Raw genomic sequence first — 72,089 nt, 5'->3', positions numbered from 1 at the left:
TCCCTCATTTCACTGATGCCTGGAGGGGCAGGGGCTCAGCCCAGTTCCCCGAGTGCTGGGACCAGGTCCCAGGCTCCCAGCCTAACGTCTCACCAAAGGGAAGGATGGAGGTGAGCGTGGGGAGGCATGAATGGGGGTGAGAGGCAGAGAAGGCTGAGTTTGAAAGAGGGGTGAGGCAGCCAAGTTGTGAAGCGCAGGTGGACCCCTCCTCCTCCAGACTGTTCCCCCACTTCCCTCCTCCACCGACCTCTTGCAAAGCTGCAGCCAGGCTCTGTCTGCCCTGGGCCAGGCTACCTCCTCTCCTCCCTCCGCTCCCAGACTGCAGCCCCCAGAGAGCCATCTGGGCCTCCACTGACCATTGGATCTGGTTTTCCCTTCCCTTAGGCAAGTGCTTTCCCCCATCTTGGACAAGGTTTCCCCATTTGTATAGCAAGTGAGTTGTGCTTTGAGTTTGGCCTTTCAGCTCCCATGATCTGACCCCTCTGGGGAAAAAAGGTGAAGGCAACATCAACAGAAGGGAAGGCGACGGCTGTGTATGAGGCATCTACCAAGTGCCGGGCGCCGTGGCCTGACTTCTTTGCTGGTGGCACAGAGCAGCCAAAGGCAGATGGCTGCCCAGAAGGCTTGGGGTCAGTGGACACCCCCTCCTCACCTTCCTGGGCCTCCATTTCCTCATCTGTCTAGTGGAGACGAGAAACCTACCTCCTAGGGTTGTAGGAAGAGCCTGATCTGGTAACATACACAAGGTGCTTCACACAACACCCACGACGTGAGCAGTAAAAAGTGTTATCTTCATCTATCCCCTCTCCTGGCCTGGTCCAGCCCATTCAGGGCTCAACCTTAAAAAGCTCCTTGCTTGCCATCAAAATCGCTGGGCTCTACTCCCAGCTCTGCCATTAACCTGCTGAGTCACCCAGGTCTCAGTTTCTTCACCTGTCAAACGGGGCCAGTAAGCTTCGTGTGGACAAGTATTATGGGCATGCAGCAAAATCACTCATGACAGGGTGCCAAGTACGGGGCGTGGCCAATAAAGTCTCTGATGAGCACGTGCCCCCTTCCTTTTCTGTTGATCAAAATGACATTTTATGACAGAGCAGAGCACATACATAACAATATTACAGCCAACATTTAACGAGCACTTTCCACATGCCTGACATTGGCCTCAGAATTTTGCTTATTTCACTCACTTAATCCTCCATACGCAACACTATGAGGTGGGCAAAGACTATACCCATTTTACAGCGTGAGAAAGTAAGCCCCAGAGAAGCAAAATGCTGTCTTCTCAAAGCCTCCAGTGCCACTTAAAGCCTATCAGCAGTCAGCACTTGCGTTTACCTAGTAGCCGCTGCGTCCCAGGCCGTGTCCTCACCCCTTCCCTGTGTTAGCTCCTTCAAGCCTCCTGACATTGTTATGAGGTAGCTACTATCATTGTCCCCATTGCCCACTTTTGACAGACGAGAAACTGAGGCACAAAGAGCTGAACTCATTCATCCAATCAGCAAGTGGTTGAGTCAGGACTCGAACCCAGGTCTGGGTAATTCTTCTACCCGGCTCTCATAACCACTGCACCAGACCCCGCCTAGGGTCTGGCACTCCATGAGGCCTCAGCAGCACCCATGGGAGGAGGCCAGCTCTCCAGGGCTCTAGGTGGTTATGGGGAGGCGGGTCTTCATATGGTGTCCCCTCAGGGAGCCGGGGGTCTCGGTGGGGCAAAGCCACACTCTCTCAAGAAGGCAAACATACTCCCCCAACCCCACCGGTGTCCCAGACGGGCAGAGAACAGGTGCACAGATCCCAGCCCCGGGCTAGGTGAGGGGGGAACTCGTTTGGCAGCCGGAGCCCTGCCGTGAACAAGAAGAAACCCAGCCTGCAGCCCCTTGGCCCTGGCAGGAGATTAACAAAACAAATACCCGAGCAATCTCGATTTCAACACTTGGGGAGGGGGGCCAAGTGTCAGGGTGCAGGGGGCGGGAGGGAAACCTGGAGACATTTTACCACCTAAATAACTTTCCCTCTGTTTAGTTTCACACGAATGTACACTCAAGTGCTCACTCTCTCTCTTTTTTTACATTTTTATTTTATTTTTACAAATGCTCAAACTTTCCTGCCACAAATTATTCTTGGCCAGGTTACAAGTAGAAAAGCTGTGTGTATCCTTTACTTGACAAAAAGGGTGGGGGGGAAGGGAGGGTTCTTAGGAAATATTTTGGTTGTGGGTTTGAGGTGGGACTTCTTTCTTAATTTTCCTTTGCCTGGGAGTCCAGGAGTTCTTGCCTCCTCGTGCACGAGCAGTTTCCACGTGGTCTAAACCCTTCCACCACTGTCCTTACCTCCAGCTGCCCTAACGGGATTTTGTGGTTCTGGTTTCACAGAGCCAATTTGTAATGGCATTTGGGAAGGGCGGATTGGAATGGCACTGGAGCATCTCACCTCACCCAGGCCAGCGGGAGGGTCCTGTCTGGAGTCCTAGGGGCTGGGGCAGAGATTCCCAAATTCCGAGGTGGACTTGGCCTGTTCTACCCAGGCCCCAAGGAAGGGGCTGGTTCTGGGGCTCCCCAGTTGTGCAGGAAGGGGTGAGCTGTCAGTTCACCTTAGCCCTGTCCCATCCTCCAGTCGCCCCACTCCTGCAATATGGCCCAGGTCCCCTCCCCAGCCTCACTCACCACCCTTCCCCCATCACTTCACTCCAGACCTGTCATTTCTCAAACATATCAAGCACTTCCTCCCTCAGGGCCTTGTCCAGGGCTCTTTCCTCTTCCCAGAATTGCTGCTCCTCCGCTCTTTCTGTGGCATCGTCCTCCTTATCATCCAGGTCTCAGCTGGATTGTCACCTCCTCAGAAAGACTTTCCTGACCTCCTCCAAAGTAGGGACCCTGGGTGTATATATATACAGTCCCGGGATGTAACATACAGCATAGGGAATAGAGTCAATGGAATTGTAATGGCTACATATGTGTCAGAGGAGTAGTAGATTGAGGGGGGTATCACTTTGTGAGGGGTGTAAATGTCTAGTCAGTTGCTTTGTATACTTGAAACTAATAAAAAAGAAAAAACACAAAGGAGGGACCCTGGTATGAGACATCTCAGCCCCGTGTTGGTTTTCTTCATAACACTTAGGCAATTCACTCTAGTTTCATTTGTCTATGTTCTTGTTTTTTGCTGGTCCTTCTGAACTAGACTGAATGAGTGAGTGAATAAATGAATGAATGAGTTCCTTACATTGATATTAGCCCTGGGCCGTCATGGCTGCCCTTCGTCAGGGCCACTCCTCCCTAGTCTGCTGCTGGTCTAACGGCTTCCGAGGGTGTGCGTCAGTCCAGTGGGGTCTCTGTCGCCAGCAGGGGGTTCTAGGCTATTTGGGGATCTGACTGAATCACCAAGAACATTTCATAGCCATTTCTTCCAAAAGCTAAATCACACAGCTACAGCCACATACATCGGTGCCCAATGCCTCAGGGTCAGGCCACACTAATTCAATTTAAGTCAGACAGAATTGATTAAAATCATGCGACCTAACTTGACGGTGAGCTTTTCAATGCACACTCACTCTCTCAGAGGTGCTGTCCAGGCAGAGATTCCGAGTCCCATCTGGCAGATGAGAAAACCGAGGCTCAGAGAGGTGACAGGATTCGCATAAAGTCACCCAGCACACCTCATCGGTGCCTCTGCGCTGTCGCCGGGCCTGTTGTCCGGCTTTAATCTGTGATCACCATCCCTGTCCACCCCCAGCCGTGCAGGCCAGACACTTGGGAGGCATCCTGGAGTCCTCCCTCCCCCTCCAAACCACATCTAAATGGCCCCGAGTCCTGTGGGGTTGGCCTCCGAGTGTGCCACACCTCCACCCATCCCACTGCTCCTAGCGCTCGACAAACGTGTTCTGGGATTACGGTTATCAGCCTCAACTTGTACAGACACAGAACCACGGACAGACCGTGACCCCTCGTACTGCTTCATTCAGGAGCTGTGTTAGGTCACGAGTGTGATGAGGGAGTTTATGGAGCTCTGGGGCATGTAATCATGCACTCCTTTCATTGATTAGCAGCTGAAGGCTGAAACTTTCTCATCCCTCCATAGAAACCTTGCTGCTCCTCTCCAGCAATTATAATATGATAGAAATGAATGGCTACTTACATGTGATTGAGCCTCGGACGGTCAATTACATGTGCTGTGTCTCTTCAGACAGGGTGTCCAGCCAGCATGCACTTGCCCTTGTGATGGACTTCAGGGGTGATGGGGGTAATTATTGGGGTGGGAGCGAGTGCAATATGTTGGCCTTCTAGGTCCCCCATCTCTTCACCCCAGCTCTGAGCATCGCAAGCGCCCAACAAGCCCTTGTTAATAGGTTCCGTCAGCATTCTTCCATCCATCGTAGTCAGGAGCCAGATTAGTGGAAAGCTAGGGGAGCGTGTGGGCTGCGAGGACAGGTGGGAGAAGGGATTCCAGGTAGGAGGTGGCCATCCACTTGGAGCAGAGGCCACTGAACAGGAGGGAAACGTATGGGGAGGGAGCAGGAGATGGAGTTGGGGACAGACCTGGTGGACAGTTTCTCTGCTAAACACCCTGTCAGTCTTGGAGTTCCGGGTACACGTCCCATTGCCACCTTCAACACAGGTATAGTGCATACCTCCCATGCACCAGGCACCTGCTAGGGGCTGGGGACCTGTTGTGGGCCAACGTGGACAAGAATCCCTGTCCTCATGAAGCTTCTCTTCCAGTGGGCAGTGATGCACAACAAGTCACCATGTGATAACCATGGAGATGGGGTCAGGAACAGACAAGAGAGATGAGTGGGACAGAACGAAGAGAAGCTGAGACTGGGGAAAAGGCCTGTAAGCACCAGGAGGAAGCAGACTCCTGATCTTGGGTAGGGAAGCCCTTCCTCTGCAAGTGACAAAACTCCGAAGCCAGAAAGGAGAAAACTGATGGATGTCAGTAGGCAAACATTGAGCCTTGAGGAGCTCTGAGCAGAAGGAGCCAAGGGCCTGGAGGTATGGAAGCTACGGCCTTTAGGACCACAGGTGGTGCAGCTGGCCCGGGGGGGCCCTGAACTAGGAGTGGATAGACAGGGTTCCCTGCACACAGCCACAGCCTGCCAACCCCCTGCTCACTCCATTCCTGCCCCTGCTTCCCCTTTCTAACCTGCCCTGTTCCCACCCTTGCTGAGGCCCAAGAATGCCCCGAGGCAGCAGCTGAGACCTCCCAGGCCCTCTTTTCTCAGCCCCACTGCCCCAGTCATGGCCTCTGGGTTCTGGTTGCCCCTGGCTTGGCCTGGCTTGGCTGCTTAACCCCCTTTCTCGGTCCCCCACTGAGAGACAAAGTAAGCTTGTCACTTGGGCCCTGAGGGAGGCACCTGTCCCTGCCCTGACCCAGGTCTGCCTGGGGCCTCCCTCACTGCTGAGGACTCCACTTCTGCCTTTCCCTGGCCTCGTTCCCAGTCCCCTAGTCCCACCTGGACGTCCTAAGGGCTGCCCCTCCCCTGCCCCAGAGCAGCCGCCTCCTCACAGACATGCCCAGGCATCGTGGTTTGGCTGTTCTTCCAGGACCTGCCAAGAGGCCTTGCCCAGCCTCAGCAGCTAGCTCACCTACAGCCACACACCTGGGAGGTGGCTGAGCTAGGACTCGAACCCAGCTCTGGCTGGCTCTGCCCTTCTTTTACCTCTGCACCTACCCACTGGTGACCAGCCTGCAAGCCATGCCTAGACCCTGCCTGAAAGCTAGGCTTCTTCAGCCCTTGGAGCCAGAGAAAAAGTTCAAATTGTCGGGGCTCCCAGGTCCTTAAAACACCTGGAGTGGGGTCTAGATCTGTTAGGCAGGAAAGAAGGAGGAAGAAACCTGTGATTGAAGCAGAAAGAGCAGGACAGAAAAACAGAGACTGATTGACCCAGAAGTGTGGAGACAGAACCTGAGACAGGGAGGCAAGTGTGGGCCTCGAGCCCCAGCGGTGTGTCCTGGATCTGGCCCAACAGGACAGGAGGCCCTCACAGCACCTGTGACAGGGCAGAGCCAGGTCACTCAGTGACACGGACAGGGAAACAGGGGCCAGCAAGGCCATGCAGGAGGAAGAAGCTTCCTGTGTCCCAGGCCAGTGGGAAGCCCCTTGCCAGGCCTCCTGCTGCAGCCACAGGTGTGGAGGAGGGAGTCTCTCCAGGGAAGCACAGAGATCAAAAGAAGAGACGCCGATAAATCACCAGGCTGTGCCTCCCTCTCTGTTCTCCACGCACCAGGGAGCCTTCCCATAGCAGCTCCGATGTGGTTCAAGGACCCCGGGAGCACCCAACCCAGGGTGGCTCCCTCCAGCCCAGCCCCCTCTGCCAGACTCAGGCTTTCATCTGCGTAGGGCTGACCCCCACCTCCCACCCCAACAGTACACACATACATGACAGTTGTACACAGGTGACACATACACACCACAGAGCAAGGGGTACTCACACCCACTGTCGGGTGGGAATCCAGCTTTGACCACCTCCAGAATCCCCGTCAAACTAAGGCCATCTCAGAGGACCTGTGCTGGAGCCTGTGCTCCACGGATTTTCTCCACCGAAGTCAGCATTTGTTCTAGAAAAATCTGATTGAAATGAACACCCACGGCCCTGCTGAAGGGAGATTGGGGAGATGTCACGGGGCTATACCAGCTGCAGTCTTCACACACCCCTGAGCAGAGCTTCCTGGGCACGTGGGTCAGTCTTCGGACCTTAACCCCTTCTACACGCCTGAAGCTTCCTTTGCAAAGGCAGCCTGAAGCCATTGGGGGGGCAGGGTGCAGAGACACTATGTGGAGTCAGTTGTTAGTGGCAATGCCAGCTTCACCATTTCTGTGTGGCTTTAGGTAAGTCATTCAATCTCTCTGAGCCTCTGATTCCTCATCTATTATTAAGAGGAGCCAAGCCTAGGAAATACCACCTTCCTAAACCCCACCCAGAGGAAGAAAGCGAATCCTCCAAAAAGGCTCCCACCACAGCTTGGGGCTGATCAGAATAGCATCCGGCCAGGTTGTGCCTGGCCTAAATTCTGCATAGGCACCGTCTCATTCAATCCTCACAGCTTGCCTGTGGGGGAGGTACTGTTATTATCTCCACTTTGCAGATGAGAGGGCACAGCTCAGAGCAGTTGAGTTTGATATTGGTTGTTCAAGGTCTCATAAAGATGCCAACCCAGGTCTGTCTGACACTAACACCCAGGTGCCTTTAATCAACCCCCAGAACTGCTCCCTTAGCTCATCTCTGCCTGCGTTCACCTCCCCCCTCGTGCCTCCCCTGGGGCAAGGCCTGGGTCTGGGGCCCTCTGCTTCAGTCCTTCAGGGTGTGGACAGACCTGAGCAAATGCACAACGTGGCTCCCAGGTGAGCGAGGCTCTAAACGCTCTCTGAATGCTAACTGCTCTACGTTTGCATCCTCAACGGCAGGCTGGGGTCATCAGTCCCCTGAGGCCCAATAATCACACCAAACTCAACGTCTCTGAAATGGGGCTTCCTCACCTCCCCTGCGCTCCCCTCAACAAGCCACTGTTACCTCTCCATGGATTCCTGCAATGGCTCCTGCGTCACTGAGAACAAAAGCCAAAGTCCCTGCCATATGATCCTATGGCCCCCGTGGCTCCGCTGACTCCTCTCTTCCCACTATCCCCCCATTCACTCTACTGTAGCCGCACTGGCCTTACTGTTCGTAGAACACCCCAGGCATGTACCCACCTCAGGGCCGTTGCACTTGCTGGGCCTCAGCCTGGGACAGCCTCCCCCAGGTGGTCGCATTACCTGCCAGCCTCTGTCCCGCAGGTCTCTGCTCAAACATCCTATCAGCCATGCAAAATAGCCCTCCCAGCCTCGCAGTCTCTTTCCCTGCACCCAGTTTAACTTTTTCCCTCGCACTAGTCACCATCTGGCATAGTATCAGTTTGCTTATTTGTCTAATGTCTGTCTCCTCCCAGGAGAATATGCACTCCTGTGAGATCAGGAGTCTCTCCTGTCTTAATCATGCTCGGCGCCCAGAACAGTACCTGGCACATGGTATCCCCTCAATAAATATCGAGCGGCTGGTTGGCTCAGTTGGTTAGAGCGTGAGCTCTGAACAATAGGGTTACGGGTTCGATTCTCACCTGGGCCAGTGAGCTGCGCCCTCCACAACTAGATTGAAGACAACGAGCTGCCACTGAGCAGCCAGAGGGGCGACCGGATGGCTCAGCTGGTTAGAGCACGAGCTCTCAATAACAAGGTTGCCGGTTCAATTCCCACATGGGATGGTGGGCTGCACCGCGTGAAACTAATGATTGAAAATGGCGACTGGACTTGGAGCTGAGCTGCGCCCTCCACAACTAGATTGAAGGACAATGACTTGGAGCTGATGGGTCCTGGAGAAACACTCTGTTCCCCAACATTCCCTCCCCAAAAAATATGTGTTTAAAAAAAAAAAAAAAAAAAAAATATATATATATATATATATATATATATATTTTTTTTTTTTTTTTTTTTTTTTTTTTTGAATGGCTGAAGCAAGTAATGAATGCTAATATGGTAGAGTGGAGGATTAGGAAATCAGGGCAGGGAGAGGAGAGGATAAGAGGAAGAAAGAGTTATACATAAGAATAGACATGAAATAGATACACAGACGTGTCTGTGCACACAGATGGATGTATGAGACCACACACACATGCATGCATACACATGCACACACAGATCTGCTTATACACAAATGCAAAGCCAAATCTACATATACATGCACATATGCCCTTACACACGTGTACATGCACACAGAGCCCCTTACCAGCACTGCGTGCTGCCCTGCTTCCCCAACTCTACAGCCCTCTTCAGGCAAGGAGGGAAGCCTTTCCAGGCGACCTCACTGAGTGGGCAGTGAAACTCCACCAGCTCTGTTTCAAAGTTGATTTGGCTTCGGTCTCGTTGTAATCTGCTCCCGGATCAGTGCTCACAGGGGCACTGGCCCTGGTCTGAGGTCAGGACCTCTCACATTCTCCCAGGAAGTCCCACTGAGGCCCAACCCCCAGCACCGCACTCAGCTGTGGCTGCTTCCCCTGACCAGTATAACCTGCCGAGCTGAATTCTTGCTGGGCACTTTCAAACAATTCCAGTTATTTGAGGGAGGAGTGATACTGTGACTCTCAGGTGGAGCTGGTGGGGCAGGGTGGGTAGGGAGCAGGGGGGATGCCCTCAGGATGAGAGAGTCTCTAAGATGCTCGTTCTACACCTGAGAGCCCAGCCCTGTCCTCACCCCACCCCCAGCCTCAGTTCTCTGAGAACACTGCACTTCCTCAAACCTCCAGGCCTTTGCACCCGTGGTGACTTCTCCCTGAGGGGAGTGCCCTCCCCTCACTTCCCCAACTAGTGAACTCCTCTATATCCTTCAAGACCTCAGGCAGATGTCCCTGACACCTCCTGGCAGGGGCTCCCGCCATCCTCTGCGTGTCCTCTTCTCTCTGTTACCCTTATCTCCTTAGATGCCTGTCTCCCCCACTGGATGCTGATCTTTGAGGTCGGAAGCACAGTGACACCTCCAGACCCACTGCAGATCTCAGCACAGGGTCTGGCACAGATCACAGGCCTAGGGAATGCTTGTGGGATGAGGGAAAGGGATGGGGAGGGCATGGAGAGGCCTGGAGCACGGGCCAGAAGTCCTGGTTCAGGCACTACCTTGTCTGTGATCTTGAGCGAGTCACCCATCCTCTCTGGTCTGCCATCCTTGAGAGCCTATGAAGGGCTGTGAGGTGACCCTGACCTCAAAGGGAAAGGGTAGTGGTGCTTTGAAGGAGCTGCCATGGTCAAGCGCAGGCCAGGCTTGAGGTAGTGACCAGACAGGAGCAGAAGAGACAAAGAGTAAGGACTGGTGCTGCCTTTCTCATGACTTTAGTCTTTGCTGTCGCCAGCACTATTGTCACTGGCACCACCTCTAAGACCATCCTCACTATCTCCAAGATCACGACGCTCACAAACACCACGACGCTCACAAACACCACTGTCTCCCCCATTACTGCTCCAGCACCACCAGCACCATCGTGGTCATCAAAACTACTGCGTTCCCCAACACCCACACAACTTGACATCATCCTGCCTGCATGAGTGCGCCCGCACACACCCAGGATTTTTGTTCTTCTCCAAAGCAGAATTGTATCGTATTCACTCTGGACCTCCATCACCCAGCAAAGAACCTGGCACATTCCAGAAGCTCCATGTTGTGGACTGAAGAAAGGAAGGGCTGAGCAGATGAGGGTGTGGCCCCATGGTTTGGGCCCCACTTACTCGAGCTCACCTAACCAATAGAGAAAGCTGCAACAGGGCAGGGCCCAAGGTCTAAGATGGTCCCAATGACTCTCCTGTGTCACTGCCCCTGCCCTGGACAGTTCTATGGAAGCCTCTAGCCTGCACTCCCAGGACAGAGCATGTCAGGAAGCCCAAGACCCAATGAGAACTCAGAGAGCAAAGACCCCAGCCTCAGTTTCCCTATCTGTAAATGGGAATCATGTTCCTGCCTTTCAGGGCTGTTGGAAAGATGAAGTGAGTGACAGCAGAGAAGATAGCCAGCTCGGGGCTTGGCATCTGACAGGAGGCACTCCTTCAAGCCTGCCAGCCCTTTATCCCCAGCACCACATGGCTGCTGGAGATGGGTGTGTTGGTGTTTCTCCAGGGTCGGGGCTCTGCTGGTGGAGGCACTAAACCTTAAATTGCACTACTCTTGACCTAGACATGTGCCCTAGATTATCTCACTGGCCTTGTACACCAGCCCTGCAGATAAATAAATGGTGACTCACTCAAGGTTACCCAGCCAAGTGCAAAGACCCCAGGACCAATGGCTCCCATGGCCCCTTCAGCAGGGCAGGGGGCTTGAAGGGGTATTGTGAAGCCCTGAGCACCAGGTCATACCAGCTGCCTGGACCCGATGCCACCACCTTTCTGGGAAGCAGGGGACCAGAGCCTGGAAGTATCGAGCTTGGAGGTCTCCTAAGAAAGGGGTCTGCACAGCTCCTTGGATTGGTGAGCCTGGGCTGCCTGGGGAAGTTCTTCCTTCCATCTATCCTTAATTAGCACTGTGGTAACTGTGTGGTTTGGGGGTCATCCCTGCTCTGCCCCATCCCCACGCTCATAGGGAGACAGGAGTTTGGTGGTGCAAGCCAGAACCCACCCACCCCCGCCACCACTTCCTCTAGAAGATTAAAGGGGCCAGGTCTCCCTCACTCCTGCCTATCCCACCATCAGTGCAGGAGCAGCTTCCTGTTTACAGGGATGGGTGCCCATTGCTATGGTGACAGCAGGAGGTGCCCCCTCCAGGTGGCTGATATCAGGCCCAGCCCCTCCCTGGGCCTGCCCATAATCACTGCAGCCGCCTCTCCAGCAACTGGACTGGCAAAACCATCTGGTCTACGATCAAAGGAGCCGTGGGCAGGCACTGCCCAGGGACCTGGGCAAGGCAGCCCTTATCTCTCCCAGGCCCCGGGAACTTCCCAGACTCAGAACACCAGGAGCCCAGTGGGGCAGAAGGGGCAGGCCAGAGGGTGTGGGAACAGACACTTCCTGGGAGGTGGGGGAGGGACTTGGAACTCACCAGGAAAGAGGCCTGAGACTGAGGACAGGCAGGAGGGGTCGTCCCATGGTTCTCTATCCCTACTTGCGCCTCATCCTGCCTGGGCCCCAGCCAGCTGTGTGACCTGGGGCACAGCACGCCACTTCTCTGAGCCTCGGTCTCCTGGGCCGCCAGGTGGGAATCAGAGATGGCTGTGAAAACCCGAACGTGCAAAGGCCATTGGCGGGTACTCGGTCGTAATAACAGAGATGTTACCACTTATTGAGGACAAGCCCTTAAAGTGTATTCTTCTCATTTAATCCACGTGGCAACCTGAGATGTGGGCCCTCCTATCGTCCATATTTTACAGAAGAAAACACTGAAGTTCAGAGAGGTGAGGAAATTGCCCGAAATAGTACAGTTTATAAGTGGCTAGTAAATGTGAACTGTTAATGCTGCTATTTTCCTCCTATTACATTTTGGCTGAGCTCCTAACAGCCCTGACTGGTCCCTGACTCCATCCTCTCCCCACAGTCCATCCTGCCAGGCCACCAGCACGATCCTTGTCCATTAGTTCATTTTTCTTTCACTGAATGATTATTATCAATAACAATTACTAGTGACTAGTATTTATTAGCCCTTGATAATAACTAGCAAGTACTGAGCCAAGTGCTCTATAATCTTTGTGACAGAACCGTGTAATCTGAGGTCAGAACCATAGTAGGAATGAGGAAACGGAGGCCCAGAGGCTCCAATCGGACTGAACGTCCATTTCTGGAACATACTTCACTCTGCCTCATCGCTTGGTCATTGCCATGTTCTTCTCCCGCCCCTGGAACAGCTCATCCATTTACAGTTGGTATCTAGGCTGCGACATGGGGTCCTACGGGATAAGCATGATGTCTTTACTGTTGAGTTCCTAGCACAGAACCTTGAGTAAAGGAGACTTTGGGTCCGGAAACAATGCAGGACTTAATTAATAAAGGAATAACAGCTCAGAACCTGATTCCCATAAACTGGACAGAGCCTAAAAGACTATAATTGAGCCCCTGTGTTTTTCCAGATAAAACAATCTTGGCTCCTTTAGCATTCCCATATCATAACTTTAGAGCCCTGAGCTTCTAGGAGAGGAATACGTGAACGAGAGAATGAAAAAGTGACTGGATGAATTTGTGAGTGTGTGAGTGAGCAAGCAAGTTAGTGAGCTGGAATATGCATTAGAGATTTGTTGAAATTACGAAGCAAATTGGTGAATAGATGGATGTCAAGGGAAGGGAAGGAAGGGAGGATGGAAGGAAGAGGAAATGAAAGAACAAACCCATCCAGGTGGAGGGGCAACTCGAGCAGAGTCAAGTGCATGAGAGCAGGTCAGTCTCCTCCAATCCGCCAGCTTCCCAGAGAGATGCCCCAATCCCCACCCACAAGCCCCAGAACCACAGGCTCTATAGCGTTGACAAACTATGGCTCCTGGACCAAATCTGACTCACCGCCTGTCTTTGTAAATAAAGTTTTATTGGAACACAGCCACAATCATTCATTTATGTGTCGTCTACACCAGCAGAGTTGAGTAGTTGCAACTGAGCCTGTATAAAGCCTAAAATATTTTCTACCTGACCCTTTAGAGGAAGAGGTTGTCCCTCTCTCCAGTAGAGCCTCTTGCTGGAGGGACCTGAACTGGCATCCTGCCTGCGACCTTCCCAATGCTGCCTGGAATCCTACCCCTCTCCAGAGGGTCCACAGGACCCCACTTGTACACCTGGGATTGGGCCCTTAGCACCTCTCCAGGCAGCCCCTCCTGCCCTAGAGCAGCTCGGGCCTTTGCGAGCTCTTCCTTCTGCTGAGTGGAAATGCTCTCTCCTCCTTCTTGTCCTCACGCTGATCCCAACCTCCTGCCTTGACCGCGGGTGTTTACCCTGCCCTTTGCCCTGTAGCTCGTCCCCCACCAGCCAGGACAGCTCAGGCCCGGCTGGATCCCTTTCTCAACCAGGGAGGCAAGTGAGTCACCAAGTCTGGAGAGGGGACATCTGCTGGGCTCCGGCCCTCAGCTAATCTCCCTAATTCTGCGAGAGAGGCCCAAGCCACCCCTGCTGCCTCTTGTTTGTGCTTGGGCCTGGTGTGGAAGCGAGCCAGCTTGAGAGAGGAGATTCCCTCACCCAGAATTATAGGGTATTTGGACCCCAAGTGTTTAGTTCAAGTTTTGTCTTCGGCTCTTGGGATGATTTTGCAAAAGAGCTGGGGAAATCTGGCCTCAACTGGGCCTGTGTACCCGGAGGCAGCACTGTTCTCATTGGTCCCCCATGCAAATTCCTGTACCTACTTTATAGAACACAGCCAAGTTGTCCGGTTACCAGTCCAGGGCACCTGCTTTCCTGTGGCCTCTCTCATTCTGGAATCTTCTAGAATCATTTGAGAACCACATAAGCTTCAGTGAGTTGCTTTGGACCCCTTTCCACCATGCTCCATTGATGCCTTAGCCCCATTTCACAGATGGGAAGACTGACATACCTCCGATGTGCTGGGACTCAGGACTCACATTTCAGGGAGCAAGTCACTGTTGAGTGGGCACCTGGAGGAGCAGGGTATGGAGAAACAAGCTCCAGGGTATGGAGGGTTATGAAGCATGAGGCCTGAGTTCCTAAGCCCAGTGGGAGGGAGGAAAGGCATGCCAGGAAGGAACAGCATGGGCAAAGGTGTGGAGTCTAGAAGGCTTCTTCCCCACAGATTCTAAGTGATTTTTTTTTTCACCTCTGTTCAGTGTGCCCATTGCCTCTGTAACTAGGACTGCATGGAAAGAGGCCACAGACTTGGAGAGAAGAGGAGGGAAGGGGAGAAATAAATGAGGAAAGCATATCCGTTCTGAACACGGGCTCTGGAATCAGACTGACTGGGTACAGGCCTACGGCCACGTTTTAGCAGAGCCCCACTTTGCTCATCTGTCCAATGGGGCTCATAATGCTGAGCTCACAGCTTTTGGAGGGTGAAATGAGGTAATGTGTGTGAAATGCCGGGCCCACGGTCTGGCACAGGCCAGGTGCTTGGCCAGGGGACCCCCTTTCTTTCTACATGGACACAGCATGCTTATCACTTGCTATTTGAATCTAGAGCTTAGCCTGAGCCCCCGAGTGAGGTTATGTCTGATCACTGTGGTGTGAACCCTCCACCATCACCAGTTTAACTCAGCAAGGTCCGGGAGGGGTTACACCACTATGGATGCATACCTGGCCTGCAACTGCCCCCGTGGCGTCACCTGCGCACTTTAATGAAAAATTCACGGCGCGGAGCAGGGCCAGGCCAGACCAGGAAATTGCAAAGTCGCGGGCGTCTTACCTCAGCCCCACTGCACACTCTCTGCTTTTATAGCCCCACGTGTAATAACATAAAAGCATAATTTATTAAAGTATCACTTTAAGTGGAGATGGCAGAAGGGGGTCCATGCCCGGGGGGCTATGAGTGCCATATTGACCAGAGATGCCAAGACAGGGAAGGCAGTGTCCGTGCTCTCCTGCCTGCCAGTCATGGCTCATGGGGCAGTGGGCTGAAGGGCCAAGGAAGTGTCCAGGAAGCAGGAAACAGAGGCACATAACCTGGACACAAGAGCCAGGCTGCGTGGGTTTGAATTCTGGCTGTGTGACCTTGGATGGGTCAGTTGCCCTCTCTGAGATGCAGTTCCGTCTGTAAATGGGAGGCATTGCCAAGAGGTCCGTTTTTCCCAGATTGAAAGAAACTTCCAGGCAGTGAGCAGTGCCAGGAAATGGCCTGAAATCACCTCATTAAACACGGAAGGGTATTTACACTGGGAGAAACAAATATTTATCTCTGGACCAAGAAGGAGAAAGGTCTTTGGAACCCCAGTCCCATATCTGGCGCAGTCTTGCTTGGAGGGAAGGGAAGGGAAAGAGGAAGGGGGCGGAAGAAAGGGTGCAGGGAAGGAAGGGAGGCAGGGCTGGGAGTCAGGCAAGCCTGGGTTCAAATCCCCGCTCTGCCACCCCCCAGCGTTGTGACCCTGAGTGTGGATCCTCACGCTTCTTTGCCTCTACATCCTTCCGGGAAACAGGGCACCAAAAACACCACAACTTCTTGGGATGAAAGGAAGTTTCAGTGAGGTGATGTGTGAAACAAATAGGTGTTTGCTAATTACCAACTCTATGCCAGGCACTACCCAAGCTCTCAGATCCTACAGAGAAAACGACAAACCAGCAGCGGGTATTTTTATTAGGAAAAAGAGAATGGGGGCAGAACAGTCTTACCTGGTGACCTACAAAGGGGCTGGCAATCCGAGGGGGACAGGGCCACTAAGCACATGGCCCAGACGGCGTAAAAGAAAAGTGATATGTATGCACCAAATGACCAGACACACGGCAGGCATCTCCTGGCTTCTGTTGGCCCACCTTCCCCAAGGGAGTAATGGATGGGCTGCCTCACCGGGACAGGGTGCAAAGTTTCAGAACCCAGTTCAAGGCCTTAGTCTGACCAAAGAATTGTATTTGTGGTGTTTCCTACATGGAGGTCTGGTTGCTGAAATAGGAGACATGCTGGAATCCTGCTGGTTCTCTCCACCTGCACGGCTACCATTCTGGTCCAGGCCACCATCCTTTCCTGCCTGGTCTATTTTGGTAGCATCCTGGCTGATCCCCTTGCCTCCACCCTTGCCTCCGGCAGTCATTTCACAATAGCCAGTATGTTCTTCTACCTTGGACATGGTTGGGGGAGGCTGGGGCTGGCTAAGAAGAAGCCTGTGAAAAGGACTGAACTAGGAGGCATTAACACAAAGCAGGAGAGGAAGTGGTCAGATGTGGGAAGAACTTCCCGACTGCCATAAAGAATCATCTTCAATGCGTCCTCGGGAGAAGCTGCATAGGGTTCGCGCTTCCGGTCCTGCTATGAGGGAGTTGTTTGGTTTCTTGATGGGGCTGAGGCACAGGGTGGGCCCAGAAGACCCCAGAGAATTGTAGACACCAGAATATTGGCAAGCGGATGATGTGACCAGAGGACACCGGTGGTACAGGAGCAAAGGCCTCCCCCAAAGCACGTGGCGTGAGCAGCTGCCCTCCTGCCAGACCTTATTTATTTAAAGTTGTGGTTGTTACATTTGGTGTTTGTTGAAATGATTCTGGGGCTCTCCTCCCATGAGCTTGAGCTCTGGGGCCCACTGAGAACTTGAAAGTAAATTCGTCAGCCCAGCTAAGAGGAGGGCAAGAGCCCAGACCAGAGGACAGACTGAAGGGAAGGGCAGCTGGGGACAGGGTGGGGGAGACACACAGTCAGGGTCCCAGCCGGAAACTGACTCCCACAAAAGGAGTAACAGCACAGGGATTTTCAGAGGAGTAGGTGCAGTTAAGGGCAACCAACAAGGGCTGGTACTGCACATGGGACTGGCAAAGTGGGGAGCTGTTAGCACCCCCTCCCAAAGGGCCAGGGAGGGAGCAGTTACTGGAACCCAGAAGCTGTAGAGGAATGAGGCCAGCCTGTGGTCACTCTGCAGAGAAAGAGCAGGGGCTGCAGCTCCTCCCTTCCCATTGGCTGGAGCTAGGTGATGCAGAATGAGTTGTCATATCCCAAAGGCGGGGGCAGGTGAGAAGGGCAGAGTGACTGGGGGAGCAGCTCTCACAGGCCCTGGGGTTTCTCCTTCTGGACGGCAGAACTTGAGCAACCCATGGGTTTGAAATTTCCACGCAGCCTTGACCCACAGTTTCAGGTCTCTCCCAGTGACCTCCGGCTGCACGGAGCTCTGCTCCCTGGGGAGTAGGTTAAAGGGCCCCAAGCGCCTCCCTTGCAGTAGATATAAAGCACAGGTGCTGAGGGAAGAAAACCCTTCCCTACCTCCCTGCTTTTGCTCAACCTGTGTTCTCACTGAGTTTCTCTGCTCCCCACAGAGATCCTGGTCCTCTTATAAAACCCAGCTCGGATACCAGTCACTACTTGTTGAATTTAACAGCTATTTACTTATAACAAATATGTGCCAGAACCAAGCTGAATGGCTAAGATCACCTGAAGTCAATCCAGGCTCTGCTCTTTCAAAGTGTGTGCGTTCAGATAAGTGGCCTCCCCTCCTGAGCCTCCATTTCTTTATTGGAAATAATCCTGCCTCCATGAGGGGTGGAGATGAGGATTCAATAAGGCCCTGGGCACTGGCCTCAGTGTTGGAAGTACAGAGGTACTCAGGACTCATTGACTCTTGTCATTGCTCATACCTTCCTCACAGGGAAGAAACTGAGGCTCAGCGAGGGGCCGTGACCCACCCGGGGCACACAGGACAAGGGACCAAGCTGGGATCCCAACCCTAGTCTTACCCCAAAGCCAATCTTCTTGTCATTGCACCAGGCTGCCTCCTTCTGCAGGAAGCCTTCTTGGTTGCTGAAGGGAGGAGACATCTCTCCATCTAGGATGTCATTCCTATAACTAGAATAATAGCTATCATACGTATGGCCTTACTCCCTAGGTATCAGTGCTTGAATTCATTTCGTCCTCATAACAGTTCTCCAAGATCATTCCTGCTGTCATCCCCATTGATGAGGAATCTGTGGCCTAGAGAGGAATCTGAGGGTAAGTATCTTAGCCACTCGGATCAGCATTTGAACCCAGCCCTGACTCCTTCTCAGGCTTGCTCTGATGCATCCATCTCCCCACTAGACAGGAAGGAAACTGCCCAAAGTCTGGGCCCGCTGAGAGTCACCTCTCTTCCCCCAAGATCAAGGGCAGAGCCTTTCTTGGATATGGTTGGGTGAAGATGTTTTCTTAGGGCAAAGCTGATGGGAAAGGGAGGTGAGTGGTGAGAAAGGCCAGAACTAGAGTGGCCTCCACCTTTCAGCCCACCCCTCGGACCCGCTATTCTTTCCCAGATGGGCACCAACCTCCTTGGTGGTCAATCCCCCACTTCCACCCCACAGAAACTAGGTTCTCCTTCTGAAACGCAGATCTGCACCTGTCCCCTCCACCAATCTGATCAGACACATGCCTTCCCTACCTCCGAAACTCAGTTTCTCCATTTGTACAGGTAGGATGTGAACATCATGTTTTTTGGGGTGCTCAAACACTGTAGATATTTCTCTCTCTCTCTCTCTCTCTCTCTCTCTCTCTCTCTCTCTCTCTCTCTCTCTCTCTCTCTCTCTCTCTTGCACACGCACACACAGGGCCCATGCCAGCTCTCCCCAGGACACTGCGCTTCTCCATGGATTAAATTACCAACATTTCATCGGTGGGAGGAAGGGAGGTGGGGCAGGGGAAGGAGCTGTGAATTCCTCGCACCAAACCTGTCCCCGCGAGGCCTGGACCAAATGCCACAGTGTGTCTGTGCCCATCTGCCTCTGGGGTGGGGTACGGCTGGGGGTGGAAGTACAGGCAGGGAGAGGTTCCCCAAAATCGGAATGCCAAAGAAAAGACACCCAAGGAATCTCACACAGACTCACACACACACTCTTGTAGTCATAGGTGCACACACAGACGCTTAAGCACACACGCATGTGTCCTGCACACACATTGACACCCATATGCAATACTGTCTTTTATTCAGTCAACAAACACCCATGAAGCCAGTTTGCTAAGAAAGACTCGCCCTCCATCCCTCACTCTTTTGTGAAACACAGCCCCACCTTTGGTCACATCCTCCCGCACACACATACACACATCCCGGTCGCCCACACAGACTCACACACCCTAAGGCTTGAGCTGCAGGCTCCTTCCAAGGCCATGGGAGGGCCTAGCAACACGTGCACGATGCTCAAAGCCAAGAAAGGTAGGGAAAGCAGCAGCAGAGAAGTGTGCCAGGAAGTTAATTAATAAAAATATTATGATATTTTTCTGGATTTGGTAATGTTTGTGGTATTTCTCAGCTTTAAAATTGTGCAATTTGTTTTGGTTTCTTTTCTCATTTTAAAGACTCTTTCGTATTTGTACTTTTGTATTCTTTTTCATAAAGAAGGACCCCCAAATTGAATGCATTTTCCGCCTCACCAAGCCTGACGCTGCCCCTGCAAATACCCCGATGTTTAGTCAGATAGTCACTCATATGCTCACACTGTTGCACATGCGTTCACAGCCCCACATATTGGTAGGAGTCACACACGCCCTGGACACACAGTGTCTGTCTCACACCTGCCGTCCCATTCTCACTTCAGACAGGTGGGCAACCCAGGCACCTCCCGCTCACTGGGCCTCAGGACAGATCCCGTCACTCCATCCCTCGCGGGCTCCTGCCCTTCTGACCGTGGACACTTGGCACTGCCTGGCCCACCCCCAGCACTCACAGAACCACACCACTACTTCCCAAGGTGCCGGCCACTCACCCTCCTGCTGCACACCCAGAACGGGACCCTCCATGTACCCTGCGTCTGCCCCACAGCGCTGCACCCACTGCCACCTCAGCACGAAAGCACCACAACCCACAGAACATCCTGGGATTTCCTTGGAGACCTCCTCATTGCCCGATGGCAGCTGGCATTAATGAGAATTGGAATTATTCCTTCCTGGGTTCCAATCCTGTTTTCCCATCTGCACAATGGGGGATTAACCCTACCTCACACGCATGTTGTGAGGATGAACTGAGAGAACACAAGCAAAGCACAGAGCCAGGTCCCGGTCAGTACAAGGTAGGGGGTCAGTCTGTTTTCCTCTGGGCGACAGGCAGGAAGAGGGGCTGGGAGCCCGACCTCTCTGGACTGGCCCCTCCTCCAGCCCTCTGCTGGTCCAGCCCCCACTCCGTTGCCTCAGCCACATCACCCTCCCAGGCCACCCGAGCGCTGGGATCACCAGCGCACCTGCTTCCAAGGGCTCTAATTTCCTGTAAGTGTAAGAATTCAGGTCAGACACCGCCCGCGGCCCGTAGCCCCCCTCCCGACGGAAACCCATAAATAACCTGGCTCAGGCTGCCTGGCCCAGGCACGAGACTTTCTCTCCTCACTTACCATCACGCTGCGCCTCACCACAGCCCTGCAAGGCAGGTACAGAGATTGCCACTTATACACGGGAAACTGAGGCAGTCGAGGGGAACCTGAGTTTGAGATCCTGACCTTTGCACTAGAAGGAACTTCAAGATAGGCCCTTCCCATCCCCCATCCCCCAAATAAATACCCTCCGTCAGTCCCCAGGTGGCCAGTGACTTACACCTGAAATCCATTCATTAGCACAAATTTTTTCTGTAAAGGGCCAGATAGAAAATATTTTCAGAATTGAGGGCCAGGCAGTGTCGCAACTACTCTACTCTGTCGAAGTAGCCACAGACAACATGAATGGACATGGGTGTGTGCCAATGACACTTTTTAACAAAAACAGGAGGCAGGCCAGATTGGCCGTGGAAAGCCCTCCCCTGCATTGGTGTGCCAGACCCCTCCACGGCACTGTGCCAGAATCCAGTCAAGAATCCTAGCTGGTGAGAGCTCCAAGAGCCTTGGTCAGAGATTTCAGCTCAGCAGTGGCCAGAGGATGAAACTGAGGTCCAGAGAGGGTCACAGCGCGTCCCAGCCCCCTGGCTGCTCAGATGCCTTGTCCTCCAAGCTCAGGACTCACGGCGCCCATCTCAGTTCCCTCTGGTGCCTGGGATCGAGCTGGGCCCTTGTCTCGTCTCCCATACTGGACTGGGGATTCCCCAAGCACCAAGATTTGACATGGACCATCTCAGGGTCTCCGGGGCCCATCCAGTCCAGGGTCTACCACAGCTAGATGCTTAAGGAGAAAATATAGAATGGGGGCTCCAAACCCCTATTCCAGCCCAGAGACCTGGTTTCTCAGCTTCGGGATTACTGACATTTGGGGCCAGATAATTCTCTGCAGTGGGGGGCCTGTCCTGTTCATTGTAGGATGTTTAGCAACATCCCTGGCCTCGACCCTGTAGATGCCAAGAGAATAGCATGTAAACACACATACACATACACACCACCACCAACAGCACCACCACCACCAGTTGTGACAACCAAAAAGGTCTCCAGACATTGACAAATGTCCCCTGGGAGGCAACATCGCCCCCCATGAGAATCTGCCCTAAGCCAAGCTGAGGGCGAGAGCACACCCTATGTGATGACGGTCTCTTCCTTCCCTTACGCTGCCATGGCCCAGCTGAAAACCTGCCCCCACCTCTCCAGCGACCTCAGTCTCCACAGCCTGGGATGGGTCCATTCCATAGCTGCAGCTCAGGCCAGAGGGGGAGGGGAGGAGGAATGTGACCACAGCTGCAGGCTCCAAAAGTGCTGAGGAGACACCATGACGTTTCCCTGTGAGTCAGGAGCCAGGAATGTGTCGCCCAGAGTGGCCACGAGCCAGAGCCCCCCACACGCCACCCCCCTATCCACCCCCCAGAGCATCCACCTTTTATTAGAACAGAAAAGGCGGCAGGTGCCAGGTCTCCAAGAGCCTGTTAAGGACCCAATAAACTCCTTGAGAGATCGAGTGCCCAGCACTGGGGAGGGGGCCGCTGGACAGGAAGCTGCCCTGAGAAGCAGCCCCTGATCCTGGCCGGCCTGGGAGAAGGAGCAGGGCCGGAGCTCAAAACCATGAGATTCCAGCTCTCACTGGTCCAGCCCTGTCCTGGCTGTGTCACCTCAGGCTGGTCCCTCCAGCTGTCTGGCCTGCATTTTCTTCTTTTTAAAATTATTGCTTTTTATCTTTATTTGATTGAGGGTTTTTTATTTCAATTTTTGCTGGTAACAAAAGCCAACACACCACAAGCTAAAACTGTATAAAGCAAAGTGACTCCCATCCATCATCTCCCTCACTGTGAGTGACAACAGCTGCCTCAGAGCCCTCTGCAGGCCTCAGTTTTCAGATCTATAAAAGTGGGGCTCAGCCATGTGTCTTCCTCACAGGGTTTTGGGGGATTGAGAGTATGTGGGTGCTCTAAGATTACATGTTCCCTTCCTCTTCTCCTTTCCCCTCCATCCTGTTCCCCAGTTTTGGAGAGACCCAGCAAGCCCATCTTCCCGCCTGCCCCCCACATCCCTTCCCTATCTTCCTCATGGCTTTGCCAGCAACTCCTTGATTCCCCAGGAGCCCCAGCCTCACCCCCAGAGACCACCAGTCTCCTCCCCCTGGTCCTGTTTCCACAGACTCCCACCTGGACGCTTAGAATAACTTCAAAGGCCACACCTCCTCTGGGAAGCCCACCTGGATGGTTCATTTCCAACACAAATCAAGCAGGAACTGCAAGAAGCATCTCCATGGACCCTTGCCCTCATCCACCTGTCAGGTGCCAGGCCAGCCCCTTTGCAAACACTATGCCCTTTCATCCCCATATCACAGCTACGAGGCAGGAACAGTTACTCTCCTCAACTTCTAGTTCATGCATTTCCTACAGTGCCAGGAGACCAATCCAGATGTTTCAAAAGTCCGTAAGCACTATAGAAGCTTCTGATTATTTTTATATTATTTTTTGGAATTATAAATATTTCTTACAACTGCATCAAACCTTTGGTGAAGCAAAATAGATTAAAGAAACTACAAATAGATGATAAATAGGAGAGGATTGGTATGGAGTCAGTAAAAAGAAGTTGTCCTGCATGTGCGCGCGCACACACACGCACACACGCACACACACACACCCCTGAAACACTGTGGCTCGCCAGCCCTCTGTGTTACCTCCACTTCCCGGGGTCTCAATATGGCTGGCGGACAGGCGAGTTCTTCCCCTGACGCTGTGTTCCCCGCACCTCTAGACTTAGAATTCTATCTTTAGTCTCCTTCTTATACCTGGCCCCAGAGCCAGCTTTTCACTGACTGGTAAGTGGGGATTTTTCATTTTTAAAAACTCTGGGGCAGAGATAAAGGCAATTGTGGGGGCTCGGGACCAAGTCCTGGGTGACATGTCAGGGGACCTGAGCACTGGCCTGCCACTGTGGGGGGCTCTGGGGTCTCAGTTCTAAGGCACCTCCCCCGGGAAGGGTCTTCCTCCCACAGAGCATGTGTCCTTCTCCCTTTCAGCTGCTTCCATCTCTATCCTGCAGACGCCTATGAACATTGGGTTTGCAAAGCACTGTCCACTGTTTATGGTCCTTCATGCAGGAATATCGTGGTCCCCATTTTACAGATGAAGAAGCAGGGCTCTAGAAGGGTTAAGCCACGTGTCTGGGGCTTCTCCTACCAGTCCTTACCCCAGACCTTGCCCAGGCTGGATCCAGTCTCGCCTTCTTCCCAGAAGCCCTGCCTCAGCAGGTCTCAGTGAGAGTGTGTGGCCAAAGAAGCTTTTCCCCAGGGCCCAGGCCATGCCAGGAAGGCGCCAGCACCAGCCCCAGAGGGTCAATGGGCGGGGCAGGAGCCCAGCCATTCTCAGGGGCTTCCATGTACACGCTAACCCTCTCACTCTGCACCTCTGGCAGGCACTACCCCCAAACAGCAGCCCAACAGCAGCTGGGTGAGTCCTGGCAGAAAAGCCAAGGCAAGCAGGGGTATCAGCTGCTCTCCTGGCCTCAGCTCAGGACCAGAGCGGGCCAGCCTTAGGGCCCACCTGTGCCAGTGTGACTTCCAGGCACCAACCGGCCCCTGCTGACCCTCCTATCCCCATTTCCCCCCCGGGGCTCTCTACTCCCATGGGCTGTGCTCTGGGAGCAAATATGCCCTCTGGACCAGTCTAGTAATAACTAGTAATAACCCCAACACTACTACTCCTGTTGCCAGGAATCCAGGGAACTCCCTTTCTCGAATCTTAGCTACTGAATCATCCCTCCCCAAAATCAGAAATATTTTAATAATTCTTTGTATTCTCAGAGTCCTAGAAAGTTAGAATTCTTCCTTTAATCTTAGAACATTGGAACCATTCCGGTTGTCCCTAGAACCTTAAAGAATAAGGCTGGGTTTGTTTGTTTGTTTTGTTATTTTTTCTTTTTGCCAAGATGATGGAAGTCCAGAGCTGGATACGACCTGAGGTCTCCAAATGATACAGATGAGAACTGAGGCCCAGAGACGGAGAGTGTGACTTGCCCAAGGTCACACAGTGAGATGGTGACCCAGTTGGGACAAGGACTCGTGTGTTGTTCCTCTGTTTATGCCTGTGGCCCTGGAGCCTCCAGGGTCCCCTCTGAGACCCTGACCCTTCCTGCCATGGCTTCCCATCCAGTTCTAGGAGGAAGTTCCTCGCCCTGCCCCCCAACCCCCACCGCCCAGCCCTCTGGAATGGCCCACAGGTCAGGACCTATGTCCTCAGCCTGCAGCAGGGGTAGGAGACACCCCTTCCCCCAGTCAGGGTGCCTGGGCCTCCGGTGCCACCCCCAAAATAGCCCAGCTCTCTGGCCCACAGATCAGATTGCAGCCTCCCTATCCAGATGGGGCGCCTGGCAGGGCGGGAAGCGCTTCTCCCTCGCATTGCCTCCACCTGCTGCCCGCTCACACGTCAGCGCTTGGGCTGAGCCTTAAATCACAGCCTCCCTCTGGAGGACACAGCCTTTTCTGGAGGCTGTGTGGACGGAGGCAGTGGGAGCAGTGCCAGGGGCTGGGGAGGGGTGCAAAGGGGGTGTTCGACTATTAGAAATTAGGAAGAAATTGGTGGGGGGGTTCCCAGAGAGAAGAGTGTTTGAGAGTTCTTTGGATCTGCCGTGGATCTGCTGTGTGGTTTTGGGCAAGTCAGTGCCCTCTCTGAACCTCAGTCTCCCTGTCTGTAAAATGTAGAAAGTACTTAGGCCCATCCAGGGGCTGTTATACAGCAGTGGACAGGCAAAATTCCCTGTCTTCAAGGAGTCCACTGTCCAGGGGTTAGCAAACCCTGGCCCAGGCAGGCAGGTTCCAGACCTCATTTTTGTAGCCCACATGCTATATGCCAGTGGTAAGGGACAGCCAGGAGGAGAAGGGGTTGTGCAATTTTATTTCGGGTGGTCCAGGAAGACCTCTCTGAGGATTGGAGCAGAGACCTTCCACCTCCACCCTGGACACTAGAGAGGGGTGGGGATTATCGGTGGGGCCAAAGGAATCTCACCCTCTCCCCCAAACCAGGACTGTAGGAGTGGAACTGGTTTCTGTTGCAAACCCCCGCCCCCCCCCCCCCGCCCCGGACTCAGCCTGATGGCCCCCATTCCCTGAGACTCAGCCCTGTACCACAAAATAACCCAGCTAGAAGGGGGTCACAGAGGCTTAGGTCCAAGGGTTTAGATAGCCCAGGAGTCCCAACTCTGCCCTGAGGCAACGGGAAGAAGCTGGAGTCTCAGGTGACTTCACCTGGGGCCTGGGAAGTGAGGGAGAGGTCATGGTGTCAAGGCCACCAGCCTCAGGGCCACGCCTAGATTACAGAGTTGGGACCCTGGAACTTCAGGGGTGCAGGTGTCTGTGTTGGGTGGGGGCAGTGAAGGTCCCATGGTGAAGGGCTCCGTCCTACTACAGGCCATGCCCCCACCCCTCCAGGGGTCTGAGTTGCAGTAAGAAGATTCCAGAACTGCACTGGTCATCACCCTGTTCAACCCTGTCAGCAACCCTGCAAGGTGAAAGAGGGAAACTCAGACACGGGGAGATGAAGTGACTGGCTCAAGGTCACACACCTGGGAAACGGGAGAGGTGACCAACTGAGACTACAATTTCCATGCTTTATTTCTTAGGGGAAAATAAAGATGAATCCAATTTTTAAATCTTATACTTGGGGTTTGTTGTTGTTGACGTAGTTGCTTATTTGATCCTTTTATTTGAAGATTTCCTTATTTGCTCTTTCAAAGCACAAAATGACAGGCGCATTTGGGAACAAGTGTCATTCAAGATGCACCAAGGCAAGTTAGTCACCTCTTCCCTCCCCTGCTGCTAGCACCCACCTTCCACACCTTTCCCCAGGCCAAGTACCCTCCTCACCGTCAGGCTTCCAGATGGTTCTTTGCTTCTTCAGTAAGGACACATTTCCTAAGGGCCTACTGTGTGCCAAACTTTGTAGTGAGCCGTGGGCAGGCTCACAGCAAAATGCCACCTACCTGGAGACTGAGAACAAACGCATAAATAAATCAAATAACTAACTAACTAAATAAATACGCAGTAGCCAGTCAGCTCCAAGCTTCACAAAGACAGGAAATTTGGGTCTCTTTGCCCACTGATGTACCCAAGCACCGAGAGTGAGATTTGCCACAAAGTAGGTGCTCAATAAATATTAATTGAATTAATGAATTCGCTGAGATGGAGAACCCAGAATATGGAGCCAGTTTAGGGGACGTTGCTGTTGAACTTGAAGGACCCAAGGGCCACCCGAGGGAGGAAGGTGGTCAGGTATCCACAGTGTTGCACGTCAGAATCTGGAGCTTGGCAAAGAATTGGAACAGAGAGAAGTGTCTGTTTGGCTCAAACTCAGCTGCCCCACCACCACCAAGCTGTCCCCTCCCTTATGCTCCCACACCTCCCTTCCCAGGGAACTGAAAGGGGGCCTGAGTGCTGCCCCTCCCCATGGAGCCCCTCCAGCCCCAGACTGGCCGGCCCTGCCTCCCTCCCTCTTCTAAGCTGCCCCAACAAAAGCTGCCCTTGTAGGAGCCAGGACCATCGTAATTAAAAAGGAAACATAATAAAGCCTTGCTCTCAAGCCAAATCCCCATCCCTACAGCGGACGCCCGCCCCGCACTACCCATGGAGGACACACGGCCCCTTTGTGAGCCCCGGGCGAGGGCCACTCCTGCCCTGCCCCGCCCAGCCACTGGCCTCCCTCCTCTCCCTTCCCGTACATCCACCCCCTAATGTCCCCCGCATCCTGGCCAAGACAGCCCAGCCTCTTCTTTTCAAAGGTAGGAAACTGAGGCACAAAGAGGTAGAACCTGAAACCGAGCCTTCAGCCTGGGCTGCTGCTTCAGCCCAAGCTCATTCCAGCAAGTGTCCTCTCTCCTGGGCTCCAGGCCCCAGATCAGGGGACCCAGATGGACAGCAAAGAGCTCGAGTCATGGAGCCTTTCTCACCCAGCTGAGCTGAATGGGACCTCAGCAGTTACAAGCCAACCACTTCATGAGTCTCAGAGAGGTCTGATTTACCTGAAGTCAAACAGCAAGGAGGAGGAAGATCAGGGACCAAATTCCGGGTCTCCTGGCTCAGCACAAAACTCTCAGCATGGAGGGACCAGCTCGTCCTCAGCACAGATTAGGGTCGTCTGGGTTCCAGGCACCGGCCTCAGGTCTCTGCCCCTTAGAAAGCGGTAAGGGAGCCTCCAGCTCTCCTGCTATGGCTGGAATCAAGCCCCCTGCGAGGGGCTACGAGAACTCCAGGGATGGGGCACTTCCAGAGCTACAGGACAGGCCTCCCCACACCAACAGCAGTGGAAGATGGACGGTGAGCCTTCAGTGAGGACAATTCTGTGTCATCCCTTCTGAACTTCCAGAAGTTAAGGAGTCCCCCCAAGGCCCAGTCTGGCATTTTCTCCCAAATCTGCCCACCCCAGCCACCTTGTCCATCTGAGTGCCCTCTGATGATGAACCCAAAACTTTTGCCCTTTGGCCTTATCTCAGGGGTCCTCCCCCACCATCCCAGGACCCCATTGGGGAACAGCCTATGGCTGAGGTTGTCTGGTGTCCTGCCCACCCACCCCCACCCCATCTGCCTCACCCTCCTAATTACCACCTCCAACACCCACACTGATATTCTCCCCAAGCTGTCAGGGACCCCCCACAGATATGCTCACAGCTAGCAAAGTCTCAGAGGGAGCTGGGGAGACACCACGAGCTCCCTCTCCAATGGTGCAATGTTAGTGGATCTTTGGGGGCTTGTGCACCACTGCCGTACGCATAAGAAGACATCCAAATGGGTGTTTGCTTGAGATGTGGGCATTGGTGTGTCTGTAGAGACAGGCCTGTGTGTGGGGTCATTGCTTAATTAATAAAAACAAACCACCACCATTTATTGAGCATTTCTTCCAAGAGGTCTCTGTCTGTTTTGCATTTAAGTTTCCCTTCCGTTTGGGGAAACACACTCACTGTTCCCATCCTACAGGAAAGGAGATTGCCCAAGTTCACGCGGCCAGTGAGTGGTGGAGTTCGGATTCAAAGTCAAGTCTGTCTGACCCCCCTTTCTGCAAGGGGTGTACAAAATGTTTAACCACCAGACCGTCTGATCCCTGCTCATGTCATCAACCCTGCCCTTTGTACTCTGACCCCTTCAGAACTAAGTATGGACAGGTACAGAGATACCAGTCAACACCCGTCCAAGTCAGGTCAACCAACTCCAAGAACCCCAAGGAGTGTGTGTACATGTAAGAGCGAGTGTGAGTGTGTGTACACATACATGTGTGTTCAGGGAGAGGCTGGCAAGACCTGTACACAAGGCCCACCCACGGTCTGCCACTTCTACCTGTCCCCGTGGTCCCGCCTCCTTGGCCAGAAGGATTAAGGAGGGGACACCCCTGGGCACCCAGAGCAGGGAGCAGTGGCCCCTTCTCACTCCTGCCCCCCAGGAGCCAGCCAGAGTGGGCAGGGATTAGATAGATAATGCCTCTTGTAAGACCAAGGGATTGTTGCAAAGGGGAAATGAGAGTGGAGGGCCGGGGGGCCAGTTCAGATTTCTCCTGGGGTGAAAACTGAACCCCCCGGGAGGCGGAGCCCCGCCTGCCAGGCCCTAATCCCCATCGTTCTCACCAAAACCCCAAAGAAGAGGCTGTTCACAGGCAGCGGATTCCTGGGATTCATTAATTCGGGATTTGCAGGAGGGCCTTCTCCGGGCTCCTCCTGCAGGTGGCAGCCTGAGTGGGCAGGCGGGTGCTAGTGGCAGGGGACACATGGGAGCCACGAGACAGGGTGGCCCAGCCTCAAGCTTCAGGCCTTTCTGGCCGAGCTGGGGCTTCCCGGGCTACAGGGGCTAAGGGGTACACCTTGGGCTGCCCAAGGGAGCCCAGTCCAGCCCACCTCTGCCTCACCCCAGAGCTGTTTCTCTTTGACCGGTTCTCAGCTACTAAATTTTATTTTCTTCTCTTTATGAGCTGTAATTTACACACAGTAAAATGCACAGGTCTTAAATGTACAGTGTGACAAGTTTTGACAAGTGTCTACGCCCAGGTAACCACCAGGAGGAAGATACAGACCATTTTCATTCCCCCAGAAGGTTCTCTCATACCTCCTTCCCACCAATCCCCCCACCCAGGCAACCACTGACCAGCTATCTGTCTCCACAGATGAGCTTTTTTTCTTTTTTTCTTTTTTTTAATTTATTGGGGTGACAATTGTGAGTAAAATTACATAGATTTCAGGTGTACAATTCTGTATTACATCATCTATAAATCCCATTGTGTGTTCACCACCCAGAGTCAGTTCTCCTTCCATCACCATATATTTGATCCCCTTTACCCTCATCTCCCACCCCCCACCCCCTTTACCCTCTGGTAACCACTAAACTGTTGTCTGTGTCTATGAGTTTCTGTTTCTCATTTGTTGGTCTTGTTCTTTTGTTGTTTTTGGTTTATATACCACATATCAGTGAAATCACATGGTTCTCTGCTTTTTCTGTCTGACTTATTTCGCTCAGCATTACACTCTCAAGATACATCCATGTTGTCACAAATGTTCCTATATCATCTATTTCTTACCGCCGAATAGTATTCCATTGTGTATATATACAACTTCTTTATCCATTCATCTATCGAAGGACATTTTGGTTGTTTCCATGTCTTGGCCACCGTAAACAAAGCTGCAATGAACATTGGAGCACACGTGTCTTTATGGATAAGTGTTTTCAGATTTTTTGGGTAGATACCCAGGAGAGGGATTGCTGGGTCATATGGCAATTCTATTCGTAATTTTTTGAGGAACCTCCACACTGCCTTCCATAACGGCTGCACCAGTCTGCATTCCCACCAACAGTGTATGAGGGTTCCTTTTTCTCCACAGCCTCTCCAACACTTGTTACTATTTGTCTTGTTGATGATAGCCATTCTGACTGGGGTGAGGTGATATCTCATTGTGGTTTTGATTTGCATTTCTCTGATGATTAGTGATGTTGAGCATTTTTTCATATGTCTATTTGCCATTTGTATGTCCTCTTTGCTTTATTTCTTCAGATCCCAAGCTCTGTGCCCAGCAGAACATCTGTAGATTCACCCACATGGTCACAGAAGATTAGGTTTCTGTGGAAACTTTCACCTGAACAGAGGGTTCCCTGGCTAAAGTCAGTTTGCAAACCCCAGGGTCTTCCTAGGCGCAAGGATTCTGGGCTCCTCTGTGTCCAATCCTATGGATGCACCTCCTGGAATTTTTCAAATCAACATCCTTCCTGTCCCAACCCTAGGCTCGTGTCAACCCTGCCACAGCCACCTCTGACCTACGCCCGCCATCAGAATCTCCCCACTGCTCATTCAGCCCCTGCCTCAGCCTTCTCCCCTCTACTCCAGAGCAGCTCGTCAAATGCATAAGTCACTCTCCTTCTAGACTCCTCAATGTCTGCCCCTTGCCCATAGGAGAATATTCTAGCTTCTTTGCCTGGTATTCTAGGCCTTCGGGGTCCAGCCCCTCTCCATCTCTAAATCTCATCCGCCAGCATCTCCCGTCTCACTGTGGGCTCCCACCCACAGAACCTCTCCAGGTAGCAAAGTTACTGTGTTCTTTCTCCCTCTTTCTCTTTTCCTGGCTTCTGCTTCTGCTGTTCCCTCTGCCAGAAACACCCCACTCAGGAGCTGTCCGGATCTAGCTAAAGTCCTGCCGTAGCAGGAAGCCTGCCTAGAACTCCCTCACCCTGACTGGGTCAGGTTCCCCCTCCACCCCTGTCCTGTCCCCCAGCTTTCCATGCCAACTCTGTCTTGGTCTGAACCCTTCCTCGACCTTGACTTCCAGCTTCCAGGGACAGCGTCTTGTTCTGAGGTGGATCCTGGGGCCCAAGCCAGGGTTGGCACATAATAAATCTCAACAAGGTCCTGCCTCTGCATCTCTCCTTACCCTCCTCAGCTCTGGCCTGGCACGTACCTGGGCACAGAGGAATTAGATTGAATTGGATTGAATCAGCAATGTGGCACGGGGCAGAATTGAGACCCAAGGGGATGGGAGGAGCAGGAAGGGGAGGGTCACATCTGGTCCTCCATGGACCCGAGAGATCTGGTTTCAGGTCCTGCCCTAGCAGTTACAAAGTCACTTCAACTCCATTAGCCTCAGTTTTTTCATCTGTTAACTGGGCAGACACATAATGTCCACTTCATTGTTTGTTTGTTTGTTTTAGGATCCATTGACATTCTGTGTGTAATGTAATGTTTCCTCTGACAGCCACTGTCAAGTGGGTGGAGGGAGAGAAAACAGAGGGAGAACAGGTAAGTATCCAAATGGTAACGGGGGGAAGACAGCCGGTCCCCACCTCCTAGGGCCAGCGATCTCTTCCCACCAGCCTCCAGAATCCATCAGATATTGAGTGTCTGCTTGTCTATCCTCCAACACTGGCCTTCCCACCTCCCAACCAGTGGAGAGGTCAGAGGCTAAAATAATCAAGTCCGGAAGAATCAAGTGGAAAGAAGGTAAGGCATGAATGTTCATAGCAGCACTACTCACGAGAGACAAAACATGGAAACAACCCAAATGTCCATCAACAGACAAACAAAATGTGGCGTATCCATGTAACAGCTATGAAAAAGCAGGAAGCACTGACGGGCTACAGTATGGATGAACCTAGAAAACGTTAGGCTGGGTGAAAGAAACCAGTCACATTCGACCACGTATTATATAATTCTATGTACACATTATGTCCACAATAGGTAAAGGTATATTAGTAGTTGCTCAGGCCTGGGAGGGGATGGGGAAAATAGGAGAATGGGAGCTAAAGGGCACAGGCTTTCTCTTTGTGGTGACGAACATGTTCCAAGATTGACTGTAGTGATGGTTGCACTATCTGTGGATATACTAAAAGCCACTAAATTGCATACTTTAAATAGGTGCATTGTATGGAAAGTAAATTATAGCTCAATAAAGCTGGTTTTTATTTTTTTTTAAGACCAAGAGACGGCAGGTGAGGGAGTAGGTGTCCACCTTAGGTAGAAAAGGGCATGGTGAGGGGCTCAGCAGGAAAGCCAAGCCCTGGATTTCACAAGAGTTTACTTTGTTCTCCTACCAAATCGTGCAGGGAAAGTTGTCATCCTACCCATTTTACAGAGGGGAAAGCTGAGGTTCAGAACATGCTGCCTGCGATCACACAGCTAGGAAACTGGGATGTGAAATCAGAGACACGGGCCCAGCCTGGGCCTGCCTGTCTTGCCCCTCCTTGGGCTTCCCCGACACTCCAGGAATGTGAGGCTGGCATCCCCAGCCTGGCATGGGCTGCCCCCGATAAGCTGGAGGGTAGAGGGCGCGGCCACTGTGCTGGCACCAGCCCCAGGCAGATCGGCACAGGTGTGGGCGTCCCGGCTCAGCTCACACAGCTGCTGCCCAGCCCTGCACCCCAGGCCAGGGCCCTGTCTCCACCCTGAGCCAGCCCAAGCAGCTGGAAACACCTGCGCTGCCTGACGGGAACTAGCCTGGGTGTCCGAGGAGCCTAGGGTCCTTTGGGGGGCATCTGAGGCTAGGGCGGTAGACATCAGTAAGAAGGGTCCCGGGTATGTGACTCAAGAGGGGACACAGGCCATGTGTGAGCATTGGGAGTGCGTGTGTGGAAGAGTTTGCCCGTCACTCACAATGTGGGCATGAGAGGGTGTGTAAACATGTGTGGGAGAAAACACAGGCTGGGGTGAGGATAGATGTACCAGCGTGAGGGTGGGAGTGTATCTGGATGTGTCCTGGGCCTTGGGAAAAGGAATAGAGGGAACAGAATTGTGACTGTGGGGACAGTGAGTGTGAGACAGTGGTGTGGCTGGGAGACTCGAGGTGCCCCAAGTATGAGGGGTGACCACGGGCCAAGGATGAATGAGTGAGAGTGGGCGTGAGTGTGGCCACTTGTTGTGTTGAAGATGTGTGAGTGGGGTGTGCCCTCATGGATGCCTTGAGTCCTACACGCTCATGAGTGTCCCCTTCTCTTCAAGTGGCTGTCACCCTCTAGGAACTGCCCAGCACCTCTTCCATTGGGTTTCCTCTCCCTCTTGACTGCCTCTCAGGTGGTAAGCATTCAGAGGATAGATACGCCCCTCCAGGGGCACCTGCTACCTCTTACTGACTGGGAGAGCACATGCCCTTTGAGCCTCAGTTTCCATATCTATACAATGGAGATAAAATAGCATCCACTCCAGGAGGCTGCTGGGAGATATCGACAAGCATAAATAGCAAAATTCAGGTAAAGAATTCAGCAGCCAAATGAATGAACAAACAAATAGGTGAACAGAGGGGCTGGTCGGGAGCCCTCTTCCTGCCCTGACTTTGCCCTGGCCACCCCCTTCCAGCCAAAGCCCCAGAAAGTTCAGGTCTCCAGCCCTAGGCAGCTCAGGGAAATAGAAGACATCTGGGGTCAAGACTCACCCTTCTGGGCAGGCAACAGCAGGCCCCATGGAGTCAGGGATCCTAGGGTGGCGACGCCCAGTACCCCAGGTCTCTGCCCTAATGGGGACGGGTGGAGATCGGAGAATAGGGTGTGGGGCTCATTACCAACGTGTATTCACTCAGCAAACACCTCCTAGGCACCAACTCTGTGCCAGGGCCTGTGCCAGGCACTAGGGATGCCAAAACCAACTGGGCCCCCACCCCTGCCCCTGAGGGGTCTGGAGAGGGAGGGTATGTGTAAATGGAGGTTTTAATCCAGTGTGTGATGGAATCTCGGAAGCCCAGGGGAGGGCCCAGCCCTAGGCTGGGGTGCTCAGGGGAAGGGTTCTTGGAGGAGCCAAGACTCCTGAGTAGCAGTGAGCCAGATGTTTCAGGCTGAGGGAAAAGCCTAAATAAAGGCCTGGTGCCACCTGAGCAACCATCATGGGGTGAGGAATGACGTGCCAGGAGACAAGACTTCAGATTTGGCGTATGAAGTTAAGGCCTGAGATTGGGTCTCAGCTGTGAAATGAGGCATTGTTAATAATTGTCATTCTCACTCCATTTTAACAAAGGTCTCGTGATTTGCAAAGTGCTTTCATATCTAAGACCTTGCTTGGTCCTTGGTCCTTCCAATCCTATGATGGAAGTGGAATGAAAAGCCCACACATCCCTTTTTACTTTGGCCACTAGAAAACTCAAAGGCTAAGTTGAGCACTTGTTTGCAATACAAAGACACCCCAGAAGGCTTTTCTCTTTCTACATCCTCTCTCATGTCTCCTTTCTCTCTTTTACTTTGTTTCCCTGGAAATCTCTTGGGAAACAAGGGGGTGAAAAGGAGGCAAATCCACTGTCAATTGGTGGTATATTTTGCTGGAGTCAGGGGCGGGTATGTGTATGCCCAGGTACATGTACGATCTTTCACATGAGCACGTATGTGCAGCGGGCCATGTGGAACTGACACTGTGTGTGTATATATGTGTATGCGCTCAAGCATGCCATTTGCAGGAGGGCCTGCTAGGAGCTGCATGACGCTGAGTGTACATGAGTGTGACAATGTCCGTGGGCCCCACCAGGGGACCCACACCATGACCCCACCAGGCCCCGATTCCCTCCTGGTCTCTCCCACCATCCCCTCCAGCAGTCCGTCTTTCTAATATCTTCCTGACACACTGCCAGCTCCAGGGGAAACCAAGGCCTAAGAGAGAGGATGTCACATGCCCCAAATCCCTCAGCAAGGCCCGAAATCTGGGTCTCTGGAGCCCTAGTTTGGGGCTGTACCACCATTCACCTACAGGACTAGCGCTTCCCCACTGTGTGACCAAGGGCATGTCTCTTAACATCTCTGAGCTCCTGCTCTAAGCTGGGTTCCACATGGACTGGAAGCCATTTAAAGAGCTTACAGAAGGAGCTTGTTAAATGCTGGTCGATTTCAAACCATGAAGACACCGTCCCTCCATTTCTCCTCTGAAACAATTTTCAGCCCCATGGCTGTGAAAAAGGTATCTAAAATCTAGCATGGAAAGAGCCCTGGCTAAGGGGCTGCATGACCTTGGGCAGAGGCTTCCCCTCTCTATGCCTCAGTTTCCTCATCTGCAAAATGGGAAGGAGAGTACTTTCTTTGTGCACGCACTTCCTTCCTGGGCTTTGTACAGATGAGGCTCATTCCATCCTCCATGAAACAACAGGCAGCGCTGTTGCTGTGCCCTTTTTTCACAGACGAGGAAGCTAAAGCTCAGAGAGGTGAAGTCATTTGGCCAGGCCACACAGCTCCTGGTCTGAGGGAACTCACAGCCCACTACCCATCCCTACCTCTCAGAGTGGAAATTCTCCTGCACACAGTAGGGGCTCCCTAAGGGTCAGAGATCCCAGAACCTCAACAAGAGGGACACTGGCCCCAAAGGGGCTCAGGCCCCACCCTGGGAGCCTCTGGGCTGGGCGCTGCATTGGTCCATTAGGGCTGTGTCTGCCACGTGTGGTGCAAAGTAATTACACAGCCTAATGGGGAGAAGGTGCCAAAAACACATGTATTTACAAACCGGCTGCCACCCAGCCAAACTGCAGCCCAGGATGATTGCGAAACGCAGCCTGGCAGGCAGACCTTAGAGGTGGCTCCCAGGCTGGTGCTGCAGCCCAGACTGGCACCATCTGAGCCATGGAGGCCAAGAGACGAGCAGGGCTGCTCAGGGCAGGCAGGTGACACTCAGAGGGCTGTCCCATAGGGAGGGCCAGGCAGAGCCATCCCCACCTTCTCAGGGTCCTTGGACCTTTCGTTTCCCAGCTGGGAGGCCAGAGGCAGAACTGGGTCTGAGAGAAATCTTTAGGCCACCTTTGAGGCTCCTTCTGCCTCCATCTCTGTAAATATCGAGTTCAGCCTTCTTTGTGGGGAGAAGAAGAAGAAAAAAGTCAGGACTCAGACTGTCCCCAACCAGCCTCACTAGCCACCCGTTACACCAGGGACACTTCTGGTTCTGCCGCTTGTTATATGACTTTGAGCAATCGGCTTCACCTCCTTCCTGCCTCAGTTTCCACAACTGTAAAATGAAATAATAACAGTGCCAACTTTATAGAGTCGTTGTTAGGATGAGATGACATAATGTGTCAATAGTATAGCCCAGCACACAGTAAGATCTCACTAAATGTCAGCCAGTGGGCGCCGGTAAATGTCTGAACACCGGCTCTGGGCCGGTGGAGGCTCGGCGTGTAGCATTGGCCGATTTCCACGGTGTAAATACTCTCACCACAACCAATTCCAAGCTACCAACATGACACCCTGGACACAAAGCTGGGATGAGACGCAAAGTAGCACACCGTTATAAAGTATTTCCACCATTCGGAAAGAATCGAAGTAAATAATAGGAGAATGGATAATTCAGACTAGATAATAGTGAAATGATGAGGACGCGATGAGCTTTGAATATGTTTTCTTTGTAATATGATTTGTTTAATTGTAGGTTTATAGAATTTAATTTTTAGTGATTGTTATGCTTAACAACCAGTTAGCAAATTCCTGAGAATTTAACAATCAGTTTTTGTGAGCCTCTATAAGCCACCTTCGGCCTCACCACTGATTTTATTATTCACATTGTGTCACACCTCCTTTCCTTTGCACAAGCCATTCCCTCAGTTTGGAATACCCTTTCCAGCACCTCTTTCCTCTTGGCTAACTCCTCCTCTTTCCTCAATAGCCTAGATAATATAATTGTTCCTTCTCTGAGAAGATGCCACATAAGGTTCATTAGGACCTCACTGAATTCTCACGACTCTGTGAGGTAGATGTTTGTAGTCCCATTCTTCAGATGAGGAAATCGAGGCTTGGCAAGTCTGTTGGTTGAATGGTGACCTTCCTGCATGAGGACAGGTTGTGCCCAGGAACTGCCTTCCTGGCATCGCTTGAAAAACATGCCACCTGCCCATTTGCATTTTCCCCTCTTATGCCCTTGACTCAAGCATTGGACCTCCATTCCTCTGGGTTAAGCATTGCCCAGCGTGGGCAAAGACCTGCCTGGGCAGCTTGTTACAGGAAGCTGGGTGAGGCCCATAGGATGGACCAGGGGAGCCTGCAGACGCTGGATGAGACTGAAGTAACCAGTGGAACCCTGGGACCTACGGCCAAGACCTGGGAGCAGAGCGGGAGGGAAGGGCTGAGCACAGGAAGGTGTTGACCCACCCGCCAGCCTAGGGGAGAAGCTTCTGGAGGAATGTAAGCTATGAGGGAGGAGGGGACAGGCAGGCCCAGGCAGTGGCAGCATGGCCCCCTGGGGAAAATGGTGGGGGAAGGGGGACAAAAGCCAGGGAAGACCCTGGCAGGGCCCTTGGCCTTCGCAGTCACCCTGGAAGAAAGCATCCCCAGACCCATCCATCATAAGGGCTGGGAACCCTGGCAGGCCCTGAGGGGTGGGACGCACCCAGAGGATCCAGGGCTGCCCAGTAAGGGTAGATCTGCCCTCCCCAGGCGCTACTCAGGTGGGAGGTGGCACCAGGAAGCCCGGGGTGTGTGGCAGACGGAACTGGGTTCAATCCCTGCTCAATCACTTCCTGGATTTCAAATGTAGCACCTCCCAGCCTCAGTTTCCCCTTTTGTAACTCTGTCTCTCAGAATCGTGGTAAAACATGCAGGGGATATCCAAAGTGTCTGGCCCATTGCAGACGATAATTGTAATCACAAAAATAGTCACAGCGGCCAGCAATTACACGGAGCTTCCCACACGGGGAGCTTCCCATGGATCCACAGCGTCACAGGGACCCTAGGAGGCCATATACCCATAACTGCGTGGGATAGGAAAGGGCACTGAGGTTACGTGGTGTTCCCAGAGTCACACAGCCCAGGAGCTGAGCAGCTGGAAGTCTGGCCCTGACCCATGTTCTGTGCCCCTCTGGATAGGAGGCTCCCCAAGGATAGAGACATGCCTCTTTTCTGAGGCCTCCATCCTGAGCATAAGGGCTGGCAGACAGCGGGCTCAGTGACTGTGCAATGAACAGAAGTGTCCCTAAATGTGATCCCTGGGGCCCATGTTATTAGGCCCCTGTCCCAATGATCCCCAAGACTTGGGACCAACTTAATTTGGAACTCCCGCCCAGTAGCCAGGCTCCCTTTTGCCAACATGGACACAGCCTTTTGCCTCCAAACCTAGTCCTGGTGCGGAGGTGCTGTGTAACCTCAGGCAGGTCTCATTCCTCTCTGAGCCTTGCCAGTGGGTGATGGGGGCGAGATTTCAGACAGGCTAGGAGCTCTAGGAGGCTGCAATTGAAGAAGGAGCCAAGAGGTGGATGAAGGGACCTCCTGTCTGGCAGAAAGTCGGGCCGGAACATTGCATCACTCCCCACCACAACCTGGCAGTTTCTAAATCATCTTTACAAAACCCAGAGATGACCAACGAGTGCCCTGCCCCAGCCCTTAGGGGGCAGATGGAAGCTGGCTGAGGAAAGACAGCCCATGAGAAGGGAAGGAAAAGATTGCAGGGAGCAAGAATGAGCAGGAAGTGACCGGGCTGCCCACCCCCTCCTGCCATCAGGCCCCAGCCCTACATGCATCTCTCTCTCTCTCTCTCTCTCTCTCTCTCTCTCTCTCTCTCTCTCTCTCTCTCTCTCTCTCACACACACACACACACACACACACACACTCAGAAGGGCCTGTGGAGGCCCTTCTAATGTCTACCAAGCCAACCCCTTTTTTATACTTTTTTCCAAGGTCTGGGACCCTAGGAGCCCTCACACTGTGCTTCCTGGGGTCTTGGGGGGTCCTCACAAATGCCTTACGGGCTGCCAAGGGTGGGGGGGTCCAAGAGACAGAACAGCCTCCCAGCTTTTATGGGACCAAAGTTACTTAACTGCTTTCTATGTTGAAATCTGAGGTGTGGTTTCATTTAGAGAAAGAAATCTGTGACCCATAGTCTGTGAGAGGCACCAGGCCAGGCTCATAAGTGTCTCTCTGGGCAGTGAAGGGACCCCTTTACTGATTAAATAATGCTGGCTTATAGTAGGCACCTCCAGGCCTTCAAATGCACACACAGAATTCTAATCTTTTTATTCCTCTCCACTTATTCATGGAGCATCTATGAGCTTGGCACAAGGCACATAGCATTCAGCACATTTTGTCCCATTTCCCACTTTTGTCCCAGTCTCCCTGCAAGACAGGTGTATATTACTCCTCATATACTGATGAGGAAACTGAATAGTTCAGGAAGGTGAAGTAACTTATCCAGAGTCACACAGCAAAAAAGGAGCAAACTCAAGACCAGAACCCAGGTCTGCCCAATTCCAAACTTGTGCCCCATCGACTAGGTGACAGTCTGCGTCTGTGCCCTTTGGCAGGTTACACATGCTCCCTGCAGCCTCTGTCATGTGCATAGGGCATGGGGTCTAGAACGGTGACCCCCTGGGAGGGAAAGCCGTTCAGCTCGTCTGGGTCTGTGTGTTGGTAATAGTGGTGATGAGAAAGGAGGGCAAATTCTCAGTAAAGCCCGGGCCTGGAACAGCTGTGCCAGCTGTGCAGTAAACGGGGACGAAACTGGGACTCAAGTCTATGGGAGCTAGACTCATTCCTATACCGTTCCCTGGCTGTGTGGCCTCAGACAGAACACTTCCCTTCTCTGAGCCTCAGTTTCCTCAAGTGTTCAGTGAGGGTAAGAATTTCCACCTCTTAGCATTGACACAAGAGTTCAGGCAGACCCACTATGCAGAGGGTCTGGCACCCAGTAGGTACTCAGTGAAGGCTTTCTGTCCCCACTTCCTCTCTGGGACGTGAGCCCACGACAACCTTTGTAGGCACCAAGATAACAGAGCAGGAACCTGGTGCCGTTAGCATCCATGGCACTGCTCAGCTTCTCAAGGCTGCCCAGAAAGGCCCAGTAGGTGTCCTTAGCTGGGACCAGGCCCATGTTCCCACCTGCTGGCCTGGTGGGGAGCCCGGCACAGAGCCCCCACCTGCACTGGGACAGGACAGCGGGGGCTCTAGGGTTACAAGCAACTGATCTACGAATGGGGGCTACGTTTCCTCTGACGGACTTTCTGGGATGACAGTGGCAGGGGCTCTCTCTGGCAGCCTCCAAGGAGCTGGAGAGCCATGAGCCCAGACATCCCAGAGGGGACGAGTGGGGGCTGTTGGCCACAGGAGCCAGCCTGCCCACTCCCACTCGGTCTGGTCACTTCACAGCAACTGCAAGAAATGCAGCCCCCTTGGAAAAAGATGGTGAGTGGAATGAGCCTGGTTAGTCATCTTTGGACCCCCAGGGCCTGGGACTGTGCCAAGTACCCAGGAGGACTCAGGGGATGGTGGATGGATAAATGATTGGATGGATGGATGATGGATGGATGAGGAATGAATGGCTTTTATATGATGGATGGATGGATGGATGGATGGATGGATGGATGGATGGATGGATGGATGGATGGATGGATGAGGAATGAATGGCTGATATATGATGGATGGAGGGATGGATGGATGGATGGATGGATGGATGGATGGATGGATGGATGGATGGATGAGGAATGAATGGCTGATATATGATGGATGGAGGGATGGATGGATGGATGGATGGATGGATGGATGGATGGATGGATGGATGGATGGACAGACAGATGAATTTAGATTCTGAAAAGCCAAGTTGTGAGCACTTCTGCAGCAGAGACTGCCAGTGTCCCCCTGAGCTCCCTCGGCATTCACCATCCCATGAGCTTCTCATACAAACCCCTGTAACTCTGCCTTCTCAGCCTCAGGAACATGCTGGGCCAGGGGGGGCTGGAACAGCCTTCAGTCAGACAGATGGGAGTGGAAGGACAAATACCCCAGCACCCACACCCCCTCGTCCCTCGGAGGGACAACTCTGAGCCTGTTCTACACTCTCCCAGAGTCCCCAGTGGGACTGAGCCCCAATTGTCCACAGTACCCCCCTGCTTTCTGACAAGCTCCCTATCGGCTCCTTTCTCTTCCTCTTTCACTTCCCAACTCATCTGCCCGTACATCCAGAAATCACTCCCAGTTAAATTGCACTCAAATCCTTGACTCAGGGTCTGCCTTTGGGGGACTTGCTGCTTGCCTGTTCTAGGATCTTCGACAAGTCATTCAATTTCCTGTGCCTCAGTTTCTTCATCTGTAAAATGGAGCTAATTGTTTTCATTTACGACAGAACCATGTGGTTGGCATGTGCCCCACCTCCTACTCGGTGCTGAAGGCACAGAAAGAAGAGCAGCCACAATCGTTCCCTGGAGGAACTTATCAGACGGTGGAGATGGTGGGTACAAGTCCAGGCCATGGGATTCAAAGACCCAGAATCAAATCCTAGCTGTACATATCCTCACTGTGTGCTCCTGTGCAAGCTATATTTGGGGGGGGGGAGGGGGAAACTCTCTGTGCCTCAGTTTACCTTTCTTTCAAATGTCCACAATAACGGAACCCATCTCCTGGGGCTCTTGTGGACAGAAAGTGAGATTGTGCAAGGGAAGTAGCCCGCACAGGGCCTGACACACAGCGCTCAGCAAAGGGAAGGCAGGGCATTGTCGTCACAAGACAAGTGCCTAAAGCGATGCAAAATGCAAGATTGTGAAACTGACAGTTGGCTTGTGAAACAGAGATGGAGCTGGTGCCCTGGGAGGTCAAAGAAGAATCAGGTGGTAGGAGAATGAAGCTGAGATGAGGACAGACTCTCAGACCTTGAGCTGGCCCACCCAGAAGGCTCCATGAGCCCAGAGGAAGACAAGGTAAGGCCCTGCACCATGAGCCCCCACCCACACCTGTCCTGCCTCCCACCCACCCGCCCTACCCCACCCCACAACCCATGCTCCCCCCACTTTCCCACAGGCCACTTGGGGTCCCTGGCCTTGCTCACGCTGTTCCCTCTGCAAGCATGTCCTTCCCTCTACCTAGAGCTGAAAGAAGCCTCCGTGAGTTCTGCCCATGAACAGGCAGAGGGCGCTGGACCAGCTACATCACGCTCCCCACCGGGCTTGGTGAAAATGCAGATTCCTGGGCCTTGCCCCCTCAGATTCTGCTTCAGTAGTTCTGAGGTGAGGAAGAGCCAGGTTGGGGAACCACTTATTTAGTCCATCGCACACTCCCCATTACATATGGGAAAACTGAGGCCCAAAGAGCTGACACGTGGGGCTCAAGGTGACACAGCAAAGTACCCAGACTTCCTAATTCCCAGTCCTGTGCTCACTAAGCCTCCCTCCCCCTCTGGACAACACCTGGCTGGTGGGGGCATCGGGGCAGCCCCTCTGGGGTCCTGCTTCGGGAGGCGCATCTGTCAGCCCCCTGTCCCAGTCGAGGGGGTCGCAGAGCTCTGTGAGAGCCCCCCAGGTGTGCAGCCTCCCAGTGGCTCTGCCAGCTTTGGCAGGTGGCAAGGCCAGGGTGTGGGGGCAGAGAGGGCCCAGCCTTGAGTATTTAAATATTTGCTTTCTTACAGAATGGCATTCTTTGGCATATTAGCCAATTTGTATAGAATTAGTCAGTGACTGCCCCCCACCCCCGCTGCCGCAGGAGGATTCCAAGCAGAAGGAGTGTACCTGCAGCCTGCTTGATGCAGAGGCTCTGGCAAGTCCCAGCACAGGATCCACCCGCCTGCCTGGGCAGGAAGGGGAGTGGCACCTGGGTGGGCAGGGATCCCAGACGCACCTCAGGCAGCCTGTGTCCCATACACATCATGAGCTACAGCCACCGGAAACCTTCTCCGGAGCTGCAGGGGTGAGGCCACTGCCTCTTCTGTCGTGTACGTGCACGTATACCCTGTCTGAACAAACTCAGGACCAGCCCTGGCCCCTGGGTCCATGTCCCCAGGTACAACTGGGGAGGGGCACAGGGAAAGCTAGCAAACCCTCTGCCAGAGTCCCAGAAAAAGCCCCAGAGGTTATACATGAGTGAAATTCAAATCCCAACACTGCCTCTTAACTTGCTGCGTGGCCTTGGACAAGAGGCTTTACCTCTCTGGGCCTCACTTTCTCCACTTGTAAAACGGAAATAATAAAAGTGCCTACCTGCCATCATGTAAGTGACTGGGCTTTGGGACACCGTGAAATGGTGTGCCCTTGCTGGGAGTCAAAGCAGTATTACCTGGAATTTGGCAAACAAGCCATGCTCCCTCTGTCTAGAATATATGTATCTATATAGATTCAATCAATAAGCATTTAGTGAACCCCCGTTGGGTAACTTTGAAGAAGTTATTCTTGCTTCTGGGCCTCAGTATCTCCACTTGTAAAATGGGCAGGTTAGAACACAGCCTCTGACATTCCTTCCATAGCTACCATGCTGTGTATCCACTACCATCATTCATGCAAAATTATCTCTCTACTAAGAGAAAAGATGAAAAGAAAGGAGTTCTTGAGAGGGCAAGCAAAAGGAATGCATGTCTAAGAGTGAAAGTTCAGGTGCTAAGAATTTCAGTGTCTGACTAACAGTGAAATTCCAGAGCCAGCAAAGATTCTTTTCCTCTATGCCCGTCCTCCATCATTGAGCCGTCATCACCAGACGGGGTAAACGACCACTTACAGGCTTCATGGCCTTGGTCAAAATATTAAACCTCTATATCTCTGGTCTCCTCATCTATAAAAATGAGGTAAAATACTGATTTTATGGGGTAACTTTAAGTGTTAAGGGAGATATATATATCTCTCAAATTGGATCACCCCCTTCCCAGGTTTTTTTCCTTGCTCTTTCTCAAGTAACTCTGCCCTTTCACATCCATTCATTCACCCAGCACATATGCTCTACAGCCCTCTATGCACTGGGCGTTACTCTGGGAGGGGAGCTTGGCTAGGACTGCAGCAGTAGATGAGGCCGCTGCTCTCAAGTGTCTCACATTCCAGTGGAAGGAGACAGACCAAGGAAAGGCAACAAGACATTGGGTAATATGACAGTGTGATTATGGGACCTCTGGGAAGGTCCTTTAGGGAAGGTGACGTTTGAGCAGAACCCTGAGTCTCAACTAAGAGTAGCCAGGTGAGGATCAGGGGAGAAACATCCCAAGCAGAGAGAAAGTCTGTGCAAAGGCCCTGAGGCAGAGATCAGGTTGGTGAGTTTTAGGAACAGAAAGGCCCAGGTGGCTAGAGCTTGTTGAGTGAGCGATACAGTGAAAGAGGAAGTTCACATCTGGCCTCCAAGGCCTTTAACCCCCGCAGGCAGGTCTCCATTCTTTCCAGTAACCCTTCACCCATTTCCCTGATGGCAGAACAAGGCCCAGGACCCAGTGGGCAGAGACCAGTCCTCTGCAAGGAAGCTGGCCAGACACTACAAATTCTCACATGGCCATTTAAATGTTTCCTGAACTTCAGAAAGCTAGCGAGTCTTTTTTTCCCCCCAAGGATGAGGAACACCATTCAGGGAGGGGCAAGATCCTGATGCATGTCCCTCCTAGGAGCAGGGATGCTGTGGGCAAGGAATGCGGCCCCTCTGGGAGCCTTTTAGGCCAAAGTCAGATCTTGAAAAGGCTCAGCCCTACGGGTGGGGATTAGACAGGCTACAGGGAAGGGCTGGGATTATGGCAAATCCCTCCGACACAAAGCCAGGCAGGGCTGCTCCTGCCCTCACGGCTACTCCGGAAAACCTCATCAGCTGACCCCAACCCTATTTGGGGGCTGAGACTTTGTCCCTTCCTGTCCATCAGCATAAGGGTCTGTGGAGGTGAACCCGTAGGCCAAAACCCTGGGGAGTGGGAGGTCCCAACACGGCCACCACAACCTTTTTCTTCCCACCCCACAGCCTGAATACTGGCGCTCCCCTGTCCAGCTCGCTAGGATGTTTCTGGGCTTGTAAACTCCAAACCAAGTGCACATCTTACAGCCAGATATAATTCCCAGTGTGCCCACTTCACCCACACGTGAAGGTTGAAAGGATGAACTGAGTGGTAGACAGCCAGGCTGGCACTGGGACACAAGGAAGGTCCTAAAACATTCCAAACAGGTAGCATCTTTGTTTTACTTTTTATTGGGGTCTAATATACAAAAATGTATACATATCATAAAGGTACAGCCCAGTGAGGCTTCACAAACTGAATACATTGCTGATGGAGGAATCTAAGTGGCACCAGGAAACAGCCCCCTACCCCTCCAGGTCACTCCACCACCCCTGCCCAAGGGTAACCATTCTCTTGATTTCTATCGCTGTAGATCAGTGTCGCCCATTTTTGTACTTTACAGGAATAGGGTCACACAGTCTGTGCTCTGGCTCTGATCTGGCTTCTGTCACGCAACATGAGAGATTCATCCATGTTGATGCCCAAGATGACAGCTGATTCCTTCTCATTGTTCTATTATATTCCACCATGCAAATGACCATCATCTACTGTCAATGAGCCCTGGACACCACCAAAATGAGTGGATTCTCTGTTGCTCATCCCAGATGATCCCAACATCTAACCGCTTAAAAACCACAACAATCACGAGTTCTCTCCTAGTTTCCGTGGGTCAGGAATGCGAAAGCAGCTGAGCTGAGTGGTCCTGGTCCAAGGTCTCTCACCAGGTTGTCGTCTGGATGTCAGGCAGGGCTGCACTCATCTGAAGGCTTGACTGGGGCCAGGATCTGCTTCCAAGACGGCTCACTCACAGGGCTGTTAGCAGGAAGAAGCCACAGTTCCTCTCCAGGTGCTGGGCCTCGGACCCCACAGAGCTGCTTGAGGATCCTCCCGACACAGTAGCTGGCTTCCTCTAGACCAAGAAGTGAGTGCAGAAGAGAGCCAAGAGGAAGCTGCAATGCCTTTGTGATCTGCTCTGGGAAGTCACACACTTCTGCCACATTCTATTCATTAGAAGTCAGTATTATGTCCGCACACAAGGAGAGGAGAAGTAAGCCACCTCTTGAAGGGAGAAATATAAAAGAACTTATGAGCATATCTTTAAAACTACTACAACAAGCAACAGATTCCTTTTTGATCAAGTTCAATCTCCCGAGTCCTGGGGAATGAGGCTGACACTTGCCCCACCCCACCCTTCATTCTCCTCCCGCCTTCCGCTGCTCGGTCAGCACTGAGGAGATGCTGTCAGGTCCGGGTTCTGGGCTCAGCTTCATCAAGAGCCTGAGTCCCAAGTTCCTCGTATGAAAAATAAGGATAAGCCCACTTTGGGGCCATTCTGAGGATTGAATTCCATCCAAAGAAGTCCCTTATTCCTGAATTCCATTCCCTCGTGGCACTTATTTTATAATTCTTGGTGTGAAATCAAGCCAAAGGCTTTTATAGAAGGTTCAAAACAAGGCTGGCAAATCTTATAGAAATGCCGTTGTTTCCCTTCCTTGCAGGCATCAGGGGTATGTACGGAGATGCTCAATGAGCCCACCCATTATTGTGTTTCCTGGCAACTTGCCCGCTGTGGATCTGAGACCCCAGGGACTCGGGGCCCAAATTCCCCTGTTTTAGGACCTTGCTTGTGTCCCAATGCCAGCCTGGCTGTCTACCACTCAGTTCATCCTTTCAACCTTCACGGTGCCATCTCAACCAGGAGCTATATGGATGCTCCCAATGAATGGCAGAAGCATGAATACAGCTTCTGTCCTCACAGAGCTTACCTATTGGCGGTAAGGCAAACCGTAAACAACTCAATTATCACTTTGTGTTGTGAGAATTGCTGCAAGGGCTGTGACAGCTTAAACCTGGGCACCTGGTCTTGCCAAGGTGAGGAGGTGGGATGGTGGGGAAGGGAAGGCTCCACGGAACTGGGCTCTGAGGGGTGAAGCCCAGAGAGGGGGCAGGGCACCTGGCAGCGAAAAGAAGCCTGGAGGCTGGAATTCAGACAGCGACAGTCATTGAAGTGCCAGCTGGGGCTGGAGCGGCAGCAGGGTACAGACCCCACAGCTGTCAGGTCGGGCCCTTGGACTCTATCCTGAAAGCAGCAAAGGCTGCTGATGAATTAAATATGTGAGGCACACATTCTTCAGCGTGTTCCCGGTCGGCCTCAGAATCCCGGCCATTCCCATCCAGCCAAGGAGCTGTCCACACCAAAGGGACCTATTTCGTGATCATTTCATGGCTATGTGACCTGAGCCAGGTTGCTTACTCCTCTGTGCCTCAGTTTCCTAGGCAAGTACGAGCAACCCTCCAGGGTTTCCGGGTGAAAGTGATCAGGGAAGGATGTAGAACACCTGCCTGGTGCCTCGCATCACGGATGACAGGGCTCAGTAGCACCCCCACCCCATCTTGTCTGCTCTGACCCATCCTCAGACATCCGGGCATCAGAATGGGTTATTTCTCCCCAACCCTGCCAGAGGCTCACACCTCCCCACCCCCTCCTATTTGCTCCTCCTGTATCACCCACCCTCTTCACCCAACTCTCGGGGACTGACCACGAGAGGGTAGAATGTGAATTTCAACCAGTTTGACTCCAAGTACATCTGCCAGGCAGTGGAGGAGATCGTTCCTGACCCACTCTCTGGCCCACTTACTGTCACAGTCGGGGCTGGGCATGGTGCCAGGCACTTTATATATGTACATATAGGATCACCTTTAATCCTCACAATAACCTGGAGATGGGTATTATTTAACGCCACCTTTCAGGGAAACTGAGGCTCGGGGAAACAAATAATTTGTTCACATAATGGGACTCAAGCCCAGGTTCATCTGCTTCAGAACATCATTCTTCCCTCCCACACACACACATAGACACACACGCACTCACATGCACACACACACATGCTCACTCATGCAGCCATACATATATTATATATATTATCACGAACTTACTAGGTACCTGATCTCATTTAAGCCTCACCACCACCCTGTAAGGAAGATCCTGCACGTTGCCATTTTGCAGATGGAGAAAATGAGGCCCCGAGAGGTAGAGTCATGTGCCCCAGGTCACTCGGCAGAGCCGGGGTTTGAATCCAGGTTCTCCCGACTCTGCTGGGGGACTGTGAGGGATCGGTTGCCCCAGTCAATGCCACACAATGAGGAGCCCTTGCACGCACCCACATCTACGCTACCTGGAGCTCAGAAGCTACAAGTGGGGTCCAGCATCACCTCCCCTCTGAGTCGTGGGGGGACCCCAAAGGCCCTGGTTGCCCAGCCTTACCCTACCTGGCCTCTGGGACTCTCTCTGCCCATAAGTCCCCCACCCTCAGGTTCCCGGGCCCCAGGCTCTTCTTTTCTTCTTTCAGTCTGAGCCAAGCAGGTTAAAAACACGCCAAAAATGAGCCCCCTCTCGCTTTAGTGCACTCACATAATGTGTGGCAAAGGAGGCTGCATTAATCGCTCGGGACCCACATTTTTCAGTGACATTAATCTCTAGCCGGAAAAGCCTCTCTGGACGGTTCTTTTCAGTCTGAAGGCACTTAACGTTGGCCAGGGGAGCAGAAGGGGCCCGCCTGGAATTCCTCTCTCACTCCCAAACACAACACCCACCAACCCAGCCCGGCCAGCTTCCCTGGTTATGACGGGGTGGGTGAGATGCCTGCAGGGGATGTGGGGGGACAGAGGGAGGGCGGGTGGTGAGTGAGCCGTGGGTGTGCCATGGTGCGGATGCATGAAGGTGAGAAAGGCTGAGTTTCAGCCATTGCTTGTTCTGAGTGGAGCATCTACATTCACACCCCCCTGTCTGCTCGCTCAGAGAAAAGCATGTGCTTGTGTGTGCCAGGACAGGCACACCAATGATGGAGACACCTGTGTGTGCGTGTGTTGGTGATTGAAAGTGTGCGCCTGTGCGTGCATGAGCATGAGTCAAGAGTGAGCCTGGGTGCAGAACATGCCCATTAAAGAAGGCATGCGCAGGAAAAACTGCAACCCTGCCCATGAGTAGAGCTGTGTGTGCCACACTTCAGGTGTATGTGTGATTTCTGTGTGTACCCATTGTCGTGAGCAAGACTGCAAGCGTGTGTTTGCTGGAGCACAGCAGTGGATGTGGGCTGGCGAGGGTACGTCTGACTGTGAATGTGTATAGTGGGGGTAGGGTCAGGTCTGGTGTAAGTCAGCAGGGGGTGGTACCCCTTACAGATGCACACAGTGCATTTCGACAGACGTCGCTTGAGCACTACATATGTACTCACCACTGTCTCAGGCACTAGGGGGACAGTGATGAATAAGGGTGTGGTGTCCTGGAGCCCACGTGAAGTCATTCACAGGAGCTGATCGCATATCTCTTCCCAATTCCACATTCAGCAGCTCCGCGTTGGCAGCTTGAAATTGACCATGGTGGAAGTATTTACACCATGGAAATGAGCAAATGCCAAATCAGGCCTTTCTTTATCCAGGGAGGCTGTTGTTTAACTGCACTAGCACACCACTCAAAAAGACACAATCCACCCCAATCTAGTAGGATCCCACGTGTGCTGATGTTCTTGTACGCAAATCAGCATGTGGGTGTGGGTGTACCTATGCACCCCAAAGTAGCTCTGACATTGTGTGGGACCAACACACAAGATTAACACACAGATTCGGAGAAGAGGGAGAAAGAGACAAATTGAGGAAGGACACGGGGTTTCCCATGTTCCCAGGGGACAGTGTTCTTTCTATCCCAAGGGCTGTTTGTGAAATTCTCCAAAAGTAAAAAAAAACTGTCTAGAGAAAAAAACTTTAGCTCATAAGCATGAAAACTGCCATGATCCTCTCTCAACACTGAGCACGGTCAAACCAAACTGGCAGGATTCCTTGGCTGTAAACGGTGGTACCAGGTCCTGCACCCCAGTGGTCAGCTCCAGAGCCCACCCTCATAGCGATGCTGGCTAGAAGTGATTACAGAAGTCAGAGAAGGCATGGCCGGAGGGGTAGGAGGGCAACGGGAGTGTGCTGACCAAGAGGAGTTGTGAGAAGCAAATGACCTTCAAGATCTGCAAGAGGGGTCCCTTTCCTCCATTTTACACAGGAAGATCCAGAGACTCTGGGAAGTCGGTATCATAGGCTAGTCCATATTCAGACGCAAGAGGGTCTGTTGTCAGGACACCCAGGACAGGCCTGGGCAAGAAGAAAGACTCCAGACCCTTCCTCTTAACTTTCCAAAGCCCCAAACCACAGGCCCAAATCCTCTGGCCTCCTGTGACCTTGGTTACCAGCTCAGCTGCCCAGTCACACTGACCATGACCCACAGCCAGACAGGACCCAGCCTAGGAGGCCTCTTTGAGAGGCTCAGCCCCAGCCAGCTCCCAGGAAGCCAAGCACGAAAGGAGCCAGGTGGCACTGGGGAGAGGCCACTGAGACCCCATCCTCTGGCAGCCCCACGCCCCTTGGGCTGCCATTGATTTCCCTGGTGGGATGACATCGAGAGGGATGTTTTTAACAAGAGGGCAGGAGGCCTTGGGAGCGGACCGGCCAACCCAGTGCTGGGCAATTAATCACCGGGTTGAGAAGCCACAGCCATGGGTAACTGGATCCTGGCAAGCGGTAGGCACAGCCTGCCTTTCATCTCTGCCCGTGCCGCTCTGCGTGGGTTCTCCGTGAATCGTCATTAACTCTGGGCCCCAGGGAAGCAGGCAGGTATTTGGCGGGGGAGGGGGGGCCTACGTATCTGTGCATGGACCCCTCAGAGTGTGCATAGTGTACAGGTGTATTGACGCATACGTGTATTCAGGTAAAGGTGTGTGTGTGTGTGTGTGTGTGTGTGTGTGTGTGTGTGTGTCACTGCATGTGTGGGCATGGTCCCCTGTCCACATGTGTGTGAGACAGACCTCAGCACTGGCTTCAGAATCAGACAGATCTAGGGTCAAGTTTAGGCCCTGCCTCTTCCTAGCTGGGTCACCCTGGGCATGTGACTTAACCTCTATGAGCCCCCACTTCTTCCTCTGTAAATTGAGGATCATAGTATAATAACGTCTCCACATGCTCGTGGGGATCAAGTAACACTATTCATACAGAAGTGTTTGGAATTTAGTACATGTTCAATAAACATAAGTTCTTATTCCTATTACACATGGATGGGTGTTTACATCTGAGTGGTAGGCAGAATTCTAAGAATAATCCCCCAATCACCCTGTGTAATCTACCCGTCTTGGACTGTGCGCAGAGCCTAAGAATATGAGAGATGTTCCATCATATGGTAAAAGAGAGATTATCCAAGTGGCCAAATCTAAATCAATCATGTGAGCCCTTTGAAAGCAGAGTTTTCTCCAGCTGCCAGGCAGAAGTCAGAGCAATTTGAAGCAGAAGGGGATTGATACCACGGAGCAAATTTCTCTGAGTTGGAAGGGGCCACACGTGAGTAGCTGCTAGGCACTAAGAGTACCTCCCTCCAATAGCCAGCAAGACGCTGGGGATCTCAGTCCTATAGCTGCAAGAAACTGAATTCAGCCAACAACCTGATAAGCACGGAAGTGGCTGCTCTCAAGAACCTCTAGAAGGTCAGCCCAGGTGACGCCTTGATTTCAGCCTCACGAGACTTGAGCAGAGAAGCCAGCCAAGCCCATCCCAACCTCTGAATGCTCAGGTCCAGGTGCCATTAGTAGGATTTTGGCAGCTCTGGGAGCTCCCAGGGAGACTCTGGGGGCCCTGGCAACTCACGGTGATCACCCATGTCTGCGTTGGGCTCTGGGGGACACCTACGCTAGTCTTCAGTCCAAAGCTGTCATGGTCAGAGGGGACAAAAAATGAGGTCTAGAGCGGGCTCAGATGTACACTGGGAAAGCCTGACTGAGATCTGCTGGGGGGGACTCTAGCAAGTGACGAACCTGCTGAGTCTCAGTTTCTTCATCTGAACAATGGGACACCAGCGCTAGTACCACCTCCATCACAAGGACAGTTTGATTGAACAAACTGCAAAAGCACTTCAGCGGGTTGGAAGAGCTGTCCAGCAGCAGGAGGGATGGTGGCCTGGCCCCTGAGTAAACATTCAGTCTCCGGCCTGCTGGCTCACCTCAGCCTACACCAGGGCACACATGGGAGAGGCCGGGGCTTCACCTTGGCCGGCTGCCCCTCCACAAACCTGCCTTGTCCACTCTGTTCCATGGCTGTCATTCTACTTCTCAAAGGAGGTGATTTTTTCAGTCACCTCCTCCTCTCTAACCCCATTGCCACTGCCTGGGGTCCAGTTCCTGAGTCTTGCCTGGATGACCACAGTCTCCTCCTTGCATCTCTGTGTCTAGCCTCGCTCCCCTGCTCACAGCCCACCCAGGGCTCCTATTGTTCTAGAGGTAAAATCTAAACTCTGCTCTGAAGATTAAGGATCATTTTCACCTTTGCCAAAACAACAAAAACATATTTTCATTTTTATTTCCCTGATACTAGAACATTTGAGCTGCTTTGCATATATGTATCTCCCTAGTCCCTTCTTATCCTCATAATTCCTACTCATCTTGAAATGTCTTCATTATTTCAGCTTTTAAAAGGTACCACAAGCACATGGTACAAAATTCAAAAGGGTATAAAAAGGCAGACACTGGAAGGTCAGTTCCCCTTTAGCCACTGTCCCTAGCCATCCCTTTGCCACTCCTCAGAAAGTCCCTCTTTCTAGCTTTTGGTGTGTACGCCAGGATTAATTCTAGGCAAATATCAGCAAATATGTCTACATGTGTTTTTATACAGGTAATGGCACATCAGACTTCATTTTTTCTCAGCTAACACTATCTCTTGGCAATTGTCTGTCTTGGTATATAAAGAATTGCTTCCTTTCATGTCCATGCCGGGGTCCCCTGAAGCAGAATATATAACCCCTCTCCTCCTGGTAGATGCAGGCTGTCTTCTATCTCTTGCAATCACAAACAATACGTCACTGCAATCTCATTTCACACACATGTGAGTTTATTTCTGGGAAAAGCTCCTTGAAATAAGATTGTTGGGTCACAGGCAAAGACATTGCCAAGATGCTTTCCATGGAGGTTGCAAAACTTTGCATTTCTATCAGCAGTTTATTGGCATTTCTGTTTCCCGATATACTCACGAACCCAGCGATCTATCCAATTTCATAATTTTTATCTGAAGGGTAAAAAATGGTATCACACTGTAGTTTTACTATGCAGTTTTCTTATGTTGAGTGGGGTTGGTCATCTTTTCCTAGCCTTCTCTAAGAGTCATTTGTTTTCCTTCTCTGTAAGTGTTCTATTTATAAACTTTGTCTATTTCTCTATTGAGTTGTTATTTGGCCGTCCCTATTGAGCCCTTTATCATTGATTCATAAGAGCTCTTTATATATGAAGGAAATGAGCCTTGGACCAATTTAAACAATTTAAATCACTTAAATAATCCTCTAAATGTTTGGTAGAATCCCTTTGTGAAATCATCTGCATCTAGTGATTTGTTTCTTAGGAGTAATTATTTCTATTTCTTCTATGGTTATTGATCTGTGTAGATTTTAATACCTGTAAGTACTGCTAAGTACGCTTTTCTAAGTTATATTTTCTTTGACTGTCATCCATTTCATCCAGTTCTCAAATATATTCTTTCGATTTCCTCTGAAAGTAGTGTTATTTCCCTGATACCATTTCTTATTTTATGAATATGTGCTATTTCCACTTTCACCTGGATTAATTACTTAACATCTTATCTATTTTACTTGGTTTTTTTAAAATAACCAATTAGTTCTAGTATTTCTTTGATTCCTAATTCGTTAGCATCCACTTTTATCTTTATAAATTGTGATTTCTTCAGGTTTATTTTATTGCTGTGCTTCTGATTTCTTGGGTTGGATACCTAACTTATGAATTCTCAATCTTTATTACTTACTAATAAAAATATTTAGAACTTTTCTCTGAGCTCTGTTTTAGTTAGTATTCCATAGTTCTAATATGGATTGCTATTACTATCTCAGGTCTCTGGATTTTTGCAATCTGTTTTGATTTCCTTTTCAATGCAAGAGACATTTGAGAGTGTAAAATTTTATCTTTTGTTGTTAATTTTTTGTTGTATTGAGTCGTGAACAGTAGCTGTTATCAGGAATAGTGACAGAACTAGTTTATTTCTTCCTCCCTTTCCCCCTCCATGACTCAAATTTATTATTTTGTATTTATTAATGTTTACCTTCATACCTATAATATCATTACATCTATTACTTTCTTTTTCATGTTTAAATTATATATTTTACCCCTGGCTATAAAAGTTAAGGAAATCTGTGTATTTACATTACTTTGTATGAGACTTTTATTCCCTGAGTTCTTATATATTTAAAAACTGGGATGGTTTCTACAGAGCCCAGCTTGGGAAAGGCTGTGTAGTCCAACTGCCTTATCGTCCAGATGAGGAAACTAAGGGTGAAATAACAGCAATGGCCCAGGTCACCCAGGCCTGTGCCAGGGACTGCGCCAGGATAAGAACCCACACATCCAGTGGCCCTGGCGAGGGTTTTCCCCCCAGCTGGTTCTCACCCTGTGTCTTCCTGCTCTCTTGAACAGAGGTGAGACGGTAGCAGGACGGCCTGTGCTGGGTTGGGGAGATCCGCTGATCCCCTGGAATCTCACCTAGAAGTCAGTGGAAAATGAGTGGCAGGAGAATTCTCTCCCCTCCCCAAAGGATTAGCAGCAATGGCTGGGAGGCCCCTGGTGGCACATCCTCTCCAGAGAGGGGGAAAGTGTGAGCTCATCCCTGCCACCCGCTGCCTGCCGAGGTTCAGAACGGGTGGGGCGAGGGGCTCCACCTGTTCCCGATAATCTCTCTAATCCAGCCCCATAATTAGTCTTTATTAACAGAGGTCGCTGCCTTCGTTACATGCTGAAAGGAGGGCGTCAGGAGTGAAGACACGGGGATCAAAACCTGGTCACATTTTCCAAAGGGGTTTATTTGCCACAACCAAAATAACCTCACCAGGGGAAGGCTGAGTTTCTGTCTCATTCCATCCCAGGGCCCAGCAGTGGGAACTCGAGGATCCCGTGTTCCCCAGCCACCCCGGCCGGACTCCCACAGCCCAGAGGTCTTCATTCATTCAAACATGTCCTAAGGGCACAATTTACACAAGGCCTTGTACTAGGCTTTGCAGATACACATGTAAATAACACAGGGCCCTGCCCTCCCCAGGCTTAGCATCTAAAAGGCAAGAGGACAAGAACACCAATGATTGCTAAGTGCCCCACTGGGGATGGGGGGGGATAGGTGGTTATGGGGGAGCTTAGAGGGTTCCACAGGTCAGCCTCAGGAACGGGAGTCGGGGGAGAAACCTTCTTAGAGGGAGAGACATTAGAACCCTGTCTGGAAGTATAGCTAGAAGTTCCCCAGTGGACAAGAAAAGGACATTCTGAAAAAGGAACGACAATGACGTTCTAGAACAAAGTTGAACTATGATTCAGTGTGGCCTGAGCAAAGGTTTGAGATGGGAAGAGGTGTGACTGGGCTGGAGGGGCTGAGCAGGGCCAAGCCACGCAGGACCTGAGGGTACTAGGGAGCCACTGAAGATTTAGAGAGGGAGGTGACACGGTCAGATTGTGCTTTTGGAAAATACTCCTGGCTGCAGAGTAGAGATTGGCTGGGGGGAAGCTACTGGGTGCAGGAAATCATGGGGGACACGTGGAAGGGTCCAGGTGTGCAATGGGGAGTTTGGAACCAGAGCAATGACAACAGGAGTAGAGAGGAGAGGCAGAATAGGGACATTAGGCCATGGTGACACGATCCCTCCAACGTTAGTGACCATCAGGGCATATGGTCAGACAAAAAATCAGAATGATCCCCAGGCCATTTGTGACCCTGATGCCGTCACCATCACTCTCTGTCCAGCCTGCCACTAGATCTGTGGGTAACCAGAGGACCTTGGGCCACACTCCTCACCCAGAGGCCCTCACAACCCAGGGACATGAGGCATAGGAACGTGAAACCTAAGCTCAGGGCCCTCTGGCCTTCCCAGCCCACCCACCTACACCGCTCTCCCCCTCCTCCCACATGCCCCTCCCCCATACACAAGCCCCTTCACAACTTCCTCCGTGTTCTTCCCAACCAGCCCACCCTTGCCCATTTCCTGTCTGTACCCGGCTCCTACTAAAAAGCCTCACTTGCAAGCCCCCACTGCCAGGAAGCCCAGTCACCTCCCGCCAGTGGTCCCACGTCTGTTCCCTCGGTCCCTTCCCCTCTCTGCAGGTCTTTGTGTCCCTGTGTCCCTTTCTGCCTCCCTTGGCAACGGGGTTGTCCTCTGCATTCCCTTTCTCTCAGGGTGAGTCTCAGCTTCAGCTTGCAGTCCCTCTCTTTGGTCTTCTCTACCTGTTTCTCTGTGTGTGTCCCTCTCCCCCTCTCATTTCTCACTCTGCACCTAATCCTCTTCCTAGAACTCATATAATTCATGACCCTGTCATCTGAACTAACTCTGGTGCATTTCCAGAGCTTGCACCAGGCCCGGGGCTTGGCGCTGGGGGTCACAGAGATGGAAATGAATCTCTCTGACCCTCTGGTCATTCCCCCACTGCTCACACTCCAATAGACACGGTGGGCAGCATGAGCCAGTGGAAGGGTTAGAAGGGGGATCAGAGAGGTGGGGACAGTGCACACTGGGCTCCGAGAGGTGCCAACCACATCTGAGCCCCAACACTTCATTCCCACATCCAGCAAAAGGGCTGGTACTGGGGACCAGGATCAGAGATGAGGGCAGCTGTCTCCCTGCCCTCTAGGAGTTCACAGCCTAGATGGGGAAATGTGCAGATAAACTGTGCTGCAGCAGTCCCCACAGGCTCTGAAGGCCATCTCACTGGGGGATTACAGGAGCCTGAATGCCACAGGAGGTGCTCTCCAATCAGGCAGGCAGGCTCGACCCACCCAGCTGGCCTTGGCAAGTCCCTCTACTTCTCTGATCCTCAGTTTCAGCATCTGTATAATGGGCATATCACAACACAATTGTCTTGAGATTCATAAATGTAAAATATACAGTATATGAGCCAATGTATGCAAAAGTGGCTTAGCAAAGAGTCTGCTGTGGAGTACGAGTTCAGTAAATTGTACTTATTATAGTTATTTTTATTGTTATTATTCCATTTTGTCTGTGGAATAGTAGCAAGACAAAGGGCTAGACATTAAGAGACCCATTTCTGGTCTCAGTCTCGCCACTACCTGGATCTGTAACCCTGAGTGATTCCTGGCACTGTTTCTGGAACTGTGAAATGGGGAGATAAGAGGAAGCTTCCTTCCTGTCCTGACCCCTGAGATTTTAAGGAAAGGCAGCTTCCCCACCATGATCTTCTCTCTCTTCCTTTTCCTCCTCTTCCCCTCACTCCCCTCACACCCCTCACTCGGGCCACTCGGGCCTCCTTGTTCTTACCTCCACTTCCCCAGCCACGTTCCGGTGTCTCCAAGCTTTTGCATTTGCTGTTGCCTCTGGCCAGAATCTACTCCTGACTACCTCCCATATCCACGCACTCCCTCTCTCACTTCATTCAGGCCTCTATGCAATGTCCTCTCCTCAGAGGGGCCTTTCCTGACCACCCTCATCTCTGACTTGCTCCTTAACCTGCTTTATTTTTCTTTGTAGCACTTGTCAAAACCAGGTATGTTGTCCATGATTTGTCGATCTCTTGACCTTCCATCTCAGCTCACTAGAATGCCAGCTCCATGACACAGGACGGTGTCTGTTTGGTTCACAGCTGCACCCGTAGACCCTACACAGAGCCGAGCCAGTCAGTACACACACGAGGCAATACACACAACACACACAGTCAATAAATATACACACTACACACAATCAATACACACAGAGGATGAGGGTGCGCCTGAAGCTCTGGAGAAGCAACGTAGGTAGAGGGGGGAAGAGAATCCCCTCGATGCCAGTTCCTGGCAGCCACAGGTCTCTGGGACTCACTCGCTGAGGCTCCTCGCAGCCTGGAAAAGCGCAAAGCTCTCCTCCATCCCTGCCCTTGGGGTCATGGACCTGAAACGACCACCCCCCTGGCCCCAAAGCCCTCAGATAGGCAGTGGAGGAGGGGGTGGTAGCCTCTGGGCTCCATCCTTTGTCCCAGGCCCCAGCAAAATTTAATTCCAAGGTTCAAAGCGCCTTTGCCCCTTCCCAGATAAAAGGCCGCTCAGCCGGAGAGATGAGCTGGTTAATAAAGGACAGGAGGGGGCCTCAGGACAGGCAGACCCACCACTGCTCTCTGCCCACACCCTCTGCCAGTGAATGCTCTCAGCCCTCTGCCGCCGTTCCGGCCCGCTGCCCCACAAGAAAAGCCCATTAATTTAACACTAATAGGATTTTCAATTTGTCACAATCCTTGGAGATCCTGGGGAGACGGGGAGGGGGAGGTTGGGATTCATAACAAGTCTGTGTTAAAGGAAATCTTCGCCGACTGGCCTGGACCCTAGACAGTTCTCTGCCACTCTAGGGCCTCTGGCAAGCCACAGCCCCTCTTGTCCTCAGTTTCCCCAATGGAAAGAAAATCAGTAAGACCTATTTCAAAAGGTGGTTGGCTGTCCGGATCAAATGAGGTTATGAAGAAACGACATCCAGCAAATGCCGCCTGGCCTGTAGTTGGCGCTCTGTGAACTACTGCACCTCCAGTCTCAGCCTCTCTCCCAAATCTGCCCCCAGGTAGCACTGGCTACACTGGCTGGATAGCTGCCCCTTGCCCCACAGCCACTGTGTCTCCAGATCTGTTTCAGCCAAACTCCCCTGGGGAGGGGGGGGCGGAGTGTCTGGGAGCCCATGGCCTTTTCATCCTCAATGGGATCAGCGTCCTGAATTCCTCCTTGTTCAAGGAGAGCCGAGGATTTGGAGCTTCCAAACACAGCAGCCCAATGGGAAGCCCCCAGCCTGTGCCAACCAGCTGCGTCTCGGTTACAGCTAAGAACACAGCACACCAGCTGCCCGAGCCCTGTTCTCCAGGCGAATTCCTCCCGGATCAGGAGATGCCAGACAGTGGGGACCACGTCTGTGCGGGCCCCTGGCCATGGGCTCAGCTCAGCTCTTCTCCACAGTCTGAAAGTGAGGGGCACCATGGGTCTAGCGCGGGGGCGGGGGGTTAGGGGAGGCATGTCTGTTGGGACAGTTGATGAGAGACTGAGACAGACGTGGCAAAAGTGCTGCCTCCAGGGTGCCCAAAGCCAGTGGACAAGCGCACCTGGCCAGGCCCCTTGCCTGGCTCAGAGCCACGTACCCTGGGTTTGCTGCCGCTGCTGCTACCACCCAGGAGAGGGAGATGGGAAAGGAGGACTCAGGGGTCCAACCCCCGCCCCCCTGCCCAAGTCTGGCTCTGGGCAGCTGCTTCCTTAGCAAAAAGCCCTCATTACCAGACTGGACAGGCTGGGGGGTGGGGGTGCTTCAGCCAGCTCTGCCTGTGGTCCCTGTTAGCTTTTGCCTCCGTTCAGTCCGAACCATAATTTACAACATCTCGATGCCTCAGCATCATGTGGTCCCAAACCAGACAGAGGTAGAAGGAGACAGCAGGGAGACAAAATTAGGGGTGGTTTCGGTTACTCTATATTTCAGTTGCCACAGACCTACTCAGGTGCAGAGAGAATCATATATCTGTGAATAAAAGAAATAGAAGCAACAAATTAGTGTTCACTGCCAATTTAATGGGCACAGCAGAAAGCTTGATGGGTACCCCAAACATGGAATGGGAGTGAGCCTTCACCGAACCAGCATCCAAGAACCCAAAAGTGCTGGAATAGAAGTCTGTGGGTTCTCAGGCCCAGAATGCTGGGTAGGTGCCAGGGATAAGATTCTCGAAGAAAACTGTCCGGGTGCCACAGTGTAGACTGGAAGACGCTGAGAAAGAGGGGCCGCCTGTCTGAGACAGAAAGAGTGCAATAGACGAGCACAGCAGGGGAAGGACCCTTTACCCACGGATCCATTGGGTCGCGCAGACTTTTCAGGACACCTTTGCTTGGACCTGAGTCACATCCTTTGCTCGAGCAGCCAGTATCCAGTTCTGCTCACAAGCAGGACATGCAGCCCCAGGGAGTTAGTGACAGCATGTGTCCAGGCAGGAAAGGGGCCATGTCGCCATATCCAAGATTCCTCTAATGCAGCATTCAGGGTGCCCGCCCCACCCCCTCTAGTGGGGCTCCCTTAATTGCCAGCTCTCACATCAAAAATGACCCTCCGGGCTCCACCCAGCTCCCAACTGCACTCTAGTCTGCCTGTGTGTGCCTAGATGAGTTGCTACTCTTTCTATGCATTTTGTTTGCTGGGTGAAAAATATGGAGAAGAAGTGTTCTCTTGCCCTATGAGGGTGAACGCCCTCTATAAAAGAGCTTGGTGAGCCGTCTTCAAAATAAAGAGAACAGTCTATCTCTGTAATGAAGAAACAGTGGCATTTACTTCATTAGAAAGTGTTTCAAGAAGGGACGAAAGCTGTAAATTGGGAGTGTGAGATCTGTCATTGATTCACTCATTCATTCATTCATTCATTCATTCACGCATATAACCACTACTTACTGAGCTCCTACTTTAAGCCAGACCCCATTCCAGCACACAGTGGAGAATCAGAACCAGGCTCTTCCCTCAAGGATCCAGACAAGCAAACAGAAAGCTACTATGGTAATGGAGGCCACACAGGGGGCCGGAGGCACAGAGAAGAGAACCAGGGCGGTCAAGGAGCCTTCTAATAGAAGTGAACTCTACGCTACAGCTTGAAACATAAAAAAGAGGTGGCCAGAGGGATCAAGTGGGGGCCTGACATCTGCAAAGGTGTGGGGCATCTCCCTCCTTGCCTCCCTCACTTAACCACCATGCAATACCTCTGCAAAAAGGAAAGAACGAATGAATAAACAAGTACATGAACAAAAAGAGGAGGGGATACAGACATACATATTACAGAAAAGCCACCTAAATATCTGAAAAAACAAAATCCTTGCGGATGGATGGTGAGCCCTTTCTGGAAGGTGGTGCCAACCACCTGGTGATCTCAGCACCAAGTGACATGACTTCTGATTTCTTCAACAAACCCCACGAAGGAGAGAGTGGTTTTGTCCCCTCATGTACTGATGTGACCTCTGCTCCCACATCCGGTTCCCTTCCACTCAAACGCTGGGCACCACCCCATTCATTGGCGCCTTCAACAACATCTCTTGCCCGTCAACCACGTGTGAGGCACCTGGAGGGCTTGCTGACTGTAAAGCCAGACTCGGAACTGTCCCCTTGACACGGCCTCCCACCTCTGCTGATCTCCATCACCACGGCAGGGACGTGGAAGTGCCTGGGTGGGTGTCGGGCTCTCAGAGCCTTCCCAGTAAGTCACAGTCAAGGGCAGGACTGGGCCTGTGGAGAACATTCCTCCTCTGCTCTCCCGCCCAAACTCATGGCCAAAGGCAAGGCACACGCACGGCTGAAATCCCATCGGTGGCACCTGGCCAAGGGGCTGCCACTTGCTTATTTGGCTTGGAACAGGAAATACATTTTTCTACTATTTATACTGCTGACCTCAGGAATAAACTAATTACGGCTGCGAAGCTGCATTCCCACAGTGTCGGGCTCACATCTGTAACCCCTGGTGGAGACCAAAGCAGAAGGTGCCAGATGGCTGGGAGGTCTGGGGGTCTCTGGCCCAGTGGAGACTCCTGCCCTGCTCCTGAGGTCGTCGGGGGAGAAGGAATCGAGACCACAAGTCACCCCAATGGATCTTCAGCTCCAACCAAGAAGAGGTCTACCTATGTCTTCCCTTGGCCTTGAGTGAATTGCTTCTCTGGGTCTCGGGTTCTTGATCTGCAGGGTGGAGTTGTGGTAAGGCTGAAAGACTATCAGCATTAGAGTAAATGACAGCATGTCTGAGAAGAGCTTCATGTAAATGTGATTACCCGAGGAAACCCTTCAGTCTGAATGGCCCAGGCCCAGAGGCCAGGTTGGCTCAGGCAGGCCCCACATCTGGGCCAGCAGTGGCACCATCCAGATATGCTGCCCATCCCATCACAGCGTTTGTGTCCTGATGTGTGAAAGCAGGCATCTGCCTCTGAGACTGCCGCCCACAGCAACCACAGCAACCGCGCAAACCAGGCCGGGTACCAGGAAATAGAAGCTGAGTGAATAGATGGATGGATGAAAATTCATGCCTAAGTCATAATACTATGTGAACTGATTTTTTTTTTTAATTTTACTGAAATGAGCAACTCTTTGGCTCAGGGGTCAGCAAACTTATCTGTGAAGGACTGAATAATAAATATTTTAGACTTTGAGGGACGTACAGTTTCTGCCACAACTACTCAACTGCTATTGAGGTATAAAAACAGCCACAGACAATACATAAATGAATGGGCATTGCTACATTCCAATAAACCTGTATTTATAGAACAGGTAGCGAGCCCAATTTGGTGACCTCCTCTGGTTGAACAAGCCAAATAATTGGTTCTTCCTCATCACCCCTTCATCTGATGGGTCCCAGGTCCTACTGGGGATCTGGAGCATTCCCTCCTTCCCACACCACAGCCACTGCCCTGGTTCAGCCCCCCACCCACCACCCAGACACTCCAACAATTCCCCACCTTCAGCCTCTTGCCCTTCCAGTCCATCTTCTACCCAGGAACAAAACAGATCCATCGAAATCACCAGTCTGACCATGTCTTTCCCTTTCCTGGCTCCCATTGTCCTGACCACACAGACATTCATGCTCGGGGTTCCACTGCACAGCCTCACCCCTCATTACCCTCCCGAACTCCTGCTCTCAGCTTTAGCCAGACTGACTATCTTTTAGTTCTCCAAATACACCGTGTTCAATCTTTCCCCATACAAGGAAAACTTCTCTCCCACCTCTTCCCCTGGCCAAATGCCATTCATCCTCCAGGTCTCAGGTCAGATGTCCCCCACCCTGAGACGCCTTCCTGAGGTGCTCCAGCTAACCCGTAACGTAGAAGTGGTCACACTCATGGCACAGACCACCATGTGTTCGACAAACCCCATGTCCCTTTCTTCCTAGGCACACAGCTCGACTATATTTCCCAGCCTCCTTTGGAGTTAGGTTGGGCCATGTAACTGAGTTCTGGCCAATGGAAGAAGGGCAGAAGTGACGGAGGCCAGCCCAGGTCTGGCCTTGACCTTCCACATGATCCTGCATGCTTGCCCTCTTGCTCCATCTCCCAACTGAACGGAGAGGATGCTGAGGACCTACAGGTGGGCAGAGCCACAAGCCTGCACCCGAGTCACTGCTTAGATGAGAACAACTGACGAGAGTCACCTGACTAGAAATCACATATTGTATTAAGCCACTGACATTTTAGGGTTTTTTGATACAACAGTTAGCCTGCCCTGACTACACCAATACTCAAATGTCATCCATCTGCCTTCCCTACCAGACGGCAAGATGCACAAGAGCAGGAGCTTATCTCACCCAGTATCACATTCCCAGAACTTAGCACCATGCCCTGCACGTAGTAGGACCTCAATAACTATTTGTTGTTTGGATGAATAAATGAATAAATACAACCTTAGTGGATGGGGTAGGTTACTCTCATCATTGTGGGGACCCAACCTCACCCAGGTCCAGGGTAGGAGGCTTGGTTTAAAGCTTTGGCCTTTGCAGATTTCACTCCAGGGAGCTGAGCTCAAGCAAAGCCAGAATCACTGTTATGAAACAACGTGGGAGCTGAGGGGCAGAGTGCCCATTAAAGGCTGGGGGTGGCAATAACAGAAAGTGTCAGGAGGATGGGCTAAAGCGAGCACTGGACTCAGGATCCCAGATTCTGGCACCAGTTCTTCTCTCTGACTCGCTGCATGACCTTGGTAAATAACGTCCTCTTTAGGAGCCTCCGTTTCCCCACTTCAATAAAAAGGAAAGGGTGGACTATAAGGCTTTCAAATGATTCCTAGTAGCAGAATTCCCACTTCTTCCCCCTCACCAAAAATAATCTCTGGAGTCTCAAAATGTAATACAGATACACGTGGAATGGCTTTAAAGCTGAAGAAAGTTGGCAGAGCAGACTCCAACCAATATTCTAGCGCCCTTTCTCAGAACCTTGAGCTCCATCCTCTCTCAGCCAAACTAAGACTTCCCAGACAGAAACTTCCAGATGATCCAGCCAAACCCACAACCTCTGCTTTAACACCTTCAATGATGGAGAACTCACTACCTCCTGGGCAACCCCTCAGGCAACCCTAGTGGTTAGATCGCCCACCAGCGCAGTCTGCATCCTCATTGATTTAATCCTTAAGCAATTCTATGAAGGAGACACTGTTATCATCCCTAGTTTACAGATGAGGCACAGAGTGGTTAAAAACTTATTCAAGGTCACACCGCTTATAAGTGGTGGAGTTAGGATTTGAATCTAGACAATTCGGCTGTGGTGTCTGTTGAAAATCTCAAAGAATCAATAACAACAACAAAAACTCCTGGAATTATTATATCAAGGGATCAGAGCAAGGTTTTGGGATGTACTTGTGGTACATGCATGATTCTAAAGTTTATATGGGAAGGCAAGAGATCCAGAATAGCCAACACAATACCGAATAAGAACAAAGTCAGAGAACTGACACTACCTGACTTCAAGACTTACTTTAAAGCTACAATAATCAAGACAGTATGATATTGGTAAAATAATAAGCAAATAGATCAGTGAAACAGAATAGAGAACCAAAAAAAATGGACCCACGTAAGTACAGTCAACTGATCTTTGACAAAGGAACAAAGGCAATTCAATGGAGAAAGGATAGTTTCCAACAAATGGTGCTGGGACAACTATATATCCACATGCAAAAAAAAAAAAAAAAAAAAGAATCTAGACATAGACCTTACATTTTCAAAAAAATTAACTCAAAACGGATCATAGACCTAAACATAAAATGCAAAACTAGGGGTGGCCGGATGGCTCAGTTGGTTAGAGCGTGAACTCTCAACAGCAAGGTTGCCGGTTCAATTCCTGCATGGGATGGTGGGCTGCACCCCCTGCAACTAAAGATGGAAAACAGTGGCTGAACTTGGAGCTGAGCTGCGCCCTCCACAACTAGACTGAAGGACAATGACTTGGAGCTGATGGGCCCTGGAGAAACACACTATTCCCCAATAAATAAATAAATAAATATATATATATATATATATATATATATATATATATATATATATATATATATTTATTTATTTTTTTTAATTATTTTTTTTAAATGCAAAACTAATATACTTCTAGAAGATAACATAGAAGAAAATCTGGGTGACCTTGGGTTTGGCAGTGAGTTTTTAGATACAATACCAAAACATGATACCTAAGTTAAAAACTTAGTAAGTTGGACTTCATTAAAATTAAAAACTTCTGCTCTGGGAAAGACATTGTTAAGAGAATAAAAAGACAAGAGACGGGGAGAAAATATTTGCAAACACGTCTCTGATAAAGGACTTGTATCCAAAACATATGAAGAACTCTTAAAACTCAATAATAAGAAAACAAAAAATGCAATTTAAAATATGGGCAAAAGATCCATACAGACTCCTCACCAAAGAAGCGATACAGATGGCAAATAATGCATATGAAAAGATGTTCAACATCATATGTATCATTAGAAAATTGCAAATTAAAACAAGTTACCACTACACACCAATTAGAATGTCTAAACTCCAAAAAACTGACTACACCGGATTCTGGTAAGGATGTGGAGCCACAGGAACTCTCTTTCTTTGCTGGTGGGAATGTAAAATGGTACAGCCACTTTGGAAGATAATGTGGCAGTTTCTTACAAAGCTAAACATAGTCTATCACACGATCCAACAATCATGCTCCAGGTATTTTCCCAAACGAGTTATAAACTTTCATCCACACAAAAACCTGCACACAGACGTGTATAATAGCTTTATTTATAATTGCCCAAAACTGGAAGCAACCCAGAAGTCCCTCAAAAGGTGAATGGATAAACTGTGGTACATCCACATAATGGAATGTCATTCAACAATAAAAAGAAATGAGCATCAAGCCATGAAAAGACATGGAGGAACCTTAAATGCACATGACTAAGTGACAGAAGCCAGTCTGAAAAGTCTCCACGCTCTATGGTTCCAACTGTATGACTATCTAGAAAAAGGCAAAACCTGGAGACAGTAAAAAAGGATCAGTGGTTGCCAGCAGTTCTTGTGGCCGGGGAAGAGTGGGGGGAGGAAGCGTGAAGAATCGGTGAAGCACAGGGGAATTTTAGGGCAGTGAAACTATTCTGTGTAATACGGTAATGGGTGGACACATGACATCACACATTTGTCAAAACTCATAGAGCTGTCAACACAAAGCGTGAACCCTGATGTCAATTATACATGTTAGTTAATAATAGCATATCAATACTGTGTCAGTCAGAACACAGATCCCACACTAAAGCAAGATGTTCATGAAAAAGAGAATTTGTGTGTTGTCTGTGTGTGTTGAGGAAGACCGTGTAAGGGAACTCGGGGCTTTGCTCAATTTTTCTGTAAACCTGTTCCCAAATATAAAGTCTATTAATTTAAAAGAAAAGCCTTATGTGGACAAATTATTATTACTACTATTTGATAGAGATTATATCACCCTCATTTTAAGGAGGGATATTATATTTACCCTCTTTTATAGAAGAGGACATTAAAGTTTCAAGAATTGTATGCATCATTCAAGGTCACAGATGGCAAGGGGCAGGGTCAAGCTTTGATTAGTGGACAGGTGGCTAGAAACCCCTCAAGGTGTGGTGCCCAGAACCTACCAGTACTTGGAACAGACACACAGACATCTGAGTTCCTGCCCAGCTCCCTCCTACCCACATCCCTGCCTCATGGTCCTTTCCAGGGGGTCAGAGCAGGGACCTGCCACCCCCACACCGAGCCTGCTATGTGTGCAGTCATCACTGAGCTCTTTCTGCTCACCATTCCTCACCTTCCTCACCGTCTATGAAACCCAGAAGGTGTCTGTGAAAGTCTACACCTGTCAGGTTGGTTCAGTACTAAGAGGTGAGTCGATGTGCAGAACAGAAAAGTAGCTTGGGGTGGAGATTTGACTTTCACCTCAATTGTCACGGCACCAAATAGACTAGAAATACACGGTGTAGGTATAAGCTTACGCTGCCACCACCACATCTTCCAGCCCGGGACGCCCATGATTCAAAGGGACCTCCACTGGCATCAGGTCCAGCCATCATCTCCCATCATGACCAGGACCAAAGGGGTCCCAGTTCATGGAGAGGTGACATCTGTCATGGGAATTGCCAAGATCACACTTGGGTGGGAATGAGGAGTGGAGTTGAGGGCACTTGTCCTGAGCGCGGACTGTGAAGCTAATCTTGGCCAAGTGGAAAACGCCTAGCACAGCTGGCAAACTCCACAAACTGCTGGCCTGGGGCCCTGCTCTGGCCTGAATGTTTGTGTGCCCCCAGAATTCTTATGTTGAAGACCTAATCCCAATGTGAGGGTATGTGGAGGTGAGGCCTTTGGGAGGTAATTATGTCATGAGGGTGGAACCTTCACAAGTGGGTTAATGCCCTTATAAGAAAAGACACAGAGAAATGATCTCTCTCTCTCTCTCCTTCACTTGAAGAAACAGCATGGTGACCATCTGCAAACCAGGAAGTGGGCCCTCACCAGAACTCGACCGTGATTTTGGGCTTCTCCTCCTCCAGAACTGTAAGAAATACATTTCTGTTGTTTATTTAATACATTATTGTAGCTCTGTTAGCCACCCAGTCTGTGATATTTTTGTTACAGCAGCCTGAACTGACCAAGATGGGCCCTACGATTCTCGCCAAGGGTCTGAGAGCCATCAGGCATGGAGAAAAGATGTCTCTCTGACGTCTGATCAGAGACCCACAGGGCAGCCTGGAAGCAGGAAGCACCATGACCACAGACCCTGGGGCTAGCCCGGGAAGAGCCTTCTGGCTGGGAGGTGAAAAACAGGGAAGAATTTGAGAACATGATGTAAGACTCTTCTTTGGCTATAAGGTTTTCCACTCAATAACTGGCTTGAGCTCCTGAGCCGTTTACAAAGGCCTTTCTTGCACATAATCTTGTTTAAACTTTCAGCAGCCCTGGGAGGTGGGTGTATTTGTCCCCATTTGACAGATGAGGCAACCAAGGCTCAGAGAGAAGTAAAATTACCTTGGAACTAGAAGTAAAAGTCACACAGGAACTAATGACCAGAACTCCTCCTCAGACCTTCTGACCCCACATCTTACCTCATCTACTACCCTCACACTGTGCGGAACATAGAAAGTGTACAGGAAACCTTGGCAGAGTTTCACCTAAAGGAATGTTGTCCTTCAGCCCCACTCCCTCAGGGGCCGGCAAAGGGCTGTCTTTTCCCAACATGACCCTGATGGGTGAGGGAGGGCGGCTCCATCCACCACCCTGAGTCACGGTTACCCTCAGCAGAACAGCCTGAGCAAGCCTGGGGTGGGGCCACTGAAAATGACCCCGGGGCCAGAAGGAAGGAGACGTATTTCCTTCACTGCCTGGAAGCCCTAAGATCAATGGACTTGGCCTTTGAAGGAGAGGACGGAACGGGATCAGGCCTATGGTTTATAGGCCCAGCTCTGCCACTGGCTGGCTCCATGATAAAGGTCAAGAGCCTGAAAATGTTCATATCTTTGACCCAATCATTCCATTTCCAGATGGTGGATTAGATAGTTTGGTTTTGGAATATCAACCATAGATGACTTTCTAGTCATTGAAATTTACATCTATAAAGATTTTTAAATAACACGAAAACTTATATTCTAATGTTAAGTATTAAGTGGAATACATAATTGACCACTAAGTCTAATTCCAACCTTGTAAAATCAAACGTATAGAAAACAAGACCAGAAAGAGACACACCATGGAGTTAGCACCGATGGGTACGGGCATGACATAAATATAAGAGAAAATGACTTCTGTCTACATGTCTGCATTTCTACCTTTTCTGCCTTATCACTTGTATAAAGGAAAATATAAAATCAACTTTATTTTTAAAACAAAATATTATGGGTCAGAAGATTCAATATCATGAAAATGTTAATTCTCCTCCACTTGGTGTGGAAATTCAAAGAAATCACAATAAAAGTCTCGTCAGGTTATTTGTGTGTATATATGAAAGGGGACAAGCTGATTCTACAATCTGTTTGGAAATGCAAAGAACCAAGAATAGTCAAGTCAGATGTGAAGAGGAACAAGTTAGAAGGCTTACACTACTTGCTATAGACTGAACGTCTGCATCCCCGCTAAAATCCATACGTTGAAATCCTAACCCCCAATGTGATGGTGTCGGAGGTGGCACTTTTGGGAGGTGATGAAGTCATGAGAGTGGAGACTTCACGAGTGGGGTTATTGCCTTTATAAAGGAGGCCCCCGAGAGCACCGTCACCCCTTCCACCACGTGAGGACCCAGGGAGAAGACAGGCATCCATGAAGCAGGAAGCAGGCCCTCGCCAGACACCAAATCTGCCAGCACCTTGATCTTGGGCTTTTCAGCTTCCATAACTGTGAGAAATAAGCGTCTGTTTTATAAGTCATCCAGTTTATGGTATTTTTGTTAAAGTTGCCTGAAAGAACTAAGACACTGCCACATACCACAATTATTGTAAAGCTCTAGCAATTTAGACAGAGTGGTATTGGTGGCGGGATAGACAGACTAATTGACTAGAGATTCCAGGAACAGACCCACTCATGTCGTACTTGATGTAGGACAAATATTACCCTCCAGTACAGTGGGGAAAAGAAGGTCTTTTCAATAAATGAATCATCTGTGACTCCATGTGAGGAAAAATCTCGACACGCCGTGCACAAAATTATTCCAAATAAAGTATGGATCTAAATGTGAAAGATAAAATGACAAAACTTCCAAACATAAGAGAATATCTTCATGACCTTCAGGCTGGCAAAAGTTTCTTAAAATGAGACACAGAAAGCACTACCGTAAAGGAAAATAATTGCTAAATCTGGGTACATTACTATTAAGAACTTCTGTTCCTCAAAATATACCATTAAGAGAGTGGAGAGATAAGTTAAAGAGTGGGAAAAAATATTTGCAATACGTGTATCTGACAAAGAACTTATGTCCACGGCATATAAATAACCCTACAAATCAAAAAGAAAAGGACAACAACCCAATATAAAAATGGGCAGAAGAAGAGGACAAATCTTTCACCACAGAAGCTATCCAGTGGCCATATTAAAATCACAACGGGATATTGTTTCAAGTCCATATAAATAGCTAAAATGAAAAGACAACAGCATGTTTGTAAGGAAGTGGAGCTACTGGAACTCTCGTTCAGTGCTGGTGGAGAGCAAAAGTGTACGACCACTTTGTTAAACTGTTTCACAATCACATACACACTCCATGACCCAGTAATCCCATCTGTACGTATAAACCCAACAGAAATGAGGGGCTATGTGCCCCAAAAGCCATAGACAAGAACGTTCTCAGCAGCATTACCAGCCCCAAACTGGAAACAACTCACATGTCCGTCAACGGTAGATGAATAAATAACCCGTGGTACAGTCTCACAATGAGCTCGACTCATCCATGAGAATGAGCAAGCTGCAAACGCCTATAGCAATATGGATGACCCTCGTAGACGTGAAGTTGAGGGAAGGAAGCCAGACGCAAAAAGAATGCATGCTGTGTGGCTGCAGTTAATGAATACAAAAGTAGGCAAAACTAATCTATGTTGATAAAAGTCAGGACAGTGATTTCCTTTGCAGTGTGGCTAAAGAAGAGAAGGGGACACCAGGGGGCTCATGGGGGTGCAAGTGATACCCTTGACCTGGATGCTTGGTGTTCAGGAGAGAACATTCACTCTCACCTGGTCTCGCTCCATAGACTCCTCCCCACCACTGAGCCATGGCCCTCTCCCTGGGCAGCCTCTCTTTCTGGAATATTCTAACCCCTGCCTCCAGCTGAAGGCCACCTCTGACACTCCTGTGACCCTAGACACTGCTTTCGCCTTGTTCCACTTCACCTTGCCCCTCCACTCCTCTCCCTCCTCCCCCTCCGTGTTTCCCGGAATTTCCCAGCCCAGCAAGGATGGCCCCACTGCTCTCCAGCTCTGATGCCATCCTTTTTCAAGATTCCCTCCCAGTCATCTCCCTCCCTCCCCACTTTGCCACCCTCCCTCCCTCCCACCCACTGTCCCCACTGCAGATGGAGAGAGGCATTTCCTTTCTTCCAGTCCCTTAAACACTTCAGCCCACCTTCTTGGCACACCCTCTTCCCCTGTCCGCATCAGACAACTCTTTCCCTCCTTCAGACTCAGCGTATATATCATTTCATCAGAAAAGCTTTCTCGACTGCCGTTACACCCACTCCTTCTCCCCCAGTGTTACTCAGGGCAGAGGTCATCACGTGATGTTCGTGCATCTTCCCACTAAGCTCCATGAGGACAGGGATGATGTCATGCCCACTCTCTGGCACACAGCAGGTACTCAACAAGGCCTTTAGGATGGTCCAATGAATGAATGAATTCCATAGCAATGTCCAGGACTAGCCCTGCCTCCCCTATAATGTAACCCTCGTAAAGCCTTCCCTTTGCCAAACTGTATTCTAGGAAGCATCGTATTTTTTGGCCCATCTACTGACGGGTCCATTCCACTCTTCCAAAACCAGGCCTTTCAGAACAAAATCTACCAGGCTTGTCGTGGCCTTGAATTGACCTTCATTACTCAGGACCACACTGATTAGAAGGGACATAAACAAACGTTAAAAAGGAAAGATTATTGACTCACACACATGTGTCTGCTTTGGCTTCAGGCAAGGCTGGCTGCATCGCATCAAGCCATGACATCAGATTTCAGTCTCCCTCTCACCCCCTCCAGACCAGCCTAATCCTCAGGTGGATTGTCTCTCTCCTCGTGGAGACATGATGGCCACCAGCGGCTCTAGCTGGCCTCCCACCATCTCGTCAATCCCAGCAGAAAGAGGGCTTCTTTTTCCCAGTGGTGCCAACAAAAGTCCCAGAACGTGGTTTCATTGACCGAGCTTGGGTCTCATGTCTATTCCTGAATCAATCTCTGTAGTCCAAGGATGGAACGCTAGGCCTAGTCACGTGCCCACTTCTCGGGGATGGAGAAACAGCATGTTGACCCAGCTGGTGAGAGCCCTGGTAGGAATGATAACAACAGCAGCCACAGTTTATTCCAGGCTTTGAATGGTCCAGACCTTTCACTCTGTCCTACATCTGTTGTCCT

The sequence above is a fragment of the Rhinolophus sinicus genome, chromosome 14 (assembly GCF_057876585.1).
Source record: "Rhinolophus sinicus isolate RSI-liver-muscle chromosome 14, RSI-T2T, whole genome shotgun sequence".
Classification (NCBI taxonomy): domain Eukaryota; kingdom Metazoa; phylum Chordata; class Mammalia; order Chiroptera; family Rhinolophidae; genus Rhinolophus; species Rhinolophus sinicus.
The sequence above is the reverse complement of the archived record's forward strand: the minus strand, read 5'-3'. Positions refer to the sequence as shown.